Source organism: Musa acuminata, chromosome BXJ3-9, assembly GCF_036884655.1.
Source record: "Musa acuminata AAA Group cultivar baxijiao chromosome BXJ3-9, Cavendish_Baxijiao_AAA, whole genome shotgun sequence".
In the NCBI taxonomy this organism is placed as follows: domain Eukaryota; kingdom Viridiplantae; phylum Streptophyta; class Magnoliopsida; order Zingiberales; family Musaceae; genus Musa; species Musa acuminata.
The window spans coordinates 37,849,410-37,921,498 of NC_088357.1; the positions used below are offsets into that span (position 1 = coordinate 37,849,410).

The 72,089-nt window shown below is 38.4% G+C and overlaps 2 protein-coding genes across 2 annotated transcripts; both read right to left on the reverse strand.

The window, feature by feature from the left end:
* Nucleotides 1–11,808: 11,808 nt before the first annotated feature.
* On the reverse strand, nt 11,809–14,028 carry LOC135586031 (flavone O-methyltransferase 1-like). Its single transcript, XM_065166177.1, has 4 exons — nt 13,462–14,028; nt 13,052–13,362; nt 12,811–12,875; nt 11,809–12,194 (listed from the first exon to the last, which is right to left on the reverse strand). The coding sequence occupies exons 1-4, from the start codon at nt 13,878–13,880 to the stop codon at nt 11,898–11,900; spliced, it is 1,092 nt and encodes a 363-aa protein (XP_065022249.1). The 5' UTR covers nt 13,881–14,028; the 3' UTR covers nt 11,809–11,897.
* A 9,238-nt stretch (nt 14,029–23,266) lies between these two features.
* On the reverse strand, nt 23,267–23,994 carry LOC135649060 (inositol 4-methyltransferase-like). Its single transcript, XM_065167158.1, has 3 exons — nt 23,662–23,994; nt 23,422–23,620; nt 23,267–23,331 (listed from the first exon to the last, which is right to left on the reverse strand). The coding sequence occupies exons 1-3, from the start codon at nt 23,992–23,994 to the stop codon at nt 23,267–23,269; spliced, it is 597 nt and encodes a 198-aa protein (XP_065023230.1).
* Nucleotides 23,995–72,089: the final 48,095 nt, after the last annotated feature.

Here is a 72,089-nt window from a genome sequence, read left to right on the forward strand (position 1 = left end):
CCAAGGTCATTCTGTTTGAGAGAGAAAGAGTTCTCCGGGAGAATCCGATTAGAGCGAGACTCGAGTAGAAACCATATCGGTTTGACAGCACCATGCTCGATATACGATCTTTGGGATATTAGATGGATGAGGGACTATAGGTACACGGTAACTGAGGACAGACAGGTCCAATGGATTGGATTTCCCTATATCGTTTGGGGACTACGGCGTAGTGGCCTAGTACGTCCGTAGTCGATGAGTCGAGTGAATTATTACAGAGATAATAATTCACTAAGTTAGAAGGAGTTCTGACATGTATGACTCATGGCCAGCTCAATATTGGACCTAGAGGGTCACACACATATGGTAGGCATTGCGATGAGTAGAGGTTCGAATATGAGATATCCGACGGAGCCCTTGTCTTATTGGATACAGATCCAATACCCACTAAGGGATGACCCATTAGGGTTTGACAGGGGACCTCTATAAATAGGAGGGATTCAGAGTCTCATAGGCTAGAGTCTTTACTTGCCTTTCCTATTCTCCTCTCCCTCTCCACCTCAAAGCAGGCCTAGAGTTTTGAGGAGCATCGTCGCAACCTTGCTGTGTGGATCACCGCTAGAGAGGAGGACGCTTGACCTCCTTCACCCTCTCCTAAGGATCTGCAAAGAAACAGGGATATACGATCTCCCTAGGTAACACAATCTACTCTATATGCAGTTTTAAGTTTCGCGGATTTTGCGCACCAATCTTCGCACGACGACGAACATCTATTTGGGAATAGGGGATTTTGTTTTCTTGTTCTTCCGCTGCGCATATAATGTCACCCCCAAGATTTCCCAACAATATCAAGCCATGAAAGATTTAAATACTAGTGAAATTCTTAGGTGTAGGCCAAACAAGAATAGCCTTCATCTTTTTCTTATCCATTTGCAAGCCACCTGCAGTTACCACAGCATAAAAATATAATTTTATTAGTCATAAAATAACATTTTCTGAGATTATTATATAACTGATTGTTGTGGAGAACCTTCAACATATTTTTTGAATACTCTAGATGATATAATTTATTTTGACTATATACCAAGATATCATTAAAAAAAAAAAAACAAGAACATACTTTCCTATGAACCCTTTTGAAGGTTAGAGTCATCAACCTTATAAAAGTGCTAAAGAAATTGGTAAGTTAAAATAGTATGACTTGTTATTCATATAACCCGTCTTTAATTTTAAAAGTCATCTTTTATTTAACACTCGGTATAATATGGATTTAGTAATAATCATTATGAAGGTCAATTTTAGCTAGACCCTAGTACCCAAAAGCATGTTAAATATGTCAACACCCTAAAAAATTGTGATTCTATGATCAATCCTTTGCATTGTTAACTCTTTACGTATCTTTATAATTTAGCATATTCTTTTGATGATATATGAAAATGAAAAATTTTAAAAAGTATAGCACTTGAAATGAAATAGATCTAATGTTGGATATCATGAAAATGGGGTAAACTAGTTGAAATGTCATATAGAGCCATCCCTTCAAACTGGTCTTATCATACTTTTCACTTCTTATCTCCTTAGCTCCCTCTTTGTCATCTCCCATAGTCACCAATGTATAAGTAATATCCCTTCCTCTAAGACTACTCAAACTCTTTGTAACTTATCAAACTAACTAAATTGTCGAATTGTACAATGGTAGGAGCTTCTTTTAGTGGCTGCAAAAAAAAATCTCACTCCATTTTAAACTAAAGAATAAGTGTTCTTTCTCCTATCTTAGTGATTATTTTGATCAAATTACCATGGCCTACCAAGAAATAAATAATATGCATCCTACATCAAAATAAAGTTTATCTTCATACCTCCTAATAAATAGTTTGACTTTGCACCTTCTTGAACTATGAAACTTTACCTCCCAATAGAGAGTTTCACCTTGCACCTTTGAGACACCAAGATTTCTCCACCCTTCTTAAACTATAAAATCTTTTATGGCTTTGGATGACGTGCAGATGTAAGCTTCAGTTTATTCACCATAAGCTTTGAAACTATATTCTCTATACTACCAAAATCAATCATTATGTCATTGATCATCTTCTCCACTATCATGATATGTTGGATGGACTTAGTTTAAAATAGCTAAGCATAACCTACTATGATATCAATTTGATGCTAGCCAATGCCTACAATTTTGGCCAAAATCTAAAGAATTCGACTAAGATGGATATGTCTTGAAATGATGCTTAACCAAGGCTGACAGATACCACTCGACATTGCTTAAAGTGGATGCCACTTAATGTGACCAAGCCAAAAGCTTGATAGGAAGTTTTAATCCAAGCAAGATCTTGCTAAAAATGATCTATAATTATTCTAGAGAAGCAAAACCAAATTGACCTTTTGTTCAACAAATGATACACCTTATAAGCAAATATGAAAATTTTCAATCAAAGATAGTATCCTAAAATTAATATTTCTTATATAACACAATTGAATGTATATTATATGCTCAAGCATGTACTAGACTAGATATTAATTTTGTAATTGAAATATTGGGTATGTATTAGAGTTAGCCATGAGTGAAATATTGGAAGATTATAAATAAAATAATAAGATATCTATAAGGGACAAAGGATATATGCTCATATGCAAGAAATCATATCAGCATGAGATAATGGTATTTTCAAATATTTATTTTATAAACTATCTCAATAAGTTCATTTTATAACTTATATTTATATTAGATAGAGGGGTGATTTATAAGAAAAGTATAATGTAAATTATATTATCAATAATATAAGTTGATTTTATGACATACTTTGAAGTCACTAATCAAGCTTTGTGATTGTGAAATTTAATCTTCGGATTATAATTTCATTGAAGATATTTTGTGATCATTATAGTAGTTTTTTTTTCTAAGAATGATAAATACTTAGGTGATTCTAATCATATAAAGTACTTAATGGTTAGAAAAAAAGTCCAAAAACAACTAATATTAATTGAAAATCTAAGTTCCACTATAATGATTAATGATTGATTTGTTAATGTATTATAGTCTAAAGTATTAAAAGAACTTATTATTATGATAAGGCTTGTGAGCAACCTATAAAATATATAATGATATATTTTTTAGCAGACATTACAATTATATTATTTATTTAAATAAATAAATATGTATATTATAGTAAATATGATAGCAAAATTATCTTATCTAGATAAATTATAAGGATCATTTTGGACTGCATTAAAAAAGATTAACTTGTTATAGTATATATAGAATGAAGTATGATATTGATGATATGCAATCATTATGATTCACATTAATAGTTAGACTTAATATAATACTATTATATTTAATAAATTTATTGAGTTGTTTTATAAAATTTGTATGTTCAAAATTTTTTTAAAATTTTTAAAATTCAATTGGGTAAGATTTTGAACTCTTTTGTTTTATGTTTTACTAGTTAATGTGTCAAAGTGATAGAGTATTATATTATCTTTAACTTTGGTTAAGATATATTAAAATTTTAATTATATTCTAACTATGGTTATCGATTAATAAAAAGATAATCCACTTCTGTTATGAAACCTTAACAGATAACCTGACTATTCTAATAATCTCTTCTTAGATCATCTATTCTTTTCTATATATGGACAAAAATTCTTAACGATCATATAACATATAAACTAGAGATTTCTTCTTTCATCTTTTCTTTTTGATTTATATTTATTAATAATTATGATGATAGAAATAGGAGTAGAAGAGAATATGACTTTTTTTTTGTTCATATCTTTAACCTCTTGCATATTACATTTATGGTGTATTGCTAGAACAAATACTCTATTCTGTCATGACATCTCAATCACCAACCATGTGATCCTTTTGGTTTTTCTTGATCACTAATCTCATGTAGACCTATAAATGTTGCACTCACCAATCTCATGCAAACATGTAAATGTTGCACTAACTTTGGTTTGAAACCGTATTGCACCATTGGACCTTTTTAATCTATTGAGAAAAATTATTATAGTAGAATAATTTTTTTTTCTCTTTGTGTATCAAAATAGGTTTTTCATCAAAATACCAACTTGTTACCAAAATATAAATATTAATCAGAGTAGCATAAATAGTAAAACAATAAATCAATCATAAAGTGAAACACTCAATTTTTATAATATGGGAAAAAGCATGGGACCATAGTCCACCTCAAACTTCCACTATCACCAATAATGATAATAAGTTTATAATAAGACTTTTCTCGAATAACCAAAGGATTACAGTAACATCGAGAACACTAGCTCAACATTAACATATCATCAACATCAAAGATGGATTTTATGAAAAAAAAATTTTAGGTCTCACAAAGTATATATAGCAGTAAAGTACCTTAGAAAGGATAAACTACAGATTAGTACTATTAAGATTATAGAGCTTATTGCAAGGATTCTTCATATAAAATTTGAGGAAAAACTAATGAAGTTTAACCACTCTATCATCTAGCAAAAGTCCCAAAAACCTTAACTTTTTCTCTTCTTTTCTCTATCTATTTCTTTCTCACGCTGCCACTGTTCGCTGCATGCACACAATCACTGTTCTCTGCCCTCATTGTGCACGTCTCTTCCTTTTTTTTTTTTTTTTTACTAAATCAGATTTGGGCTTACTACTGAAATCATCTAGTCCAAGCCCACATATGGGCTGGACCCAATAATTCTCCCCCTCCAACTCATATGGTAGGCTATACTAAGCCCGCTTTTCACCTATATGCTTCAAGGTTCTCCTTAGACAAAGACTTTATTAACATATCTGATATATTCTCATTAGTATGCACATTTTTCAAGTGTAATTTTTTCATCTCAAGTGCATCATGAATTCAGTAATATCTAACATCAATATGCTTAGATCTAGAATAATATGTTGAATTTTTTGAGAGGTGAGTGGTACTCTGATTGTCACAATAAACAGTATATCCTTCCTGTTTCAAGCTCAATTCCTATAGAAATTTTTTCATCTATAAAGTTTCCTTGCAGGTTTCAATAATTGCTATATATTTTGTTTTTGTGGTTAATAGAGCAACATAATTCTGTAACTTAGATTGTAAAGAGAATATTCCCCCTACAAATGTCATCAAGAATCCCAAAGTGGACTTCTTGGAATCAGTATCACCTATCATATTTGCGTTCCCCTCTAGCACATGTTCATCACTATCAAAACATACACAAAACCTGGAAGTACCTCTTATACATCTTAATATCTATTTCACTGCTGCCCAATATTTTTTACCAAGATTAGAGACAAATTGGTTGATAACTCCAACTGCATGAGCTATATCTGGCCTAGTATAAACTATGGCAATATCAAACTGCCTACTACAGATGAGTATGACACTTTGAACATTTCTTCTTTTTCTTTCTCACTTGTAGGATATTGTTTTGAACTAAGCTTGAAATGACCTATAAGTGGAGAACAAACTGCTTTGGCTTTACTCATGTTGAATCTTTTAAGAACCTATTCAATGTAGGTCTCTTGAGATAGTCAAATCTTCCTTTTCTTCCTATCACGAAGAATCTTTATGCCAAGCATTTATTTTACCGATCCTAAGCCTTTCATGACAAAAGACTTACTTAGTTTTCTTTTAAGCTTTTTAATTTTACTAGTATCATAGCTAACAATCAATATATTATCAACATATAGTAGGAGAATAATGAAATAATCATCTGAAAACTTTTTTGTAAACACACAATGATCAGATGTGGTTCTATTGTACCCTTGGCTCATCATAAAGGAATCAAATTTCTTGTCTATCTAGGTGCTTGTTTGAATCCATATAAGCTTTTCTTAAGCTTGCACACTAGATTTTCTTTTTCCTTGACTTTGAAACCTTTTAGTTGCTCCATGTAAATTTCTTCTTCTAAGTCACCATAAAAAAATATTGTTTTCACATCAAGTTGCTCAACTTCTAAATTCAAACAGGTAACCAAACCAAGAACAACTCGGATAGAGGATATTTTCACCATAGGAGAAAATATTTCTTCAAAGTCAATACATTTCTTCTAACTAAATCATTTCAAAACTCATTGTACCTTGTATCTTTGTTATGAGCTATTATTTTCAGTCTTCAATTTATAAACCCATTTATTCTTGAGAGCTTTTTTCTCTTCAAATAACTTTACTAAGTCATAGGTGCGGTTCTGAAGCAAGGATCTCATTTCTTCTTACATGACTTTAACCCACTCATTCTTATACTCATGTATAATAGCTTCTTAGTAAGTTTTTGGCTCTCCCCCATCAGTAAGCATAACATACTCATGTGGAGGATATCTAGTAAATGATTATCGTTCTCTTGTGGATCTTCTCAATGGAATCTCAATTAGTGGTGGAGGTGCTTGTTCAGTTAGTTCAACATCATCAACTGTACGAGTATCATCATTGGCATTCTCACCACAATCTTCTTGTTCATCTCCCCCATGATCATCATAAACTACAAGTGAAGGAACTGGACATAAACTCTAAGGAATATAAATAGAGGTTTTTGGCTTCTCAATATTATCACTATCATCAAACAATTGGCCTTCAAGAATCACAACATTTCTACTTCTAATAATCTTCTTGTTTACTAGATCCCATAATCTATACTCAAACTCTTCATAACCATATCCTAAGAAGATACATGCTTTTGCCTTATTATCAAGCTTGGACAACTCATCTTTGAGAATATGAATAAATGCTTTACACCCAAAGACTCTTAATTGATTATAAGATATACCTTTTCCTTTTCATACACTCTCTGAAACATCACCTTTCAAAGGAACTAATGGAAAAATATTTATAAGGTCAATTGTATTTCTCATAGCCTCCTCCCAAATTGACTTAGGTAACTTGGCATGAGAAAGCATACACCTAATCCTTTCTTCAATGGTTCTGTTCATCTTTTCTTCCACACCGTTCTATTTAGGAGTTTTAGGAACTATTTTATCAAGCTTGATACCATGGAACTTACAATAATTCTCAAAAGGACCTTTGTACTCGCCACTATTATCTGCTCGAACACACTTTAGCTTTCTGTCAATTTCTCTTTCAACATTGATATGAAACTCCTTGAAAACATCGAGTACCTAGTCTTTAAATTTCAAAGCAAAAGCTCAAACTTTTATAAAATGGTTACAAATAAAATAAAAGTAACAAAATAAAGAGCATCTCAAAAAGTTTTAGTTAGCATAGTACAAATATCAGTATGAATCAAATCAATAACATTTAATCTTCTAGATGATGGATATGTATGAAAGACAACTCTATGTGTTTTTCCAACTAAGCAATGATCATAATATTTAAGAGATGTACATTGTAACTCTAGTAAGAACTGTTTTCTAGCAAGAGTTTGAAGTTCCTTCTCGTTGATATATCTAAGCCTCTTATGCTAAAAATCTATACTTTCACCCTTCTGAATTATATTAATCTCTCCTTTATGTATTTTAGCTTCCATGATATAAAAAGAGTTACGCTCCTTTCCTCTTATCACAATTAGAGAACCTTTAGTGAGTTTTCATTTGCTTTCACCAAAATAGTGTGTAAATCCCTCATCATCAAATCTGTCTGTAGAAATCAAGTTAAGATGAATATCTAAAACACGTCTGACATCTTTGAGAATCAATTTGCTCTAAATACTGATCTTCAAACAAATATCTCTAATATCCACAATCTTAGATATACCACTGTTTCCTATTCTGACATTACCAAAATCACCAACAATGTAAGATCTAAAAAAATCATCATGAGAAGTAACATGAAATAAAGTACCAGAGTCAATTACCGAGTTAATGTCCTGAGCTACAAGACTGATACAACCGTCATCATAAACAATAATGATATCACATTCAGCAGCAACTGTATTAGTCTCTTTCTCATTTTTTTTTCTTTCATTTTATTTTCGCTTCTAAAACCTACACTTTTTGTTCATGTGACCTGGTATGTTATAGTAGAAACATTTGATATCTCTTCTAGACTTGGATATTTCTCTGTAACCATGTGGATTTCTACTATGACTTCTTCCACGTCTTTCTTGTTTTTTAGTAACAAATGCACCAGAAGAAGATTCTCCCTATTCTTTCCTTCTGGTATCTTCATTTAGTAAACTATCTTTAACCATATCTAACCAACTTATTTGCAAGACTCTGAAATAGGCTTATGTGCTAAGTATTTTTATTCTTCAAATTTACAAGTCTTCTGAGGAGAGAAATTATTTTTCCCATTGTCTTTTTCGCAACGAGGTTTCTAATCTTTGCCAAATAACATTAGTTCTGATAGCACTTGTTGTGAAAAAGTGTTATAGTAGAATAATTCTTTTCTCTCTTTGTGTATCAAAATGGGTTCCTAATCAAAATACCAACTTATTATCAAAATACAAATATTAACCAGAGCAGCATAAACAATAAAATAATAAATCAATCACAAAGTGAGACACTGAATTTTTACATAGAAAACCTAATACGGGAAAAATCACGGGATCGTAGTCCACCTCAAACTTCTATTATCACCAATAATAATAACAAGTTTACAATTAGTCTTTTCCAAAATAACCAAAGGATCATGGTATCATCAAGAACACAAATCTTAGCTCAACATTAACATATCATTATCATCAAAGATGGATTTAATGAAAAAAAAAATTTTAGATCTCACAAAGTGGATATAGTAGAAAAGCACCTTAGATACAATAAACTACGTTGTCATTAAGATTATAGAGCTTATTGTAAAGATTCTTCACATAAAATTAAAGTAAAAACTAATAAAATTTAGTCACTCGACCATCTAGTAAAAACTCCAAAAATCTTAATTTTTTCTTTCTTTTCTCTCTCTCCACTATTTACCCTCTTCTTCCTTTTTTTTTTTTTAATAAATCAGATTTTAGTTCACTGTTTAAATCATCTAGCCTAAGTCCTCGGTTGGACCCAACACAATCTATCCAAAATCTTCGTATTCTTAATAGAAAAGATTAATCATTTGAAACACAATCTGAGTTTGACTAACTATTTGATTGTTTTATCATAATTAATTGAAAAAATATGAAAGATTCTATTATCCTTCGTTGTTGTCTCAAGCATCATCTTAATTTAGGAATGAGAAATTAAAGTAACAAATGGTATGCTTAAATTAAAATTAATAATAATATATTTATCATACTCTTGTAAGTTAATTTTAATTAATTTATTTTTTATATGAAACTAACAGAAATGTTACATAAATGCCGGTTGGCGTTAATATTATATGCGATGAAACGTTTGGGACAACCTATGGTGACAATGGGTGCTACTGTTGTACGTGAATGAGAAGATTGGAGAAACGTGTCATGTTCTATTAGAATGAGAAGGTTGTGAGATCATGTAATGAGGCTCTGATAAATGGCTACGGATGCAAGCAAATTGAACTCTTTGATCGAGCTATAGAGGTGACCTGTTGATATGACAGGATGAAAACAAAGAACAAATGCACAGCTCCTTGTTTTTAACGCAGTAAGCTTGTCAGTACACTCATTTTTAACTTTCAAGAAGAATAGAAACCAACATATTTGGAGGATTAATGCAATTAGCTGTTGAGCGGAACTTTTACACCCAATTTATCCAGAGAAGTTGCCACTAATATTTTTTTACCGGATTACACCCTTCTATTAAAAATTTACCAAGGGGCATATTTTTTTTTAATGGAAAAAAATACCCTTGTTCATTTTAAATTGCTACATGATTTTGGAGGATCTTATTTTATTCATATTTTTTTTCCTAGCAAGATTGTTTTTGTTAAAAAAATCTGATTTGTGTTTTTCTTATTCAATCTGATCTTTTTTTTCCTTTTTTTTTCTTTTGTCATCACTTTTTCTTCTTTCTTCTTTCTTCTTTTCTATCATCCTTTATATATTCTCTGTCTCTTCATTTCTTCTATCTTCTTCTTTTTCTCTATCATTTTTTATTAATTCTCTTTCTTCTCAATTTAACTCGGATCTAAATTTGACAAATCCAAAAAACTCAAATCTGAGCTCAATTTGAGTCTGAGTTAAATTGAGAGTCCTATGATTATGAGTCTACGATTCTCTTGTGGGACTAAAATTTAGACTCGAAGTACTCTAGTTAGAAGTTTTTCTCACTACAACTATAATTGAAAGAGGATCATTAACCATAAAGAAGAAATAAAAAGAGAGGGAGAACAGTGATAAAAGAAAGAAATCTTAACAAGTTATGCTTATATTTCTCAAAAAGTTCAAGCTATTGCTTATTGTTCAAGAAGCTTTTTTTATAGTTACATAATTAGTTTTTCTTTTAAGAAGTAATATAGATTATTTTTTCTTTTGATATCCCTATCGTTCCTCCAAAAATAAATCTACTAGAAAAAGGATTTGATCACCGATCCACCTATTCTACTTTCTTCTCTCTTCTCCTTTTTCTACTCTGCCTCTCTCTCATTCATCTTTCTTTTCTTCTCTCTTCCCCTTGTTATGCTCCTCCTCTGCCTCATTATCGCTACCCCTTTGCCCCTTTTGCTCCTCCTCTTAGTCTTTCTCTATATTGATATTATGGATATGCTTATGAGAGCTTTATATTTGTTTTCTGAAATACTTTAAAAAAGCTTCAAGCATACTAATTTCTAAAAAATCCTTAAATTCTCATAAATTAAAAATATTAATGGATTCACAATTTGTTATGCTTTTTTACATGGTGCAAGATTGAAATGATTTGAATAAACTGTTTTCATTGCATTCGAAAATAAACTAAATTTGAAAGAGAAGGAGGAGAGAATAATGCTAAGTGTTGGCCTCAACCAATTCATTGAATTGGCTCAGAAAGTTTTTGAAAACAACTTATTTAAAATAACGATACACGCTTTGGTAAATTCTGAATTCAGATATTTCACCCGAGAAAAGCATATTAGTAGGGGCTTTTATTTTGTATAAATTGCCCAAGTTTTATTATCTGCACCTCTTTGTCCGTTTCGTGTTGGACGTCTTACCTGATAGCAGATAAGATTTCTTGAACTATATGAATAAATCTCTCTATTCTATTGAGGGAAATTCTCCCTCCTAATCTGTATAAATAGGAAAGGGACATGTTAATGCATTTAAGCTTCTTTACTTCTTTAATAAAGCTTTTCACTTCTTCAATAAAGCTTCTTCAATAATTCTTTTTATCTTTTATTCTTTTCAACTTGGTATTAGAGCAGTGAAAAAAGCGAAGCTTCGCTCCTACCTCCGGCCAGTGACCAACGCCGTGGCAACCATATTCCTAAGACGCTCCGCGGTCAATCCTTATCTTCCTCATCATGGTAGTCTTCGCTGATCTACTAACAGTTGACGGACTTGAGGAGACAAAGGGAACGCTTGTGCCCTCAACAGTTTGCATGCCGGGACTCAGCGGTCCGGTGCGCTCTCCTTCGCGTATACGTATAGCCACACCACGCACAACACTGCGTGGATCGTTGCTGCATGCACGAACTCAAGCCACCGATCCAAGATTGGTATCCTTGACAGGAGCACCATCTTGCGGGGGCATGAAAGCAGATAAGATTTTCCCAACTATATGAGGAAATCTCTTTATTCTATTGAGGGAAATCCTCCCTCCTAATCTGTATAAATAGGAGAAGGACATGTTAATGCATTTAAGCTTCTTCACTTATTCAATAAAGCTTCTTCACTTTTTTAATAAAGCTTCTTCAATAATTTTTTTTATTTTTTATTTCTTTTCACTATTACCTACTCATCAACGGTGGCAAGAGTCAAATCTTTTGTGGGTAGACAGTCACACTTAGATGAATTCATTCGAACAAAGCAGACCATGAGTCGATGGATAAACACACACTAATACGATGGATCCTTCATATTTAGTATCAGATACAGAAACATTATTTCTGTGACTTCAAGCAACCGGCAACAAGCCGTAACAATCATCTACTTGATGAATTCCATGACCCAAGTCTCCGCAAACACATGAGAAGCTTTGAACCCTGGGAACCCTGCTTCCGTTGCCAAGGCCTTGAACTCCTTCTCAGTCCTCTCTTTCCCACGAACGCAGTAAACCAGCATGGCAAGATCCAATTGAAAGACAGCTTGAGCATTTGCAGTCGGCTCTGGGACTGCTGGAAGCACATGTTCTACCACAATTATCTTTCCATGTTGCGGCAACGCTTTCCAACAGTTTTTCAATATTTTCATACAGTGTTCGTCGCTCCAGTCATGAAGAATCCACTGCAAGTTTTGAACTTGCTCAAGTTTAGCTCTCAACACAACACATATCGAAAACACGACTTAATTGTACACTCAAGGTTGAGTTCTTCTTTTAGCGGGATTTGCACTGAAATCTCTAATCATTTTGAAATAGACCCTGATGAACGATCACTCATGCCAATCTAATTATGTGTTGATTCTGTCACTAATTCTTTTAGTGATAATTTTCAAGACTTAATGACAATATTTGTTTACGACAAGAATGAAACGATTGGGATTTATGGCTTGGGACGGAAGACATATAATTTGAGATAATTTTGAATAATTTGTGATTTAGATGGTTGACCCCAGCTTTGTCAACCATTCTTTGTTCTTTTTGACTTTTGACCCTTAGTCCGTGGTATAGCGTTGTTAGTTTATGAAGAGGGCTTTTTGTTACCATATGAGTTGTACCTTGTCACACTTAGTTACGGGCCCAGATAGTCCCCCTCAGAGTGATTTGGTGGTTGAGTTTTTTCTCTTTTTAGCTTAACCGATGCATGTAGCTACTCGAAATATTAAGAAAAATAGAAAAGAAAACAAAGAGAGCAAGGTCAGCCTATCGGATATTAAGCCAGAAAGGATGAGAAGTCCTGACCTTCAAGAACACCGCGTCTCCGCTCGGAACAGTTTCGAACATGTTTCCGTGGACGTGTTTAACACCTGCAAAGAAACCATGGCATGCCATCAACGTAAGCCCAAATATATAACGATACAATAATAATTCTTCTTTTTCTTTATAGGCAGGTTGCTGTTTACGATGGAAGAAAGCGATACAATAATAATTCTTCTTTTTCTTTACAGGCAGGTTGCTGTTTATGATGGAAGAAAGCGGAGACCTGTCAGTGGCCTGGCACCGGAGATGACATGGGGCAGGTCGTAGTTGATGCCCTTGATGTGTGTGTGCCTGGAGGTAATCATCTGGAGGGTGGCACCGTCGTTGCCACCGACATCTACGAGCATCTCCACATCATCGAAACCACCGTAGACGCGGAGAAGATTGTTGATGATGACGCTGGAGTGGCCCCTCATGCCAGCGTTGAACACCTTGTTCAAACGTGGATCTGTTCCTATGTAATCGAACATCGGCATCCCGTAGGCGGAGTTCAGAGGGACGACTCCCTCCAACACGGAATCCTTTAGATAGTACCTGCCATCAATCCTTCTCAGTATTTTTGCTCGGCAAATGAAAGAAGAAAATATATCAAGAATTAATGGTCTCAACTCTATGCTTCGCCTTCTAAATTACCATGCATCCACGAAGACCTTATCCTGATGCACCAATGCCATATCAGCCAGTGACACACCGTCTTCGTTCTTTGTCAGGTACTTGCAGATGGGAGCCGCGCCGTACCTCCTCAAAGGGTGGCCATCCGTCCCTGTGTGGACGGTGCTGCAGCTGACCACTCTGTTAGCCGCGAGCAAGCGGAGTATTCGGTCTACCGTGGTGGCCGCCTGCGGGTTCTTGGTCGGCATCCGGGCGGCGATCTCAACCGGGCTCAACGAGGCGTCCGGGCCGGCCTCCACGATGATGTCGAGGAGCCGGAGCTCGATCGCGGCTTTAAGGGTGAAGGGAAGGACGCAGCTGCTCACCAACTGCAAGGCGCGCGCGCCTGCCTCCTTCTCCTCCTCGAGCGTCAGCTGCTGAATGTTATCGGTGGATGCCATACTACTAGTTAGCTAAGGTTGCAGAGGAAATGATGATGGAGTATGAGACGAGGAGGAAGGCTACTTAGCTTGGAGTGTTGGAGAGGGGGATGTTTTCGTTGGGATTTATAGAGTGAGATTCCTCTCTAATTGTAGCGTTAGTTTCATCCAAGTCACATAGCGTTAGTTTCAAGTGGAGACACCCGTGCGCAACGATTTTGTTGTTCTTCCTTTCCAAGTCACATAGCTAGATTATATATATTTTCTACCCATCCTCCGTTCCCATTGTATAATATTATCAGTAAATTTTGGTATTATTTTCTATAGAAGTTTAATTATTCTCGGTCCTCTTTACTAGTGATAATTTTTTACTATTAACAATCACTTAAAAAATAATAAAATATAATTTTAAAAAAATTTAAAATATGATTGTAAATGGTAGTAAAAGGTTATAAATAGGAATTTTCTTTCCAATATTATACTAGATATAGAATTATATAATACATAAAAGTAGGTCTCATTGAACTCTTATGCTGCCGTCACAGAGTTAATCAATATTGGATTGAGAAGTATGCTTTGTTATTTTTGAAAGACAAGTTATTTTGTGGATAAAGAATTTATGTTAGAAAAATATTTTTATTAAAAGAACATGAGACACCAAACGTCTCTTTCTTGCCTTTGGTTTTTTTCAGTTGAGCAGCTATTGCATGATATAATCATTTTTCTTCTCAAATTAAATTATATTTATCAAAATGAATGCAATGTTCACTCGTAGAACAAGTGATTGAAAAGGAAAAGTGGCAGCAGTGGGACTTTTCAATCCTTTTTCGATTGTTTGACACAACGTTTGCGCCATAACCAAAAGAAATTGAAGAGGAATTCTGCAGAAACAGAAATAGCATCTTCTTGATTGAATCTAGACATGTAACCTTTAATTGGAACAATTAAGAGTTCTTGTTGAGACCACTCTTAAAGAATATGGTGAGGGACGGCTTCGTAGAAATGATACCAAAAGACAGAAGAAAGCAGTGACTGTGGAAGTTTTTTCTCATGTTTCAGCAGAACATATATTCCTTTAATAAAATATATAAATATATGGAGTCATGTCACGTCACTTTCATACTGACCTGTATATGTTTCACCGCAGATGGTGGTGGAGCCAAATATGAAAGCTTTGTAATGTGGATAATAAATTATTCTTTATTAAAATAAAAAACAAACCATGTTTATCACATTGATTGTGGTGGGTCCCGAGAATCCCTTGACCACGCCTGAGGCTTTCACAGGAAAACAATTGGCTTTACCTGTACTTCTGATAAGCCCGTCTATAATTTGATAGAAGACAAAGTTACACTTACATGGCTAATTAGCATGCGTAATAATAATTGGCGTGACGTAATTGTCTCATAAGCGATATATGAAACCGGATCTGTAGATTATTATTAGGTGTTTCACAGTTAATAGAAATAAATTTAGTTAAAAGAGATAATTCAAATATTTCTCATGATAAAAATAATCGTGAACTTCTATGATTTAAAGAGAGAAGAGAGAGGTTATAACAGGATAAAATGATCATGAAGATTGAGGTTCTATAGGTTATAAAATTAAAAAATAGTAGTAAATTTGATAGATTAAATATTATAAAGTTTATGAATGTAGCTATCAAAATTGATTCATGTAACTCGTATCTATGGTTCTATCAATATTTAAGATTTTTTATAATCAATTGTCGATAGATTAAGCCAAAAAAAAAAACATCTTGTTTACAAGAAAACAAAATATTTACCTCCATAATTAAATTCCCTTAACTCTTTTTCTCTATCCTTTCTCTCTTTTCTTATTTTTATCAAAATGATGTGAAAGATGTTAGGAAGAGAGAGAAGAATTTCTAGCTCACGTATTTATGAAGAATTGCTAGCTTGCATGTTTCAAAAACTTGATAGTTGTATTTTTCTCCCGATGACAAAGGGGGAAAAATTATGATGATGGTTTAAAATTTGAATCATGCATGATATGATGTACTTTTATATTTTAAAATTATATATGATGATTTGAAATTATGTATGTAATACTTCAACTTATAAGGTAAGTAATGATTATATTAATATGATGTATTGCATATGATTCATGATTGAAATTATGACATATAGATAAGGGGAGTTTAGTGAAATTCGATTTTTGATGATGAAACCAATTGATGAAGTTATGATCTAATCAATGTTTGAGTAATACATAACTATCTTCGATCATGCAAAGGTAAATTGATTGAAGCAGGAAGAATAAGAAGTTGGGCCAAAGTAAAACATGTTAGAAGATTGGACGTCGGATCGAAGGACTGGTCGACGTGCCGATGAAGGACTTCATGCCATAAGTTTGGACATCGGGCTAGAAGGATCGGATATTGCAACTAATTTAGGGCCAATTTAGCCTAAATTAGGACTAATTTGGGCTCATTGGAAGGCTTATTCAATGATCCAAAAGTTGGGTCAGGCGGTGGCACTGGCAAATTGGCAGTGGAACCACTTATGAGTTGGAAAAGTCAAGGATACACTTTTCCAAGCTGTCAAGTGGTGGTATCGCCCAGACTAAGTGGTGGTACCTATTGAATCTCGGATTTGGACGATAAAATCAATTAATAGTATTTATTTGATATGCGCTTTGAGTGATGTAGGAAGCTTTGATCAGGGAAAGACAATTAAAGCAGGAAGAATCATGTTGGGCTGGAGTGAAACATGTCAGAAGATTGGACGTCGAGCCGAAGGATTGGTCGACGTATCGACAGAAGGCCTCAGGCCATTGGATCGGGCATCGGGTCAAGAAGAGTGAAAATTATGCCAAGGAAATCGAAGTTGTGGAGGACAATTGGCCGATTGGACAATAGGCCGCAAGAGAGGATGATGTGCCGAAGAATCGGACGAGGCGTTGATGAACTAATGACATGCCGGACAATATTTGATTTAGCTTTATAATAATTATCTAGATCGAAGTAGGTTTTAGGTGTAATTAGGTTGGAATTAGGCCAACTCAATTAGGGTCCAATTGGGCCCAAGTTTAGGCTATGTTGGGCTGAGTGAAAAGCTCAAATGGTGACCCAACAGGTGGAACCATTATGACACAATCTCTGAGACTATGTTAGGTGGTGGTACCACACAAACACAATCTCCGAGAGATTGTCCGACGGTGGTACCGCCAAACTAGGCAGTGGTATCGCCCAACACAGGCGATGGTACCACCAGTACCTCAAAAACTGAGGATGAGACACTTTTAGGCTCCAAGTTTGAATCTACTTGAGGTCTATAAATACCTCTCTCATCCCCGGTTAACATACATAAGAATTGAGAGCAAAAAAGGAAGAAAATATTGTTATAATCTTGTATGAACTCATCTCAAACTCTAAGTATTAGTAAAGTCTAAAAGTGGAGGTTGTACAGGTGTAAAGGTTCTCTCCTGAGCTTGTCAAAAGGAGAATACAGTTGTAAGAAGGTGGTTGGTCTTCGTCTATTGAAGAAAGACCATTAGTGGATGCCGGTGGCCTCAACAGAAGAGGAATTGGGAGTGGATGTAGGTCATGACATCCGAACTACTATAAAATTCTAGTTTGCACTTACTTTTTGCTATTTACCTTTATTGCAAACTGAATCCTTACTTACACTACGCTTCTCTACTCATTCAAGAAAAACAAAACGGTTTTCGTCAGAATCAGATTTTTATCATACGAAGATTTTCAAACTGATATTATTTTTCTACTACACTAATTTACCCCCCTCTTAGTGTCGACTCGATCCTAACAATTGGTATTAGAGCCACGTTTTTTCTCATTTGGTTTAACACCTAAGAGAAATGACTCTTTTCAACTTTCAAGAGGGCTTTTATATCGTTCATCCTCCCATGTTCAATGGGACGGACTACATATTGGAAAACTCGAATGAGAGTTTTCTTTCTTTCATTAAATCTCGATTTATGGAATATTATCAAAAATAGATTTAAAAAGTCTTCTCTTCCAATGAACGATTAGAATGATTTAGAGAAGAAGACTTTCTCTTTGAACGCCTAAGTTATGAGTGCTTTATTTTGTGCTTTGGATAAAACTGAATTCAATCGAGTTTCTATTTGTGAAATGACTTTTGACATTTGACATATACTTGAAATCACACATGAAGACATTAGTAAAGTTAAAGATTCAAAAATCAATTTTTTGATGTATGATTTTGAATTGTTTCGGATGGAAATAAGTGAGACTATTGGAGACATGTACACCCAGTTTACGAATGCCGTCAACAGTCTAAAATCACTTAGTAAAAGTTTTTCAAACTTTTAACTCGTTAAAAAAATATTGAGATCCTTTCCAAAGAGTTGAGACCCTAAAATCAAAATAATACAAGAATCAAAGAACTTGAACCATTTTCCCATTGAAGAACTGATTGGGTCGTTGATGACCTACGAAATGAGTTATATGGCTTATGAAGTACTTGAGAACAACCTTCCAAAGAATAGGAAGGATTTAACACTTAGAACTCAAGAAGACCACTTGAGCGAAAGCTCAAGTTATGATGACATAGAACTCATCACAAGTAAATTTATAAAATTTATAAAACATGAAACTAAGAATAAAAATGAACTTAAAATAAAAAAAATTATCAAAGAACAAGAAAGCACTCAAGGTGACTTGGGATGAAATGAGTGCATCTGAAGATAAGGAGCACACTGATGAAGACAAAGTGGCAAACTTCGCTTTGGTGACCTTCGACAATAAGGTAAGCGACTCAATCGAATCTTTTTTTCCTTACCATGAAATTACTTAGTGCTTTTCATGATTAGTTTTGAATATATATATATATATATATATATATATATATATATATATACATGTATATGTATATATATATATACATGTATATGTATATATATATATACATGTATATGTATATATATATATACATGTATATGTATATATATATATACATGTATATGTATATATATATATACATGTATATGTATATATATATATACATGTATATGTATATATATATATATATGTATATATATATACAAAACATACAATTGTCATGATCATATATATATATATATATATATATATATATATATATATATATATATATATATATATATATATATATATATATATATACATGTACATGTACATGTATATATATATATATATATATATATATATATATATATATACACACATGTACATGTACATGTATAAATATATATATATATATATATATATATACATGTACATGTACATGTATAAATATATATATATATATATATATATATATATATATATATATATATATATATATATGTACATGTACATGTATATATATATATATATATATATATATACATGTACATGTACATGTATATATATATATATATACATGTACATGTACATATATATATATATATATATATATATATATATATATATATATATATATATATATGATTATGACAATTGTATGTTTTGTAATAATGCTTGTACATCAAATAAGATTAATTCCTTGTATGTTATAAGAAACAATTATGTGTATCTTTATGATTTTGTATTACTTTTCGGTTTTAAACAAGATGGATAGTTTTCATACGAAAAACTTAAGCATACTTATATGAAATCAATCAAATAAAATAAAACACATAAAAAAAAGGAATGCATTATCATTGAAATTAAAATGATAAATTAAATCTCTTATTTAAAGAAGCCTTATTTTTAATGTATTATATTTTTGTTCATGATGATTTTGATGATGAAATTTGCTTTTCGGTCTTAAACGATGATGCTTGCGAGAAATAAATCAAACGTAAAAAAAGGAAGAAAATCTTTTTCTTAAGAATTTCTCAATCCCTATCTTATCGAGTTTACAAAACTTTACAAAAAATTTTAAAATTCGAGAAACATTTGCCAAGAGCTTTTAAATCATTGACGACATATGTAAAATGGGTGTACATGTCAATAATGGTTTCGCTCGGCTTCATTCGAAAAAGCTCAAAATTATGCATTAAAAAGTTGATTTTCGAATCTTTAACTCTAGAAGTGCATTCGTGTGTGATTTCAAGAGTATATCATATGTCTTCTTTAACTCTAGAAGTGCCTTTATGTGTGATTTCAAGAGTGTGCCATATGTCGAAAGTCGTTTCGCACAATGAAACCCCATTGAATTTATTTTTATCTAAGGTACAAAACAAGGCATTCATAGCCTTTGCATTTAGAGAAAATGTTTCTTCTCCAAATCATTCTAATGGTTCATTGGAAGATAAGACATTTCAAATATGTTTTCGACTATATGCCATAAATCAAGATTCAATGACAGCAAGAAAACTCTTATTCGAGTTTTTCAATAAGTGTAGTCTGCCCCATTAAAGAAGAGAGGACGACTAAGAGAGTGACCCTCTTGGTTACCGAAAAGAGCCATTTCTCTTGGTTGTTAATCCAAGTGAGAAATAACGAGGCTCTAATACCAATTGTTAGGATCGAGAGCACTAAGAGGGTGGTGGTGGGGGGGGGGGGGGGGGTTTGAGTTAGTATAGCGGATCTAAACAATAACTTCGTAATATCTCTCGTACGTTGAAATCCGATTCTGACGTAAAAATCACTTCGTGCAGATAATAACTTTGAAAGCTTATGGAAACGTATTTGAATTAAAGTAAGGAAGGCAGTTTGCAATTAAGATAAATAGCACAAAGGAAATACAAATCAGATTTTAGAATGGTTCGGTCAAACTGACCTACATCCACTTTCGGCTTCCTCCTCTAACGAGGTCACCAATGTCTACTAGAGGCCTTCCTTCAATAGGTGAAGGCCAACCACCCTTTTACAGTTTTACTCATTTTGAAGGGCTTAGGAGACAACCCTTATAGAATTTTCACTCATCTCTTGAATGATCAAAACTTGGGAGAAAAGAGGGAGGGGAATTTTTGGCCTTTACAACACTTTTGAACTCTAAAATCACAGAGTAAGATCAAGCTTTCGGTGCCTTTTCATGCAGGAAAGGGTGGGGTTTATATAGGCCCTAAACTGGTTTAAATTTGGAGCGCAAAAATGTCATCTCCCGAATTTTCATGGTCCTGGTGGTACTATCGCCATAATTGGGTGGTACTATCGCTCGGAGACCGAGCTCAGGCGGTACTATCGCTCAGAGACCTAGCTCAAGCGGTACCATCGCCTGACAGGGGCGGTACCACCACCCAGTCTCGCTCGGAGACTGAGCCCAGGCAGTACCACCACCTGACCTAGGCGGTTGCACCACCCAGCTTTCCTAGGAGACTGTGCTCCTAGGTGGTGTCACCGCCGACCCAGGCGGTGCCATTGTCGGCTAGGAAATCTGGGTCTGAATGGGCTGATCCACCAAAGGGCCCAATTGCCCCCAAATTTAGTTAATGGGATAATCTCCCATTTCTAACTTAATGTACATGCTAACTACTATATTTCTTAAGATATTTACTGCAACTTGCTCTTGTGCGTCAACTGGTTCTTCCGGCGAACTTCCGACGAACATCCGACGAACCCTCGACGATGCTTCGGCAGACTTCCGGCAAACTCCTGGACTTATGACGATCCACTTGGCGAGTTCCGATGAGCTTCTTTGGCAAGCTCTTGTACTTCTCGGATTTGTTCCCGTAGAACCTCCAACGACCATCCGGACTTCCGTCGAACTCTCGAACCCCCAATGTGATCATGGTCTTGACTCCGGCGTAACTCCCGTTGCATGTCTTACTTCCATCATAGTTAATCCTACACATGCAAAACAAACTTCGATCTAGACAATTAATACTAAGCATTAATCAAGTTGTCTAGCATGTCATTGGTCTCTTGACGCTTCATCCGATTCTTCGGTGCATCATCCTCTCCTACGGCCTATTGCCTAATCGGCTAGTTGACTTCGCAACTCCGATATCCTTGGCGCAATGTCCGCTCTTCTTGGCCCGATGCCCAAATCTACGGCCCGAAGTCTTCTGTCAGTATGTCGACCAATCCACCGGCTCGATGTCCAATCTTCGGACATGTTTCTTTGGCCCAACATGATTTTTCTTGCTTTAATTGTCTTATCCTAATCAAAGCATCCTACGTCACTCAAAATATAAATTAAAACATAAACACTTATCGATTGGTTTTATTATCAAAATACGAGATTCAATATGGTTAACATGCATAAGAATTAAGAGAAAAAAAGGAAGAAAACACTGTTGTAATCTTGTGTGAACTCCTCTCAAACTCTTAAATGTTACCGAAGTCTAAAAGAGGAGGTTGTGGGGGGTGTAAAGGTTCTCTTCTGAGCCTGTTAAAAGGAGAATAGAGTGTCAGAAGGTGGTTGGTCTTCGCCTATTGAAGGAAGACCATTAGTGGATGCCGGTTGTCTTGATGGAAGAGGAATTGAGAGTGGATATAGGTCACAATGATCGAACCACTATAAAAATCTAGTTTGCACTTACTTCTTGCTATTTACCTTTATTATAAACTGAATCCTTACTTACACTATGCTTCTCTACTCATTCAAGAAAAATGAAACAATTTTCATTAGAATCAGATTTTTATCGTATGAAGATTTTCAAATCGACGTAATTTTTTCACTACACTAATTCATCCCCCCTCTTAGTGCTTACTCGATCCTAATAGTACCACCCAAACTAGACGGTGGGATCGCTTAATGTCATTGTGTCAGGCAGTGGTACCGCCTAGTGTCAGACTAATAGGTCGTGATACCGCCGGTTCTACGAAACCCGAGAATTTATGTTTTGACTCTAATTTTTAAAGCTATTTGGGGTCTATAAATACCTCACAGATTCCTGCATGGGTAATTAAAAAAAAGAGTAAAAAAAAGGGGGAAAGAATTCGAGAGAAAAAAGTTGTAAACTCTTTAAAGTATAGCATCTCAAAAGTTCTTCTAAGTGAGAAGTAAGGTCTAGTATAAAAGAGAGATGTATAAAGGTTCTCTCCTAAGCTCGTGAAAAGGAGAAAGAGTTGTAAGAGGGTAGTTAGTCTTCATCCATTAAAAGAAGATTGTTAATAAATGTCAATGGCCTCGACATAAGAGGAATCAGGAGTGGACATAGGTCGCAACGACTAAACCACTATATATAAACTTGGTGTGTACTTTATTTTTGTTTTTCATTGTTATTACTTATTGATTTAATTATTTACTACTCGTACATGTTCTATGAGGTTAAATGTTTTCCAATACGGGTTTTATCGAATGAAATTTTCAAACTGATATTTTTTTTACGAGAGCACTAATTCACACGTGTATTAATTATTAATGATTAATTATTTTTTTATTGAATCATATAATTACTAATAATATAACAAGATCAAGAAAAAGAGTAAAAAAGATTGCATTATACTTTCCCGTTTATAATGTCAATGAGTGTGGGGCGTCCGGTGATTAGAAGACATGAGAATCTCTGCTCGGAATAGCCTCAAACATGTCTATGCTGATGTGATCAACTCCTGAAACCAAACCATGCCATGAACGTATAAGATAATACTTCTTCCTAGCTAGGTTGCTGTTTATGGTAAAAGAATATGTTCATGGCAGACCTGGCATGGGTTGAGCACCGGAGATAATACGAAGGAGGTTATAATTGATGCCCTTGATGTGCCGGTGCCTCGAGGTGATCATTTGGAGGGATATGCCATCAATGCCGTTGACATCGACAAGCACCTCCATGTCGTTGAAGCCACTGTAGACTCGGAGTAGATTCTTGTTCGTGTGGCCCGTCATTCGTTGAACACCTTGCTGAACCATGGACAACTCATGTAATCAAACAGCAACATCACGTAGGCAGCCTTCATAGGGATGTGTACGTACTTCCTCGAAGGGCAGCCATCGGCTATGGTTTGGATGGTGCAGCTGATGACACTGTTGGTGGCGAGCAAGCGGAGCATTCGGTCCACCATGGTGGCCGCCTGCGGGTTCTTGGTCGACAGCTGGGCAGCGATGTCAACCTGGCTCAACATGGTGCCCGGACCGGCCTTGACGAAGATGTTGAGTAGCCGCAGCTTGATAGCGGCCTCGAGGGTGAAGGGGAGGACATAGCTGCTCCCTAGTTGTAAGGCACACATGCCTGCCTCCTCCTCGAGTGTCAACTGCTGGATGTTAGTGGATGCCATACTAGTTGCTAGCTGGCTAGTTTGCAGAATAAGTGATGGTGGAGTACTATGAGATACGGAGGAAGACGGGTTGAGCTTGGGGTGGTATAAGAGGGGGTTTTTATCCGAATTTATAGTATGTTAAAAGAGTTCTAAGTAAAATATTAGCATTGATTCGATCATAAAGGTGAAGTATATTATTACAGTCAAGACAATAAAGGAGTCATGCTGAGCAGTGAGGAGTCGACTCTTGTATTGTGATAATTACGGGACGATTACTCAAAGGGAACCTGAGTCTCATCAAAAGTATACTGAAGAGGTTCCAACTTATTAGAGTTAGTGTGGCCTGAGGAGATGTAGTAGTGAAAAGAGATTCCATCCTAAGATAACATCATAGATCCACTGACAAAGCCATTATCTCATATTGCTTATGAGTATCACAAGGGTCTGATGGAGATCAGACACATAAGTGATTGATTTTAGGTCAAGTGGGAGATTGCTAGTCATAGGTGCCCTGTAAGCTAATAATATGAGTGATGACACATGTTACATGATATGTAGTCTTTTTGCTTATTATTTTTTTAATATTTTATCACTTTATATTGCTTAATGCATAAGTATATTGTGATATCCATGGATTTGTATAATGAAAATCGAATCGTGATGAGATCATGATAATGTGATTGATTTACCTTTAAACACAGACCTCAAATAATCTTGGTTATAGGTTACTCGAGAGGGATGTCGAGATAATGAAACAGACTGGTGTGTTGTATACCTATCTATATGATGGAGGTGACTAGTCTCACAAGTTCTCGTATGGAGACAGTATGACTATTATGCAGGTGCTCATTGGAGAATGAGTTCACCGATTGATCCGCTTATAGAATGCTGGATGGTTAATAATACCTCATTGTCAAATAGTGATTCCATCATCATAATGATGTACTTGGTTCTTTGACTTGAGACACTAAGGATGTCCTATATGAGTACTCCACTCTTTGATACTAGATTTATAGGTTTGGAAGTTTCAAATTTAGCACAACCGGTAATCGAGAATGATAACCAACCTTACAAGGGCTATGGAGTATCGATAGAGGATCATTCACTCTCGATATCATAAGAGAAATATCCTATATATTCTTACTCAAACAAATCCTTGGCCAAGGTTATTTGGATTGAGAGAGAAATAGTTCTCCGAGAGAATCCGATTAGAGCGAGACTCGAGGAGAAACCGAATAGGCCTTATAGCACTATGCTCGGTATATGGTCTTTGGGATATTATATGGATGAGAAACTATATGTACATGATAATTGACGATAGGTAGGTCCAAAGGATTGGATTCCTCTATATCATCTCGAGACTACGGTGTAGTGGTCTAGTACGTCTATAGTCGATAAGTCGAGTGAATTATTATGAATATAATAATTTACTAAGTTAGAAGGAGTTATGATAAGTAAGCCTCATGGCCAGCTTGATATTGGGTATAGATGGTCACATATATGGTAGGTGTTGTGACGAGTAGAGGTTCAGATGTGAGATGTATACTAGAGCTCCTATCTTATAGGATATCCAATAAGCCCCTGAATTATTGGATCCTATGGATGAGATCCAATATGAGCTCCTAAGAGATTATTGGATAGAGATCCACTAATCTAAGAGGCTTGGGTAATTAGATGGAGATCTAATATCCAATAAGGCAGGATTTATTAGGGTTAAGTTGATAGGGGGCCTCTATAAATAAACGAGAACTAAAGGGCTATAGGCTAAGGCTTTTTGTTTGCCACCTCATATTCTCCTCTCCCCTGTTAGGACTCTAGCTAGGATAGTCTTAATCGAGAGGAGAATTCATGTAAAACCTACCTAGCTGACCCCTATTAAAGACGTGAAGAGACTGGCTGGGGTTAGGAGGTTGTTTCTTAGAGAAGCATTAGGAGTTATAAAGGAATATGTTTCTTAAGTAGGAATCCTATTAGGAGTTGTTTAGAAGTAGAAGTCTTAAGTAGGAGTCATATTAGGTGTTGGGGTTTAGAAACCCTATAAATAGCCATGTATTCATCCTATTTTCTCAAGCAATAGATGAATCTTTTCTGCAGGCAACAACTTGGAGGAAGGAACACCTGTAGAGTTCTAAGGAGGCCGATCTCCTAAAAAGATCAACCCCAAGCTTAGAATCTGTAAGGGTTCTAACACTTAGTATTAGAGTAGCATTCTTGGAGTCTTGCTGCCCTTCCATAGCCATCCATCGGCCCTCCACAACCATCTAAAGCAATTCCCATAATTGCTTAAAAGATCGTCATCGAATTCCACTATCATCTCCACCACCGCGGATTATCCATTGATCTCCCCGTGAGTTACAATAGGTTCTAATTTTTTATCTTACTACTACTAAAATTTAGTTATCCTTATTAAAAAATCTAGCTATCTATCAGCCCTCCATAGCTGCCCAAAATAATTTTCACAATTGCTTAAAAAATCATCGTCGAATTCCACCATCATCTTTATCACCGGAGATCATCTTTTGATCTCCCCGTGAATTGTAATAGGTTATGGTTTCCTACCTTACTGCTACTACAATTTAGTTATCATTATTCAGAAATCTAAAAAAAAAAAAATTGTTTCTATAATGCTACCTAAACTTTTTGTAGCAAAGTTTTCATCTCTATGACGAAAGATACACTATAGAATTCCAACCGTATAGCACAGTCTATTTGATCTTGCTACTATGTTTCTTCTATCCAAATCTTTATGAAACTTTTATGACAACTTTGATACTTCCTAACAGCAGATTTGCCTTTATTTTTGTCAAAAAATTCTTAATATAAACCACTGATCTTTTACGTCGAACCTACTATACTTAAAAATCTGCACTATAGAATTCCAACCACATAGCATAGTTTGTTTGATCTTGCTACTGCATTTTTTCTATCCAAATCTTAACGAAATTTTTACGACAGCTTTGACACTTCCTAACAGCAGATTTCCCTTTAGTTTTATCAAAAAATTCTTAATATAAACTATTGATCTTTTACGTCCAATCTGCTACACTTTAGACATAAAAATCTACTGCAGTACCTTTCCATGATCCTCAATTCTTCTGAACCTTCCACCACTCATGCCATTAACCCATCAACAGAAAAAAGATAGGAACATCTATGATCTACAGGAATATTCTATGGCTTCTCAAGATCCAATTGATGCCAAATTTGAAGTAAGGGAATCTCGCAATGAATCGCGGCTTGAATTGTGCTTGGAGGACAAATTACACGCCTTGTTTGCAGAATTCAGACTTGGACAACCGCCAAGTCCAACCAAATCTTAGCAAGGAGAGAGTTTAGAGAGACCTCTAGAGAAGGAGAGATAGCCCTCAGACATACTTCAGCCATGCATGAGGGTGGACTTCCCGCGATGGGAAGAAGGAGACTCAATGGGGTGGATTTCATGTGCCGAACGTTACTTTCGCTACTACCGAATGTCAGATAATGATTTGGTGGAAATTACTGTCATCCACCTTGAAGGAGATGCTATTATTCAATGGTATAATTGGTTGGAATACAATCATGGGGCTCTGACGTGGAATTAATTTAAGAATGCACTGCTTAATCGTTTTGGACCTATGGAGTATGAAAATATCGATGGCTAACTCGCAAAGATTCGACAAACCTCTATGATTCAAGATTACCAAACTAGGTTTGAGAAGTTATCCTACCTTGCTCATGATTGGATAGACCATCAATTGTTAGGAACATTCATCGAATGACTCAAGCCAGAGATAAAAGGGGAGGTTAAGGTGTGGCAGCCCCGTACCATAATAGCTGCAATTTCTTTCGCCTGAATACAAGAAGAATGGTTCAATCAAGATGCTCGAAGGATGAGAACCTCTCCTAGGCTCATGGCATATAAACCTCCTTTAGCTCCCAATCATCCTTCACTACCAAAAAATTTGACAAGAGAAGAACTATGTGACCGATCAGTAAAGGGTCTTTATTGGCATTGCGACGAGCTGTGGAACCACGATCATCGCTGCAAAAGAGGCCACCTCCTACTGATTGAACCTCTCAAAGACATGGAGGAGGAGATCTAGGAGTATGAGAAAGAGGTCACGGATGAAGACCAACAGGTGGTTGATATTACAATGCATGCCCTTGCCGGTTACGTGATCTCACAAACAATGAAAGTGGGAGGACTTCTGAAGCAATAACCTATCACCATTATTATTAACACCGGGAGCACTAATAATTTTATGAACAGTAAGATTGCTATCTGAATGGCCTTACCTATCGAGAATTGTAGTAGGTTTGATGTTAAGGTTACCGACGGATGAATTTTGAAGTGTGATTATAGGTGCTCATGGGTGAAACTATTACTGTAGGACCAAGAGATAATTGCATATTTCTTCCTCCTCCCTCTTGATGATTATGAGGCCATACTAAGCATCGAATGGTTGACGAAATTAGGTAATATTTCTTGAAATTTTGTGAAACTGTTAGGATCGGAGCGGCACTAAGAGGGGGGGGTGAATTAGTGCAGCGAATTAAAACTTCGATTTTAACAAAATCTTTCGTACAATAAGAACGGAACTTGAAAAGTTTAACTTGAAAGCGTATTCTTAAAGTTGCGCAGCAAGGGTAATAAGGAACTAAAGCAGTAAGAAGATTTGCAGTAATGTAAATGACAATAATAAAATGCAAACCAGAGATTACGCCGATTTTTAGAGTGGTTCGGTCAAATGACCTACTCCACTTGCGATGCCCCTCTTCGATGAGGCTCCCACCTTCCACTAGCAAATGTCTTGAAATGGAAGGGTAAACACCCCTCTTACAACCTTTTACAATCAGTTCAACCTCTTACAAATTTTCAATAAGAAAGAAGGAGGAGAACTCTCTAGCAAATTGAAAACAAGACTTGCTAAGACTTTCTAAGACTTTTCTCTCAATCAAAATGCTTCTCAAAAGTTGTAATCTCAGCTGAGATTTGAGGGGTATTTATAGGCCTCAAGAGGATTCAAATTTTGGGCTCCAAAATTTGAATTCTCTTAGGGTTCCCGGTGCTGGAGGTGCCACCGCCCAGCCAGGCGGTGCCACCGCCCAGCGCTCGGGTGCTGGACGGTGCAACCGCCCAGCCAAGGAGGTGTCACCGCCCAGCACTCGGGTGCTGGGCGGTGCCACCGCCTGGCTCTTCGGTTCACTTGGTTTGGCTTAGGTTGCACCGTCCAGCACCCGAGCGCTGGGCGGTGCCACCGCCTAGCTCTCCGGTTCACTTGGTTTGGCTTACTTTTAGCCCAAACCAAATCTGACTTTGGCCCCAGTTGGCCCCTAACCAGGATATAGGATTATCTTCTTAATCCTAATCCTAATTACAAGTGAACTACATAACAAAACACATCCTAAGCAATTTATCAACCGCGAGCGTCAAGTCTTGTTCCGACGAGCTTTCCGACGAACTTCTTCCGACGGGGTCCAAGCACGCTCCCGAACTTGTGATGACTTTAATGAGTAGCCGAGACTTCTAAGTGATCTCTGCGAACCTCCGACGATCTCTTCGGCGAACTTCCAACAGGTTCCCGATTTCTTCTCGGTTGGTTCCATCATCATCTCCGACGATTCTTCGGACTCATAAACGTTCATCGAACTTGACTCCGGTATTCTTGCTTTGTGTTTTCTGGTTATCGTAGTTAATCCTGCATACTTAACTCAATAATATGGATTAGATCAAATAACCCATCAATTGATTTTATCATCAAAATCCGAGATTCAACAGAAACTAATTATGAAATTTTACAATAAGAGGAAATAAGTGATACTGCACGGGAAACATGGGGGCGATGTAATGATGATTTGCACACAACGAATGGAGAAGGTTTTGCACAAAACATGCAGTGGCCTTTTAGTACAACTTGAGCAGCAAACTAAGGGAGAGCCAATAGAATTTAAAGATCCAAACCTACTTCCTTTGCTTGCTGAATTTTGTTAGAACCCTTTTTCCGAGCTTTTGAATAATGTTTATTGAGTCTATTTAGGTCAGTTGTTTATTGAATCTGTTTAGTTCAGTTAGAGTCAAGTAGAGGTTTATTTAATATTTATTTATTATTAAGAGTCTAAGTCCTGGTGGACTCTAGATGGAACTCTATAAATAGTGATGTAACCCTTTCTTTAAAGCTATCAATCAATCAATAAAATATTATTTCACTCTATGGACAAACCCTAGGAGGCTGATCCCCTCGAAGCAATTATTATATTTTCCTTTTCTCCCCTTTCTTCTACGATAAGACCTTAGGGTCTTATCAATTGGTATCAGAGCCTACGATAAGACTCTAGGGTCTTATCATTTGGTATCAAAGCATTTTACAATAAGACTTCAGGGTCTTAACATTTGGTATCATTAAGTGTTTCTTATAGTCGATTCTCAATTCTGATTTCTAATGCTTCCATTTGTGCTTTCACTAAGTTATCGATGGCCATTGTGTAAGACTACAAATTTGTAATCTCACCTCTTGTTTTGATGTCGATCAAGGGTATTATCACTATCGATGCGAAGTTGCCGAGGAGGTGGATGCCAAGGGTAGTGCTGCGGTCGCTGCGACGACATGGATGGAAGGCAGCGTTGCTCTGTCTCTGGTGCACTACGGAAGAAGGAACTGGTGATGCCGAGGGATCACGTGCGGTGGAGGAAATGGTAGTGGTTGCAGCGGTTGTGGTTGCCTTGTTTTGATCGCCGCAAGAAGGGATGGTCGACTGACTGCGGTTGTGACCCGGGGCGGCAGCGATGGTGTGTGGTTGGGGCAGCATCGCTGACGGTAGAAGTGACGAGGGGGTGGTCCACTGGTTGTGAAGTAGCGGCCGTGGCCCTTCTTGCTCGAGTGAGATGGGGCAGCAAGGAGGCAAAGGTCGTTGGTTGGGGAGTAGCAGCAACAGTGGTCGAGCGGCCGAGAAGCAGCGGTGATGGTGGAGTTGCCTTACAGCGGTGGTGGGGAAGAAGGGAAGCAGCGGTGCGGTGCGGTGGGCTGAAGCAGGGGTGCGACGGGCTGAAGCAAGGGTGCAGTCTGCTAGGAAGTAGGGGCGGCGATGTTGAAGAGGGAAAGGTCGGTGGCCGAGGAGTAGCGGCGACGGTGGTTGAGTAGCCGGAATGCAGCGGCGATAGTGGAGAAGGAGGCAGCGAGGGTCGCGGCTACAATCGATGAGGGGCTATAGCAATAGAGGAAGCTTTGTTTCTGCAATCACTGCAAGGAGGGGCTGCGGCAACCGGCGGCTGCAGCTACGATCCAAGCGGGAGGCGGCACGATGGCGGACTAGGGCAGCATCGCTGATGGTAGAAGCGGCGATGGGGTGGTCCGTTGGCTGGGAAATGGTTCTGGCGGTCCTTCTCGCTCATGCGAGATGGAGAAGCGAGGAGGAGAGGTCACTAGCTGGGTGGGGGCAGTGGCGGTGGCGGTGGCTGCTGGCTGGGCAATAGCGGTGGTAGTAGTGGTCCCTCGGCCGGGAAGCAGCGGTGGTGGGTGGGTTGGTGGGAAGCAACGATGGCGGGTGGGTTGGCGGGAAGCAACGGTGGCAGGTGGGCTGACCGGAAGCAACGTTCCGATAGGGGAAGCAAGGGTGGCTGCGGCTTCTTCTTCTTCTTCTTCTTTTTCTTTTTCTTCTTCTTCTTCTTCTTCTTCTTCTTCTTCTTCTTCTTCTTCTTCTTCTTTTTTCTGAAGATGAAGATAACTGCAGTAAGGGGGCAATGGTGGTGGTGGCGGTTGCTGGCTGGGCAGTAGCGACGGCGGTGGAGAAGGGGCAACGATGGTCGCTGACCAAGACAAAGAGGTTCCTTCTCGATTGAGAAGGATCGGCGTTCATGGCTGCTGGCTTCACCCTTCCTCATAATTTTTTTTTTTGATAGCTACGACAAAACTGCAACGAGAACGCCAAGGATCGCCGCTCTGATACCAAATGATAAGACCTTTTATGATAAGACTTTAGGATCTTATCAAACTGCAACGCCAAGGGTCTTATCATTTGGTATCAAAGCCTTATCATTTCTTTTATTTCTTTTATGATAAGACTTTAGGATCTTATCAAATTTTTAGATATATTTGATGAACCGCGCAACCTACCTCCTACCCGTCGGTATGATCATTATATACCAATTCTTCTAGGCAAACCTCTAGCAAATACTCAGTCATATCGGTATCCACATCTCTAGAAGGATAAAATAGAAAGGATTATAAAAGAGATGCTCAAAATAAGAGTTATTCAGCCAAGTTGCAGCCCTTACTCTTCACCGATGTTTCTCGTACGAAAGGATGGAACATGGCGAATATACATTTATTACCGAGCTTTCAATGACATAACCGTCAAGGAAAAAAACCCAATTCTAATAGTAGATGAATTAATTGATGAATTAAAGGGAGCATGAGTCTTTACAAAGTTGGACATTCGATTCGGGTATCATCAAATACGACTATGTAAAGAATACATACCGAAAACCGCCTTTCGAACACACAACGACCACAACGAATTTTTGGTAATGCCCTTTAGTCTCACTAATGCTCCCCTCCACCTTCCAGAGCCTTATGAATGATATTTTTTAGAATTATCTTTGTAAGTTTGTGTTGGTTTTCTTCGATAATATCCTTATTTACAACCCTTCTCTTAAAAGTCATTTTCAACACTTACGACTTGTTTTGATGATTTGCAGCTTTCTTCAACAGAAGGTAGAATATCTTGAAGAAATCAAATCAGAGGAAGGTATGGTGGTAGACCCTTCCAAAATTGAAGTAATACAGAATTGGCTGACCTTGAGGAATATTAAACGCTACGTGGCTTTCTCGGTTTAACAGGCTACTATCGTATGTTCGTGAAAAACTATGGAAAGATTAGTGCACCCCTTACTTCCTTGCTAAAAATAGATACTTTTCAATGGTCAGACAAAGCCACCACAACCTTTGACGAACTTAAAGCCGCAATGATGACAACGCCCATACTAGCGCTACCTGACTTCGGCAAGACTTTTGTTATTGAAGCCGATGCCTCCAGAGTTGGAATTGGTACTGTACTAATGCAAGATGGCCTCCACCTTGCTTATACCAGTAAGACTTTATCTTATTCCCATCTCAAAATGACTATTTACGATAAGGAGATGCTCGCGATTGTGCATGCGGTGGTCAAATGAAGACCATACTTGATCGGGCGATGATTTCAATTCATGACTGACCAAAAAAGCCTAAAATATTTCTTGGAGCAGAAGATATCTTCCCTCGAATAGCAAAAATGGGTAACAAATCTTCTTTGATATGATTATGAATTAACTTACAAAAAGGGGAAAGAGAATGTTGTTGTAGATGCGCTTTCGCGGCTACTTGAGCAAGCTAAATTTTTGGTCATTTCACTTTCGATCAATGACTTCCTTGAGGATATTAAGAGAGAATGACAGGAAGATTCGGAGACCAGTAATATCATAAAAAAAATTGGAAGAAGCACCAAGTTCCGTGGATCATTACAATTGGGACTCAAAAGAATTGCCCTATAAGGGACGCATTGTGTTTGTGCCAAATTCTACTTGTATCTTCACGAGTAGATTTTGGACAAAGTTATTCCATATATAGGGCACTAAATTGAAAAGGAGTATGGTGTATCACCCACAAATCGATGGCCAGACTGAAGTGGTGAATAGGTGCTTGGAGACATACCTCAAATGCTTCACTAGTGACCGACCAAAAGAGTGGACAAAGTGGCTTTGCTGGGTCGAATGGTGGTATAATACAACTTATTATTCATCCACAAAATGTACTCCCTATGAGGCTTTGTATGGCTGACCTTGCCTTGTGATCCCAAAATATATGTTGGGCACCTCTAAAGTGGAACAAGTAGACAGGAAACTACAAAACAGAGACAAAATGCTGATATTGCTAAAAGATAATCTCATTGCAGCTCAAGTAAGGATGAAACAATAATATGATCGACACAAAGGTGATAGAGAATTTTTAGTAGGAGATTGGGTCTTCCTATGACTCCAGCCATATAAGCAAACATCAATCTAGACCAAAGCATCTATAAAGCTTTCACCTCGGTTCTATGGACCCTACCAAATTTTGGAGCACATTAGAGCTGTAGCATATAAATTGGACTTACTCGCCAGCTTTCGAATCCATCCAGTCTTCCACGTGTCGTATTTAAAGTTCAAGTTACGACAAAATGAGATAGCTCAAAGCCATCTACCAAATATGACTACCCAAGGAGAACTCCAAACCCAATCGAGTGCCATTATTGATCGACGGATCTTAACTCGATGATGACGGCCAATTACTAAAGTGCTAATACAATGGGTGAACTTACTAGTAGAATGTGTCACTTGGGAGAACTATGATGACTTGAAGATCAAATTCCCAGAATTCATGGATCGTCAGCCTCGAAGACAAGGCTGATTAGAAGAGGGCAAGTTTGTTAGGACTCTAGCTAGGAGAGTTCTAATCGAGAGGGGCATTCATGTAAAACCTACCTAGTTGACCCCTATTAAAGAGGTGAAGAGGCCAACTAGGGTTAGGAGCTTGTTTCTTAGAGAAGTATTAGGAGTTGTAAAGGAATAAGAGTCTTGAGTAGGAGTCCTATTAGGAGTTGGTTAGAAGTAGGAGTCTTGAGTAGGTGTCCTATTAGGAGTTGGGATTTAGAAACCCTATAAATAGTCATGTATTTATCCTCCTTTCTGAAGCAATAGATAAATCTTTTATACAACCTTTGAATAGCAACTTGGAGGAACGAACTCCTATAGAGTTCCAAGGAGGCCGATCCCCTAAAGAAATCAACCCTAAGCTTAGAATCTACAAGGGTTCTAACATCCCTTTCTCCTCCTCAGATAGCAGATGTGGAGATTTGGGCAGCAATTCGAGGAGCAACTTTATAGCCCCTACCATATGGATTACCTACCACTAGAGAAGAGGATGCTTGACCTTCTTTATCCCCTCTTACAGATTTACAGGAATTCAGGGATATATGATCTCTCTAGGTAACACATCTATCTCACATGTGGCTTTTAGTTTCGTGGGTTTTTGTGTACCAATATTTGCACAACAATGATACCACTATAGGAAAATCTAGGGCGATATCACATACGCAGCGACGCTCACCCGCAATAACACCTGCTCGGAAAGGCAACATTGCCCACAAGCATAGATCCTACAGGCAAGCCGCCTATAGGGGCACCCGCTCGTGGGCATGGGTGGCACCCCTACCCCCTTAAAGGCTGCCATTAGCGGGGTGGCTGCTATCGCAACATAGAGGGGCATGTGTAACATCCCATTAGTCCCACATCGGAAGTGGGCAATGTGTATGATTAGCTTATAAGGGCCTGATGAGTGTACTATGTTAACTCCCGCTTAAGTATTTTGGTCTTTTGGTTGAAGGACCAAAATGGAGTTATTGGCCAATTGGCTCACCAGACTCGGGTCATGACATTTGGTATCAAAGTTGACCTAGCATTTGGGCAGGGTGAGAGGGCTCGAGTAGGAAAGGGCTACCCGTGGATGGAGTCGAGAACTCATCACGGCGTGGAGCCACCACTAAGTTAAACCTCACATGCACTATGCTAAGGTTCGCACTAAGTTAAACCTCACATGCACTATGCTAAGGTTCGATCTGTGTTATGTCAGGCCTTGACGAGGACGTTAAGCTAATTGAGTTGGGGATAGTGTAACATCCCATTAGTCCCACATTGGAAGTGGGCAATGTGTATGATTAGCTTATAAGGGCCTGATGAGTGTACTACGTTAACTCCCGCTTAAGTATTTTGGTCCGTGGTTGAAGGACCAAAATGGAGTTATTGGCCAGTTGGCTCATCAGACTCGGGTCGTGACATTTGGTATCAGAGTCGACCTAGCATTTGGGCAGGGTGAGAGGTCTCGAGTAGGAAAGGGCTACCTATGGATGGAGTCAGAGAACTCATTACAGCGTGGAGCCACCACTGAGTTAAACCTTACATGCACTATGCTAGGGTTCGATCTGGGTTATTTCAGGCCTTGACGAGGACGTCAAGCTAATAGATTTGGGGATATTGTAATATCCCATTAGTCCCACATCGGAAGTGGGCAATGTGTTTGATTAGCTTATAAGGGCCTAATGAGTGTACTACGTTGGCTAGTTGGCTCATCAGACTCGGGTCGTGACATTTAGTATCAGAGCCGACCTAGCATTTGGGCAGGGTGAGAGGGCTCGAGGACGTCAAGCTAATTGAGTTGGGGATAGTGTAACATCCCATTAGTCCCACATCGGAAGTGGGCAATGTGTACGATTTGCTTATAAGGGCCTGATGAGTGTACTATGTTAACTCACGCTTAAGCATTTTAGGTGTAACATCTCATTAGTCCCACATCGGTAGGTGTAACATCTCATTAGTCCCACATCGGAAGTGGGCAATGTGTACGATTTGCTTATAAGGGCCTGATGAGTGTACTATGTTAACTCACGCTCGGTAGGTGTAACATCTCATTAAGAGATTGGTAGCGGAATGAGGAAGAAATTGAGTGAGCTAGGAAGGGAAGAAAGGAAGTACTGGTTAGATAGGAGTTACTGAAAGGGACGGCCGCTTCTTGATAGCACGCACAGTCAAATGGATGAGTTTGTCGATTTCTAACACACTCGATGGATTTCTAGTTAGTTTACTCAAATATGGATATCAATTCCTTCTTCGACTCGGGCTATTCCAACTTCCAACTATGATTCGGATTGGATGCCAGACTTAAGGTGCCCTCTCCGTTAGAAAAGAAAGAAAGGAAAGTAGAAAACAAAGTGAAGTGGGCAATGTGTATGATTAGCTTATAAGGGCCTGATGAGTGTACTACGTTAACTCCCGTTTAAGCATTTTGGTCCTTCAACCACGGACCAAAATGGAGTTATTGGTCAGTTGGCTCATCGGGTCGTGACATCATGGGGCTGTAGGGTTTTGGGTGCAAAAGGATAATTTTGCCCCTTAAAATTTTAGAGATTCTAGGTTTTGTCCTTTCTATTCAAATTACCAAAATACCCTTCATAATTAAAAAAATTTCCTACATGTCCCGAATTTCTAAAAAAATTAGTTTTTTAAAAAGTTTATTTAACTATTATTATTTATCTAGTAGTCCTATATAAAGATATGTACGTGTAATGTATGATGTGGATGGATGACCATGGACCGTGTGATGTGATTATTATTATTATTATTATTATTGAGGCCTGCGAGTTTATATTTTTTCTCATTTACTATCGGGCCTACATGCATGTGATTATAGTGTAATTACACGAGGAGGCACAGCGGGAGTGTCGAGGTAATAGCGGGACCCACGTGGCCAAGACAAATGATCGTGACACATGGAGACGTGCTGAGATGCTGACGGAATCGACGAGGATGAGATGGATGATCATAGGGCATGGAGATGCAACGCCACATATATACATAAATAAATAAATAAATAAATAAATAAATAAATAAATATATATATATATATATATATATATATATATATATATATATATGTGATATAGATATATATTAAATATGTATATGTGTGACACATTATAGGAGACCGAATCAAAATCCCCTCTCTTGATAATATTACATCGATAAATGTGAGACAATTAGATTGACCCACGTGGCCTTTCATTGTTATAAGTACGAATCGATTCCTAACTTAGGTTGAGTTAGTTGAGTCACTCGAGGCTCATGTATATCGTGATTCGATATTTTGCCTATGATATAGGATGTCATCGATGACTTGGGGATATTGTTAGGAACGAGTCAGCACTAAGAGGGGTAAATTAGTGCAGCGGATAAAAACGTCAGTTTGAAAAATCTTCGTACGATAAAAAATCGATCTCGGAAGATAACTTAAAATTTAATGCTTGTTCATAAGCAAAGTGAAAGCAAAGTAAGGAAGGCAATTTGCAGTAAAGGTAAATTGCACAAATAGAAATGCAAACCGAGTTTGATAGTAGTTCGGTCGTCGTGACCTACATCCACTCTACCGATTCCTCTTCCATCGAGGCCACCGACATCCACTAACGGTCTTCCTTCACTAGGCGAAGACCAACCTGTTGAATCTCAAATTTTGATGATGAAATCAATTGTAAATTATTTGATCTAATCTATATGTTGAGAAAAGTGTGCAGGATTAACTACGATAGCACTAAGACATAAAGCAGGTGTTGTGCCAGAGTTAAGATCGAGATCTCGTTGGGAGTTCAAGAGTTCGTTAGAAGTCCGGACATTCATCGGAAGTTCTACCGGAACCAACCGAGAAGTCTAGGAGCTTAGCAAAGAAGCTCTTCAGAACTTGCCAAGAATATTATTGTAAAGTCTAGGAGCTTGCCGGGAGTCCACCGGAACATTGTTGAAAGTTCGTCGGAATATTGCTGAAAGATCGCTGGAAGAGCAATTAATGTTTCGAAACAAGAGTGCCTTAAATTATATCTTAGTAATTATAGTTAGACAGTAAATTAAGTTAGAATTGGGAGGTAATCCCACTAACTTAATTAGGGGCCAACTGGGCCCTTAACAGGGTTGAATTAGGCTGGATTGAATAGCCCATTTAGCTCCTGAAAATCATTGAAGATGTGTTATTGGTTGATAGCTTAAAGTATAATATCTTAAGCATTAGTCAATTGTGTGATAAAGGATACATCATTAGATTTGAATCCAATGCTTGTATTATTGAAAAACTACACAAAAATACATCTATGATTGCCTTAAAATAAAATAATATATATACTATCGACATTAATGATCTATGTAATGAAATGTGCTTTTCGGTTTTGAATGATGATGCTTAGCTTTGGAATAGAAGATTAGGTCATGCTAGCATGAAACTAATCTCTCAAATTTCATCTAAAGAACTTATAAGAGAAATTCCTCATATCAAGTTCATCAAAGATAATGTGTGTGATACATGTCAACTAGGAAAACAAATCAAAAGTAGCTTCAAAACTAAGAACTAAATAAGCACCTCTAGACTTTTGCAATTGATCAATATAGACTTGTTCGGACTAATTACTACATCAAGCCTAGGAGGTAGCAAATACACATTTGTCATCGTGGATGATTATAGTAGATACACATAGACTTATTTTTTGGCATACAAAAGTAAATGCTTTAGGTATTTCTCTAAGTTTTGTAAACTTGTTCAAAATGAAAAGGGTTTTATGATTTCATCAATTCAAAGTGATCATGGTAGTGAATTTCAAAACCATGATTTCCAAGAATTTTGTTAATCTAATGGATACAACCACAACTTCTCTACTCTAAGAAATCCTTAACAAAGTGGAATAGTAGAAAGAAAGAATAGAAACTTATAAGAAATGGCAAGAGCTATGTTCAATGAACATAGCCTACCCAAATATTTTTTGGCTGAAGCCGTAAATATAGTATGCTATGTTATAAATAGGGTTCTAGTAAGACCATTACTTTCCAAAACTCCTTATAAGCTGTGGAACAACAAAAAACCCAACGTTTCTTATTTTAAAATTTTCAGATGTAAATATTTTATTTTGAATGAAAAAGATGCCTTAGGTAAATTTAATACAAAATCCGATGAAGAAATTTTTCTTGGCTATTCTTTTGTTTCTAAAGCATTTCATATCTTTAACAAAAGAACTTTGATTATAGAAGAATCTATTCATGTTGTTTTTAATAAAGTTTCCGAAGTTAAGAAAAATGATATTGATGATGATGTTAATTTTGATGTTTTGAATTTAAATAAAACCCTTTCTCCATCTAGCAACTTGGATGCATATTCTTCCTAAACATCCTTACCCAAGGATTGGAAGTATGTAGATGCTCATCCTAAGGAGCTAATCGTAGGAGACACATCAAAAGGGGTTCAAACTCATTCTTCTCTTGAGAATTTTTGTGCAAATGTTGCTTTTCTCTTCCAAATTGAACCTAAATGCATTGACGAGACCTTGAAAGATGATTCATGGGTCATCGCAATATAAGAAGAGTTGAATTAATTTGAGAGAAATGATGTGTAGAAGCTTGTTCCTAGACCAAATGATCATTTAGTTATTGGTACAAAATGGGTCTTTAGAAACAAGTAAGATGAATTTAGTATCGTGGTTCGAAACAAGACTAGATTAGTGGCTAAAGGTTTTAACCAAGAAGAAGGTATCAATTATAAAGAAACCTTCACTCATGTGGCATGATTAGAAGCCATAAGGATGCTCCCTGCCTATGCCAGTAGTAATAATTTTAAGTTGTTTCAAATGGATGTTAAAAGTACTTTTCTTAATGGCTTTATTTCCGAAGAAGTTTATGTTGAACAACCTCCTAGATTTGAGAACAATAATCTCCCTAATCATGTGTTTAAATGACTAAAGATCTCTATAGATTGAAACAAACCCCAAGGGCTTAGTATGAGAGACTTAGCTCATTTCTTATTGAAAATAATTTCTCTAAAGGTAAGGTCGATACTACATTGTTTATCAAAAAATTTGAAAATAATTTTCTTATTGTTCAAATTTATATTGATGATATTATTTTCGGTTCTACGAATGAATCTCTTTGTAAATCATTTGCTAAAATTATGAGTCTTAAATTTGAAATGAGTTTGATTGGGGAATTAACTTTCTTTTTAGGCTTACAAAACAAATAACTAAGTAATGATATTTTTTTTAGTCAAACAAAATATACTTTAGATTTACTAAAAAGGTTTAATATGGATAGCTCAAAGGCTATCAATACTCCCATGAGTACCTCCACTAAGTTAGACATTGATGGAAGTGGAGAAAGCATTGGTCAAAAAACTTATAGGGGTATGATAGGAAGTTTACTGTACCTCATCGCAACTAGACCGGATATTTTGTTTAGTATAGAACTTTGTGCTAGGTTTCAATCTAATCCTAAGATATCTCACCTTAAAGCAATTAAGAGAATTTTTAGATATCTTAAAGGTACCACTAATCTAGGATTATGGTATCCAAAATTCGAGAACTTTAAACTAATTGTTTATGCTGATGCGGATTTTGCTGGATGTAGATTATATAGAAAAAGTATATCTGCAACATGTCAATTTTTAGGACATGCACTTGTTTCTTGGTCTTCCAAGAAACAAAACTCGATTGCACTATCTACAACCTGTTGAATCTCGTATTTTGATGATGAAACTACTTGATATATGTTTATGATTTAATCTGCGTTTTGAGTGATGCAGGATGCTTCGATCAGGATGAGACAATTAAAGCAGGAAAATCATGTTGTGCCGAAGGAACATGTCAGAAGATTGGACGTCGGGCCGGTGGATCGGTCGACGTATCGACAGAAGGCTTCGGGCCGTGGACTCGGGCATCGGGCCAAGAAGAGCGGGTATTGTGCCAAGGATATCGGAGTTGCGGAGTCAACTGGCCGATTGGGCAATAGGCTGTAGGAGAGGACGATGCGCCGAAGAATCGGACGAAGCGTCGAGGGACCAATGACATGCCGGACAACTTGGTTAAATTGCTTAGGATTAATTGTCTCGATCGAAGTTTTGTTTTAAGTGTGCAGGATTAACTACGATGAAAGTTAGACAAGCAGCAGGAGTTGCGCCGGAGTCAAGATCATGATCACGTTGGGAGTTCGAGAGTTCGACGAAAGTTCGGACGGTCGTCGGAGGTTCTGCGAGAATAGATCCGAGAAGTCCAAAAGCTTGCCAAGCGAAGCTCGTCGGAACTCGCCAAGTGGATCATCGCAAAGTCCAGGAGTTTGCTGGAAGTCCGCAGAAGAATCACCGAGGGTTCATCGGATGATCGACGGAAGTTCGCCGGAAACTTGCCGGAAGAAGCGATTGACGCATCGGAGCAAAGCTGCAGAAATTGTCTTAGATTTAATCATAGTTAGCACGTTGATTAAGTTGGAAAATGGGAGGTGATCCCATTAGCTTAATCTTGGGGCAATTAGGCCCCTGAAAAGATTGAAATTGGGCCGAATGGAGCTAACCATTCGGACCTTGATTGCACCAGGAGGTGTAACCGCCTAGGCCAGGAGGTGGCACTGCTTGGGCTAAGTCTCCCAGCGAGACTGGGTGGTGCAACCGCCCCAGCCAGGAGGTGCAACCGCCTGAGCTCAGTCTTCGAGCTAGACTGGGCGGTGCAACCTCCTTGACAGAGAGGTAGCACCGCCTGAGCTCGGTCTTCGAGCTCTAGCAGAGAGGTGCAACCGCCTCAGTCAAGAGGTGGCACCGCCTGGGGCTCAGTCTCCGAGCCAGACTCAGGCGGTGCAACCGCCCCTGACAGAGAGGTGCAACCGCCTGGGCTCAGTCTCCGAGCTCTGCTAGGCGGTGCAACCTCTCCAGTCAGGAGGTGCAACCGCCTGATCTCGGAATTCCGGGATTTGATCGTTTTGAGCTCCAAATTTGAATTGGGTTGGGGCCTATAAATACCCCACCCATTTAGCACAGAAAGAGTAAGAGACCTACACCGAAATCTTGATCTTCTCTGTGATTCTTGAGCTCAAAATTGTTGAAAAGCCTTTAAGTTCTCCTCCTTCTGTTCTTCAAAGTCTTGAGTTGTAAAGAGAGGAGAGAAAGGTTCTGTAAGGGTTGTCTCCTGATCCCGTCAAAAGGAGTGAAACTGTAAAAGGGCAGTTGGCCTTCGCCTATTGAAGGAAGGCCTCTAGTTGACGTCGGTGACCTCGTCGGTGGAGGAAGCCAAAAGTGGAGTAGGTCAAGACTGACCGAACCACTCTAAATCTCTGGTTTGCTTTTACTTTGAGCACTTTATCATTACTGCAAACCTCCTACATAGCTACTGCCCTCTGTGCTTTTACGAACAAGTCTCTAAGTTCTGATCTTTCCGAATCTGCATTCAGATGTAAATTGGTGTTTTCGTACAAACTTTACATTGCAGTTTACGTTTACGTTCTGATTCCATTTATAATTGCAAACTGTCTTCTGCGCTTTTACGAACAAGTCTCTAAGTTCTGATCTTTCCGAATCTGCATTCAGACGTAAATCGGTGTTTTCGTACAAACTTTACATTGTAGTTTACGTTTATGTTCTGATTCCATTTATAACTGCAAACTGTCTTTTGTGGTTTTACGAACGAGTTTCTAAGTTCAGATCTTTCCAAAACTACGTTTAGACGTAAAACTGCGTTTAGACGTAAACTGCGCAAACTGTGTTTAGACGTAGAACTACGTTTAGACGCAAACTGCGTTTAGACGTAAAACTGCGTTTAGACGTAAACTACGCAACCTGCGTTTAGACATAAAATTGTGTTTAGACGTAAAACTGCATTTAGACGTAAACTGCACAAACTGTGTTTAGATGCAAACTGCGTTTAAACGTAAACTGAGTTTAGACGTAAACTGAGTTTAGATGCAAATTGCGTTCAGACGCAAACTGCGTGCAGACGTAAACTGCGCTTAATCTTAAGTTATCTTAGAATCAGCTTTTACATCGAAATCGTTTTTTATCGAACGAACACAGCTTTCGTTTTTAATCGCTGAAAGATTTCCGCTGCACTAATTCACCCCCCCCTCTTAGTGCTCTCGATCCTAACACAACCGAAGCTGAGTACATTATAGCTAGTGCATGTTGTGCACAAGTTGTGTAGATGAAAAACACTTTAGAGGATTATAAGATTCATCTTAAAAATATTCTCATAAAATGTGATAACACAAGTGCAATATGTTTAGCAAAAAATCCCATTCAACACTCTAGAACTAAATATATTGATATTAGGCATCACTTTGTATGAGATCATGTCAATAATCATGATATAATTGTAGAGTTTATTGATACAAAAAATCAATTAGCTAACATCTTTACAAAACCTATAAGTGAAGAACAATTTGACTTAATTAGAAGAGAAATAGGCATGTTAAAATGTTCGAATGCATGAGTTGTTTTATTTTTTTTTGGAATATCTTTATGTATTTCATGAATGGAGCTTTTATAAATTTATGAAGTTTATTCGATAACCTTGCTCCATCATGTAATGATATTTGATATATATAGTTCCTTAACCCATTGAACTTATTGACAAATGCATCTCTCACTGGATTATCTCTTGTGAATTTTTAATGACAAATGAATTTGACTAATGAATTTCTTTTTCATATGACACTCCTCTCCTTAGATGAATTTTATAAATTCCAATGGATATCTTGATCCTTGAAAGATAAATTTTAGTATGTGATAATCTCTTGCAAGAATGGAGATTTGATTTTGTATGATCCTTTTCATGAATCCCTTCTCTTTGATTAAAGCATATTCTAATGAAAACTTATTTAGTTTTTTTATTCAAGTCATTTCACAAATGTGGTTCTTAATGGATTCCCTCCTTACTTTCCTTCGTCATGCAAAGTTTTGATAGCAAAAGGAAAAGCAGATGGAATCTCTCTTTAATGTTGATAACTTTTGCTGTTGAGAACTTTTGAATGTTACCATGTAATGATGCAATATTGATTGAAAAAACTAGTGTGAAACTTCATGAATTTTTACCACATTTACATTGTTGAATTGTTCTCATTTTTGTTGATGACAAAGGGGGGGAGATAATACCAAAATGTGGTAAATTGATGACAAAATTGACATTATAAATGTATGCAATGTATGTTATCGTAAATGCTTATCATAAATACTTGTATGCTTATCATTTGAAACATATCAAAATGAATATTGTAAAACATCGCAAATGCTTGAAATGTTTCATGAATACTTGATAAAAGTCTTTCATTATGATAAGATAAAAGTCTTTCATTATGAATAATTGCTATCTTTATCATCTTTCATATTTGAAATATCATACTTGAAAATGGATGTCATGCCTTGACATCATTTTGATAAATACTTAGGCATCATATTTTGAGAATGTTAGATCATGATAGGAATCATGATATGCATGTTGATAAGTTTAATGAATTTAACTTATCGATTTGATTCTTGAATTTAAGAATCTCTTTTCTCAAGTATAGCATATAGATAGGAGGAGTTAAAGTTAACTCCATCATCAATTGATTGTCATCATCAAATAGGGGGAGATTGTTGAATCTCAGATTTTGATGATTAAATCAATTATAAATTGTTTGATCTAATCTATATATTAAGAAAAATATGCAAGATTAACTACGATTGTAGTAAGATATAAAGCAGATATTGTGCTAGAGTCAAGATAGAGATCTCGTTGGGAGTTCAAGAGTTCGTCGGAAGTCCGGACGTTTGTCAGAAGTTCTACCAGAACCAACCGAGAAGTCCAGGAGTTTACCAAAGAAGCTCTTCGAAACTCGCTAAGAAGATTGTCGTAAAGTCCAGGAGCTTGCTGGGAGTCCATCGGAACATTGCCAAGAGTTCGTCGGAAGATCGCCGAAAGATCGCCGGAAGAGCAATTGATGTATTGGAACAAGAGTGCCTTAAATTATGTCTTAGCAATTGTAGTTAGATAGTAGATTAAGTTAGAATTGGGAGGTAATCCCACTAACTTAATTAGGGGCCAATTGGGCCCTTAACAGGGTTAAATTGGACCGGATTGAATAGCCCATTTAGCCCTTGAAAACATGGCCGGTGGTGGCACTGCTTGGGAGACTCAATCTCCCAGGTGGTCTGGGTGGTGGTACCATCCAAACTGGGTGGTGGTACTACCGATAGTAAATGCTGCTAGCAGTGGTACCATCGATAGTAAATGATACCAACGGTGGTACCGTCCTTGTCAAGCGATGGTACCACTAGAGTTCTGTCTCTGAGCTCTGTTAGGCGGTGGTACTGCCCAAATTGGGCGGTGGTACTGCCTAGTATCAGGTGACAGGTTATGGTACTGCTCAATAATGGCGGTGGTACCACCAGTACCCCGAAAATCCGGGATGAGACACTTTTTGGCTCTAATTTTGAAGCCATTGGGGCCTACAAAAATCTCACCCTTTTCTACATGAAAGGGCACGAAAGTATGAAAATAATCTTGAGTTATTAGGGTGTAAAATTATTGTAAACAAGTGCTAGAGTCCTCCTCCTCCCTTTCTAAGTTTTGAGATCATTCAAGAGAGGTGTGAGACTTGTAAGGGTTCTCTCCTAAACCTGTGAAAAGGATAAAGCACTGTAAAAGGTGGTTAGTCTTCACCTATTGAAGGAAGGCCATTAGTGGACACTGGTGACCTTGATGGAGGAGGAATCCGAAAGTGGATGTAGGTCACGATGATCGAACCACTTTAAATTCTAGTTTGCATTTTATTTTGAGCGGTTTATCTTTATTGCAAGTTACTTTACCTTCTTACTACCTTCTCTATACTTCCATATGCTTTCAAGTTAAAATATTTATAAAATGACTTTCGTAGGAATCAACTTTAATCAAAACGAAGACTTTTGTAATTGGTAATTTTCCACTGCACTAATTCACCCCCCCTCTTAGTGCCGCTCTTGATCCTAACACAACCACCTTCTTACAACTCTATTCTCCTTTTGATAGGCTTGGGAGAGAACCTTTACACCCCACAACCTCCTCTCTTAAACTTCATTAGCACTTAGAGTTTAAGAGGAGTTCACACAAGATTACAATAGTGTTTTCTTTCTTTTTCACTTTCAATTCTTGTGTTTATAGGCCTCAAGTGGATTCAAACTTGGAGCCTAAAAATGTCTTATCCTGGGTCCTTTGGGTACTGTTAGAACCCTTGCAGATTCTAAACTTGGGGTTGATCTCTTTAGGGGATCGGCCTCCTTGGAACTCTATAGGGGTTCCTCCCTCCAAGTTGCTGCTCAAAGGCTGCAGAAAAGATTTATCTATTGCTTATGAAAAGAGGAGGAATACATGACTATTTATAGGGCTTCTAAACCCTAACTCCTAATAGGACTCCTACTCAAGACTCCTACTTCTAACCAACTCCTAATAGGACTCATACTCAAGACTCCTATTCCTTTACAACTCTTTATTCTTCTCTAAGAAACAACCTCCTAACCCTAACCGGCCTCTTCACCTCTTTAATAGGGGTCAGCTTAGGTAGGTTTTACATGAATGTCCCTCTCAATTAGGACTCTCCAAGCTAGAGTCCTAACAGACCCGCCTTCTTCAAATCAGCCTTGTCCTTGAGGCTGATGATTTATGAATTCTGGGAATTTGATCTTCAAGTCGTTATAGTTCTCCCAAGTGGTATTTTCTATTGGTAGGTTCGCCCACTGTATTAACACTTCATTAGTTGGTCGTCGTCGTCGAGTCACGATTCGTCAATCAATAATAGCACTTGGCTTGGTCTGGAGTTTTCCTTGGGTAGTCTTATTTGGTGGGTGGCTTTGGGCTATCTCCAAGCACCTATTTACAACTTTCATCTGGCCATCGGTTTTCAAGTGGGTGATATGCCATACTGCTTTTCAATTTAGTACCCTGCATATGGAATAACTTTGTCCAAAATCTGCTTGTGAAGATGCAAGTAGAATTTGTCACAAGCATAATGCATCCCTTATAGTGTAATTCTTTTGAGTCCCAATTGTAATGAGCCATAGAGCTTGGTGCTTCCTCTAATTTTTTATAATCTTACTGGTCTCCGAATCTTCCTGCCATTCCATCTTAATATCCTCAAGGAAGTCGCTGGTCAGAAGTGAAACAGTCGAAACTTCAACTTGCTCGGGCAGCCATTTTTGCTGCTCAGGGGATAATATCTTTCACTCCAAAAAGTACTTGAGACTTTTTGGTCGGTTTTAATTTAAAATCATTGATCAATCAAGTAGGGCCTCCACCTCATTGCTGCGTGCACAATGATGAGCATCTTCTTATCATATGTTGACTTATTTTGATGGGAGTGAGCTAATGCCTTGCTAGTGTATGTGAGTGGTCAACCATCTTGCATGAGAATGGCTCCAATTCTGACTCCAGATGCGTCGGCCTCAATAATGAAGGATCGGTTGAAATCTGGTAGTGTTAGCATTAGTGTCGTCGTCATGGCTGTCTTAAGTTTGTCGAAGGCAGCGGAGGTTCTATCCAACCATTCGAAGACATCTTTTTTTAGTAAGGAAGTAAGTGGTGCACTGATCTTTCCATAGTTTTTCACGAACTTACGGTAGTAGCCTGTTAAACCCAGAAAGCCATGTGGCAATTTTATGTTTCTCGGGGTCGGCCAGTTTTGCATTGCTCTAATTTTGAAGGGGTCCACTGCCACACCTTCCTCTAATATGATATGCCCAAAATATTCCACCTTCTATTGAAGAAAGCAAAAATTCGTAGTGGTTGTTGTATCTTCAAAAAGTGGTTTTCGGTATGTCTTCTTCGCACACTCGTATTTGATGATACCCGGATCAAAGGTCCCACTTTGTGAAGATTTGTGCTCCCTTTCATCTAGCAATTTATCTGCTATTGGAATAAGGTATTTGTCCTTGATGTTTATGCCATTGAGAGCTCGGTAATCAATGCATATTCGCCATGTTCCGTCCTTCTTGCGTACAAGTAGCACCGATGAAGAGTAGAGGTTGCAACTTGGCCGAATAACTCCTATTTCGAGCATCTCTTTTACAATCCTTTCTATTTCATCCTTCTGGAGATGTAGATACTGATATGGCCAAGTATTTGCTGGAGGTTTGCCTGAAAGAATCATTATATAATGATCATGCCGACGGATAAGAGATAGGTTATGCGATTCGTCAAATATATATGAAAATTCAGCAAACAAAGGAAGTAGGTTTAGATCTTCAAATTCTATTGGCTCTCCTTTGCTGCTCAAGTTGTACCAAAAAGCCACTGTATGCTTTATGCAAAACCTTCTCCATTTGTTGTGTGCAAATCGTTGTTACATCGCCCCCACGTTTCCCGTTCAGTGTCACCTGTTTCTCCTTACTGTAAAATTTCATAATTAGTTGCATAAAATTCCAAGAAATATCACCTAATGTTGTCAACAATTTAATTCTGAGCATGGCCTCATGATCATCAAGAGGGAGAAGGAAGAAATATGTAATTATCTCTTGGTAAGGCCTCATGATCAGCAACAGTTTCACTTGCGGGCGCCTACGATCATACTTCAAAATCCATCAATCGGCGACCTTAACGTCAAACCTGTTACAATTCTCGATAGGTAAGGCCATCTAGATAGTAACATTACTGTTAAGAAAGTTATTAGTACTACCCGTGTCGATGAGAATAGTGATCGGTTGTTGTTTGAGAAGGCCTCCAGCTTTCATCATTTGCGTGTTTGAGTAGCCGGCTAGTGTATGTACCGTAACTTTGGTCAGTTGTGGCTCTTCTTTTGCATCTTCTTCTTCATATTCAAGGCTCTCTTCTAGATGTTCAATGACCTCTTCTTCTATTGGTTCAATCATAAGAAGTCTCCCTTTACTACAACGATGCTCACGGCTCCTTAGCTCATCACAATGCCAACATAACCCCTTCGCATATCGCTCCCGAAGCTCTTCTTTTATTAACCTATTTGGTGTAGGGACTTGGTTGACAGAAGGGGAGGCTGAGGGCTTCAATATTACTAGTTGAGGAGCGACCCTAGTCCTCCAAGCTTCATGGTTCAATTGCTCTTCTTGATGTCGTGCGAAAGAGATGGCTGTCATAAGCGTATACGGTTGTCGCGCTTTAACTTCTCCTCGGATCTTCGGCTTCAAGCCTTCAATGAAGGTCCTCAATAGCTGTTTTTGAGACCAATCATGAGTTTAATTAGATAACCTTTCAAACCTAGTTTGGTACTCCTGAATGGTGGAGGTTTGTCGGATCTTTACTAGTTGTCCGTCAATATTCTCGTAATCGGTTGGTCTGAAGCGTATCAGCAGTCCTTCTTTCAATTGTCACCATAAAAGGACTCTATAAGTATGTTCAAACTAATCAAACCACTGTATAACATCCCTTTCAAGATGTATAGCTGCAATTTTCACCATAGATGCATCTGCGGTTTTGTGGCACCGAAAATATCGCTCTGCGCGCGAGATCCAACCAATCGGGTCTCCTTCTTCCCATCTAGGGAATTCCACTCTCATGCATGGATAATTGGGGTTGGTCATAGAGCTTTCCCTCTCTTGGAAGTCATATCTTTGGGCTTGGTGCGATTGAGCAAAGCTCTCTCCTTGATATGATTTCTTCGGGCTTAGTGGTCGGCCCAATTTGAGTTCGGTAAAGAGCGTCCGAATCTTATCCTCCATTCGCACCTCGAAGGCTTCAAATTTAGCATTGATTACCTCCTCATATACCATAGTATATGTCACCAAATCTGTAATGTTAAGATCTCTCTTTTGTTGTCGGGTTAAAGGCATGTTTTGGTTGAGAGAGGTGATGGTCGAAAGGGTTAGTGGATTGGTGGATATAGGCTACGGTCTAGGCTTGTTTTGTGGCTATTTTGGGTGTTGTTTGAGGGTGTGGTTTGGTGGAGTTTTAGGGCTGTAGATGAAAATTTTGGATCTGTGGTAGATGGTAGCAAAGGTTTGATAGAAATCAGTGGAAATTGCAGCAAGTATGTGCTATCTTGTAAGAGTAGAATTATCGTCGAAGAAACAACGGTTTCTCAATGTAATTTCCACCAAAAACTTGAGAGAATTGAGGAGGGAATTGATAGAAAAATCACAGTTTATATGATAGCAAGGATATCTAATTTAATCAAGAAAATTTTTGCAGTATAACAGAAAGGAAATTGGTGCAAGTTGCGATTGTAGAATTCTCGTCGAAAAATTTCAGCGGGATACGACGAAAATTTGCAGTAACACAAAATAAATTTAAAGATGAATTTCTTAATAGATCAATCTTAGATGGAAGCCAAGATGATCTATGAAGTGTATCAGAAATTTCATTCAAAAAAGATTACAAATAGATGGGTTAAGGCAACAATATGCGGCTGAAATTTTCTACAACACAGATTTTTAAGTATAGCAGATTAGACATAAAAGATCAGTAGTTTATATTAAGAATTTTTTGATGAAACCTATGAGAAATCCACTGTTAGGAAGTGTCAAAGCTATCATAAAAATTTTGTAGAGATTTGGATAGAAACAACGTAGTATCAAGATCAAACAAATAGTGTTATGCGACTGAAATTTTACAGTGCATATTTTCAAGTATAGCAGATTAGACATAAAATATCAATAGTTTATATTGAGAATTTTTTGACAAAACCAAAGGAAATCTGCTGTTAGAAAATGTCAAAGATGTCATAAAAATTTTGTAGAGATTTGGATAGAAAAAACATAGTAGCAAGATCAAACAGGCGGTGCTATACGGTTGGAATTCTGCAATGTATCTTTCGTGGTAGAGATGAAAACTTTATGATGAAAAGTTTATGCAGCAATATAGGAATAATTTTTTTGAGATTTTCAAATAAAGATAACTAAATTGCAGCAGTAGTAAGGTAGAAAATCAGAACCTGTTGCAATTCACGGGGAGATCAAAGGATGATCCGTGGTGGTGGAGATGACGACGTAATTTGGCAATAATCTTTCAAGCAATTGTGGGAATTGCTTTGGGTGGTTGTGGATGGTTGATGGATGGCTATGGAAGGGCAACGAGATGCCAAGAACGCTGCTCTGATACCAGGTGTTAGAACCCTTGTAGATTCTAAACTTGGGGTTGATCTCTTTAGGGGATCGGCCTCCTTGGAACTCTATAGGGGTTCCTCCCTCCAAGTTACGGCTCAAAGGCTGCAGAAAAGATTCATCTATTGCTTATGAAAAGAGGAGGAATACATGACTATTTATAGGACTTCTAAACTCTAACTCCTAATAGGACTCGTACTCAAGACTCCTACTTCTAACCAACTCCTAATAGGACTTACTCAAGACTCCTATTCATTTACAACTCTTTATTCTTCTCTAAGAAACAACCTCCTAACCCTAACCGGCCTCTTCAACCCTTTAATAGGGGTCGGCTTAGGTAGGTTTTACATGAATGTCCCTTTCAATTAAGACTCTCCAAGCTAGAGTCCTAACAGGTACTAGCGGAACCACCACCTATGTTGGGCGGTACCAATGCTTACAACACTAACACTAACACTGATATTGGGCGGTACGACTATCCAATCTAGCGATGGTGGCGGTACCACCACCTGACAGTCTCTCGAAGATTGTGTTTAGGTGGTACCACCACTTGATAGTCTCGAAGACTGTGCCATGATGGTGCCACTTGTTGGGTCACTGTTTGAGCCTTTCAGTTAGCCCAACATAGCCTAAACTTAGGCCTAACTGGCCCCTAATTGAGTTGGCCCAACTCTAACCCAATTACGCCTAAAACATACTTCAATCTAGATAATTATTACAAAGCCAATCAAATGTTGTCCGGCATGTCATTGGTTCATTGACACCTCGTTCGATTCTTCGGCGCATCATCCTCTTTTGCAGCTTATTTGCCCAATCGGCTAGTTGACCTCCACAACTCTAATTTCTTTAGCATAATTTTCACTCTTCTTGGCCCGATACCCGAACCCATGGCTTGAAGCCTTCTGCTGATACGTTAACCGATCCTCCGGCTCGATGTCCAATCTTCTGACATGTTCCACTCCGGCCCAACATGATTCTTCCTGCCTTAATTGTCCCTCCCTGATCGAAGCTTCCCGCTTCACTCAAAACATATATCAAATCATAAACACTATCAATTGGTTTCATCATCAAAATCCGAGATTCAACAATCTTCTCTTCTTTGATGATGATAACTAATTGATGATGGAGTTAACCTTAACTCCCCCCATCAATATGCCATATTGATAGAACATTGAATTCAAGCTGAATTCAAGTTAAAGCAATATTTCATCATGAATATTTACAACATGTCATCATAAAATCATGCATAATCAAATTTTCAATACATCATTCCATGTATGATTGTCATCATAACTTCTCCCTCTTTGTTATCAATAAAAAGGAGAAGTGCAACTAGCAAGGAGAGGTGCAACTAGCAAGTGTTTAGACATAATTTCAAATCATTATATAATAAATATAATCTCAAGTTTTATCATCATACAAACTAGTAATTTTCCTTTTTCTCTTTTGAGAAGTGCAATTTTTGCTTGTTTGGCAAAACGCAAGCTAGCAAAATTTTACATCATTTTACTTGCAAGGTAGCAATAAGTTTGAGTTTTGCAAGTTTGTAAATTTTGCTAGATTAGCATGTTTTGCTTCTTGAGATTGGTAAGATAGCACTTCTACTTCTCTTGAGATTATAAGATAGCAATTCTTGGTGATGTTCAAGATAGCAAGTTCTACATCATGCAAGATAGCAAATTTTTACATCATTTTGAAAAATGTAAGCTAGCAGTATTTGAGATGTTCAAGAAAGCAACTTTTGCTTCTTGAAATATACAAGTTAGTAATATTTGCTTCTCTTTTGAGATGAGAAAGCTAGCATGTTTTTGCATCTTCTTGAATTGTGCAAGCTAGTAAATCTTTCTCTTTTGAGATATGTACACTAGCAATTCTTTCTCCCCCTTTGTCATTGGCAAAAAAGGGGAATAATAAAACAATGGTGCAATTCATTTCCCTTTCTATCAATTTTCAAATTATGATAAAGATAATGTGTCATTCTTTATTGCAATATGGTATCATTTCATAAAATGATAATTGTTGACTTCACTTTATTTCATTAAAAAAAAATCATAGTATTGCATGCATTATTCCAAATCATAAGTATTTCAAATTATGATGGTATCAAAATGTCAAATTACATTACATCCTAACATGCATGATCATAAATTCTCGTTTGAATGTATCAACATAATATCATGAGTATTTCATGCATAATTTTATATCATCAGATGAAGAATATCAAGAAAAATTAATTGGGTGATGAGATAAACACTTCATGAATACAAGGAATTATACATAAAAATCATATCATGAAAGATAAAATATCAAAGATTATGAAGGATTAAGCCATGAATACTAAATGACATGATTTATCTTGACAAATCTCCAATTTAGTAAATAAAAAGAGCCAAAAGGACGAACGATAGAGTGACCCTCTTAAAAGCCGAAAAGAGCCATTTTTCTTGGGTGTTAAATCAAACAGGAAAGAATGTGGCTCTGATACCAACTGTTAGGAACGAGTCGACACTAAGGGGGTGGGGGGGTGAATTAATGCAGTGGATAAAACATTAGTTTAAAAAATCTTCGTACGATAAAAAACCAATCTCGGAAGATAACGTGAAATTCAATGCTTGTTCACATGTACTGAAAGCAAAGCAAGGAAGGCACTTTGTAGTAAACGTAATTTGCACAAATAGAAATACAAACCAAGTTTTATAGTGGTTCGGTAGTCGTGACCTACATCCACTTCACCGATTCCTCTTCCGTCGAGGCCACCGGCATCCACTAACAGTCTTCCTTCAATAGGCAAAGACCAACCTCCTTCTTACAACTCTATTCTCTATTTGGCAGGATCAAGAGAGAACCTTTACATCCCCATAACCTCCTCTTTTAAACTTCACTAACACTTAGAGTTTGAGAGGAGTTCACACAAAATTATAATAGCATTTTCTTTCTTTTTCATGCTTATTTATTGTGTTTATTAACCATGGATGAGTGAGATATTTATAGGCCTCAAGTGGATTCAAATTTGGAGTCTAAAATTATCTCATCCTAGGTCCTCCGAGTACTGGCGGCACCACTGCCTATGCTGGGCGATACCATTGCCTGCAGCACTAACATTGACATTGATACTAGGCGGTACCACCGCCTGATAGTCTCTCAAAGACTATGTCTCGGTAGTACCATAGCCCAGATTAGCGGTACCACCACCTGACATAGTCTCGGAGACTATACCACGATGGTGTCACTTGTTCGATCAATATTTGGGCATTTTACTTGGCCCAACATATCCTAAACTTGGGCCAACTGGCCCCTAATTGAGTTGGCCCAATTTCAACCCAATTATGCTTAAACCCTATGTTAGAACTCTTATAGATTCTAAACTTGGGGTTGATCTCTTTAGGGGATCGGTCTCCTTAGAACTCTATAGGGGTTCCTCCCTCCAAGTTGCTGCTCAAAGGCTGTAGAAAAGATTCATCTATTGCATATGAAAAGAGGAGGAATACATGGTTATTTATAGGGCTTCTAAACCCTAACTCTTAATAGGACTCCTACTCAAGACTCATACTTCTAACCAACTCCTAATAGGACTCCTACTCAAGACTCCTATTCCTTTACAACTCCTAATTCTTCTCTAAAAAATAACCTCCTAACCCTTACCAGCCTCTTCACTTCTTTAATATGAGTCAGCTTAGGTAGGTTTTATATGAATGTCCCTCTCAATTAGGACTCTCCTAGCTAGAGTCCTAACAGACCTGCCCTCTTCAAATCAGCCTTGTCCTCGAGGCTGACGATTCATGAAATCTGAGAATTTGATCTTCAAGTCGTCATAGTTCTCCCAAGTGGCATCTTCAGTTGGTAGGTTCGCCCACTGTATTAGCACTTCAGTAGTGGGTCATCTCGTTAGGTCATAAACCGTCGATCAATAATGGCACTTGGTTGGGTCTGGAGTTCTCCTTAGGTAGTCATATTTGGTGGGTGATTTTAGGCTGTCTCCAAGTACCTATTTACAACTTTCGTCTAGCCATCGGTTTGTGGGTGATATCTCATACTCCTTTTCAATTTAGTACCCTACATATGGAATAACTTTGTCCAAAATCTGCTTGTGAAGATGCAAGTAGAATTTGTCACAAACACAATGCGTCCCTTATAGCGTAAGTCTTTTGAGTCCCAATTGTAATGAGCCATGGAGCTTACTGCTTCCTCCAATTTTTTTATGATCTTGCTAGTCTCTGAATCTTCTTGCCATTCTATCTTAATATCCTTAAGGAAGTCACTGGTCGAAAAAGAAACGACCGAAGATTCAACTTGCTCGGGTAGCTGCGAAAGCGCATTTGCAACAACGTTCTCTTTCCCCTTTTTGTAAGTTATTTCATAATCAAATCTAAGAAGTTTTGTTACCTATTTTTGCTGCTTAGGGGATGATATTTTTTGCTCCAAAAAGTACTTGAGACATTTATGGTCAGTTTTAATTTGAAATTGTTGACCGATCAAGTAGGGTCTCCACCTCGTTGCTGCGTGCACAATGGCGAGCATCTTCTTATTATATGTTGACATATTTTGATGGGAGGGAGATAATGCCTTGCTAGTGTCTATAACTGGTCGACCATCTTGCATGAGAATAGCTCCAATTTCGACTCCAGATGCGTTGGCCTCAATAATAAAGGGTTAGCTGAAATCTAGTAGTGCTAGCACTAGCATCGTCGTCATGGCTGCCTTAAGTTTGTCGAAGACAGCAGAGGCTTTGTTCGACCATTGGAAGACATCTTTTTTTAGTAAGAAAGTAAGTGCACTGATCTTTCTATAGTTTTTCGTGAACATGCGGTAGTAGTCTATTAAACCCAGAAAGACATATAGTAATTTTATGTTCCTCGGGTTCAGCTAGTTCTACATTGCTTCTATTTTGGAGGGGTCCACCATAACACCTTCCTTTGATATGATATGCCCAAGATATTTCACCTTTTGTTGAAGAAAGCAAAAATTCATAGTGGCCATTGTGTATTTGAAGGGCGATTTTTGGTATATCTTTTTCGCACACTCGTATTTAATGATACCCGAATCGAAGGTCCAGCTTTGTGAAGATTTATGCTCCCTTTCATATAGCAATTCATCTACTACTAGAATAGAGTATTTATCCTTGATTTTTATACTATTGAGAGCTTGGTAATCAACGCATTTCACCGTGTTCCATCCTTCTTGCATACAAGTAGCACTAGTGAAGAGTAGAGGCTGCAACTTGGCCGAATAACTCCTGTTTCAAGCATCACTTTTACAATCCTTTCTATTTCATCCTTCTGAAGATGTAGATACTTATATGGTTGAGTATTTTCTAGAGGTTTTCCTGGAAGAATTGTTATATAATAATTATGTTGACGGGCAAGAGGTAGGTTGTGCGGTTCATCAAATATATCTGAAAATTTAGCATGCAAAGGAAGTAGGTTTAGATCTTCAAATTCTATTGGCTCTCCCTTAGTTTATTACTCAAGTTATACTAAAAGGCTACTGCATACTTTATGCAAAACCTTCTCCATTTGTTGTGTGCAAATTGTTGTTACATCGGCCCCACGTTTCCCGTGTAATATCACTTGTTTCTCCTATTGTAAAATTTCATAATTAGTTGCATAAAAGTCCAAGAAATATCACCTAATGTCATCAACTATTTAATTTTGAGCATGGCCTCATGATCATCAAGAGGGAGGAGGAAGAAATATACAATTATCTCTTGGTCTTGCAGCAATAGTTTCACTTATGGGCACCAACAGTCATACTTCAAAATCCATCCGTCGGCGACCTTAATGTCAAACCTGCTGCAATTCTCGATAGGTAAGGTCATCCGGATAGCAACCTTACAATTTCAGAAGTTATTACTACTGCTTGTGTCGATGAGAATAGTGATCAGTTGTTGATTGAGAAGGCCTCCAACTTTCATCAGTTGTGGTTTGAGTAGCCGGCTAGTGCATGTACCGTTGGTTGTGTTAGGATCAAGAGCCCTAAGAGGGGGGGGGGGGGGGGGGGGTGAATTAGTGCAGTAGAAAACTTTCGACGATTGAAATCGCGTTCGTACGATAAGAGCGATTTCGGTAGAAAATCCGATTCATAAATCACTTTAACTTATAACCAAGCAAATACAGTTAAAGCAAATATATAAAGGCAGTTTGCAGTTATGATAGAAATCAGAACGTAAACGCAAACTGAAATATGATGTTCGTACAATAAAAATGATTTATGTCTAAACGCCGATTCGTAAATTACTTGATTAAGCGAGATGTAGTTAAAGCAAGGATATAAAGACAGTTTTCAGTTATAATAGAAATCAAAACATAAGCGCAAACTGAAATATGATGATCGCATGATAAAACTGATTTACATCTAAACGCAGATTTGGAAAGTGCAAAGCTTGAAACCCAATCGTATATGCGCAGAAAGCAGTAAGCTTTTGAGGAGGTTTGCAGTAAAGATAATATGGTCAAAGTAAATGCAAACCGAGATTTAGGGTGGTTCGGTCAATCTTGACCTACTCCACTTTTGGCTTCCTCCACCGACGAGGTCACCGACGTCAACAAGAGGCCTTCCTTCAATAGGCGAAGGCCAACCACCCTTTTACAGTTTCACTCCTTTTGACGGGCTTAGGAGACAACCCTTACAGAATTTCTTTTCCTCTCTTAATAGATTAGAACTTGGAAGAAAAGAGGAAGAAGAACTTTCAACTCATACAACACTTATGAGCTCTAAAAATCATAAAGTAAAATCAGAATTTCGGTGGTTTCTGGGTGCCCTTTCAGTGCTAAAAGGGTGGGGTATTTATAGGCCCCAACCTAGTTTGAATTTTGAGCTCAAAACTGTCAATTCCCGGAATTCTAGGATCTGGCGGTTGCACCGCCTAGCAGTGCTCGAAGACTGAGCCTTTGGGCGGTGCCACCTCCTATCAGGGGCGGTTGTACCTCTTGCTAGAGCTCGAAGACCGAGCTCAGGCGGTGCCACCGCCTGACTGAGGCGGTTGCACTGCTCAACCAAAGCTCGAAGACCGAGCTCAAGCAGTGCCACCTCCTGTCAGGGGTGGTTGCACCGCCCAATCTTGCTCAGAGACTGAGCCCAGGCGATGCCACCGCCTGGCTTGGGCGGTCAACCGCCTAGCAGAAATCAGAGTCCGAATGGGTTGATCCATTCGGCCCAATTTGGGTTTTTCAGGGGCCCAATTGCCCAAGATTAAGTTAATGGGATCACCTCCCATTTCCAACTTAATTATTGTGCTAACTACGATATTTCCTAAGACATTTACTGCAACTTGCTCCGGTGCATCAATCTCTTCTTCCGGCGAGCTTCCGGCGAACTTCCGTCGAACTTCCGTCGAACTTCCGTCGATCATCCGATGAACCCTCGGTGATGCTCCTGCGGACTTCCAGCAAACTCCTAGACTTGCGACGATCCACTTGGCGAGTTCCGACGAGCTTCTTTGGCAAGCTCATGGACTTCTCGGATTTGTTCCCGCAGAACCTCCGACGACTGTCCGAACTTCCGTCGAACTCTCGAACTCCCAACGTGATCATTGTCTTGATTCCGGTGCAACTCCTGCTGTATGTCTTTCTTCCATCGTAGTTAATCCTGTACACTTACTACAAAACTTTGATCGAGACAATTAATCCTAAGCAATTAACCAAGTTGTCCGGCATATCATTAGTCCCTCGACGCTTCATCAGATTCTTCGGCGCATCGTCCTCTCCTGCAGTCTATTGCCCAATCGGCCAGTTGACTCCGTAACTCCGATATCCTTGGCATAATACCTGCTCTTCTTGGCCCGATGCCCGAGTCCACGGCCCGAAGCCTTCGGTCGATACGTCGACCGATCCACCGGCCCGTCGTCCAATCTTCTGACATGTTCCTCCGGCACAACATGATTTTCCTGCTTTAATTGTCTCATCCTGATCGAAGCATCCTGCGTTACTCAAAACATATATTAAATCATAAACATTTATCAAGTAGTTTCATCATCAAAATACGAGATTCAACAATCTCCCCCTTTTTGATGATGACAACCACTTGATGACGGAGTTAAACTTAACTCCCGGAGTTTAAACAAACTCCCCCTATCAATATGCCATATTGATAGAACCTTGAATTCAAACTGAATTCAAGTCATTGCAATATTCATCATGAATACTTGCAACATGTCAGCATGAACTTATGCATAAACTTATGTATGACATCATACTTCTCCCCCTTTGTCATCAACAAAAAGGAGAAGTCCAACTATTCTTGTGTTTGGAATATTAGTTTAACTTATTGCATGAAAAACATAATATCAAGTTTTATCATCATGTAGTTTTGAAGCCAGAAAATTTAGCAAATGTTATATCATGCTTAGAACATTCAAGCTATCAAGTTTTAGATATGCAAGTTTTACAGCATACAAGATAGCACTTTTAGAACATGCAAGCTAGCAATGTTACAACATTTTAGAACTTGTAGGCTAGCAATTTAGAGATGTTCAAGAAGGCAACTCTTGCTTCTTGAAATATGAAAGTTGCAAGCTAGTAAATTTTTGCTTCCTTTGCAATGTTTGAGCTCGTAATTTTGCTTCCATTGCAAGGTGTAAGTTTAGCATGTTTAATTTTCTTGAGATAGCAACTATTTGCTTCTCTTTATACTACAAGCTAGCAATTTTTACGATATGCAAGTTTTACTACATACAAGCTAGCAAAAATTTCGAAAGCAAATGCAAGATAGCTTTCTTGTGTAAGCTTATGATTCTTGCTTCCTATTGCAATGTGCAAGTTGCAAGTTTTGCTTCTTGAGATAGGCAAGATAGCACTTTTATAATTTTTGTTTGGCAAGCTTGTGGTGTTCAAGATAACAAGCTCTTTCTTCTCTTTTGAGAAGTGTCATTTTTGCTTTCTTTACAAAGTGCAAGCTAGCAAAATGCCAAACTAGCAAGAGATAATGTTTGACATGAGGCAAGCAAACAATTTGGCAAGTGTTACATTTGCTTCATTTCTTTAGAGGAGTGTAATTTTTTCTTTCATCTTGAATTGTGTAAGTTAGCTAGTTTGCCTCTTTTCATGATGTCCACGCTAGAAATTCTTGCTCCCCCTTTGTCATTGTCAAAAAAAAGGGAAGACCCTTTTTTCAATTTTCAGATTATGACAAAGGTAAGTATCAATTTTATTTGTGCATCATTATATATTCAAATTAAAACATACACAATTTCAAAAACCTTATTTTTCATGCATGATACTGAAAAATAAATCAATCTTCATTAATGGGTATATCATACATTATACTCAAACATTAAAATTTTTAAGCATTTATCAACATGTTGATCATGATACCAAACATTCATCATTTAAAGCATTCATGATACATATCATATGCAATACATCATGTACATCATTGTCATAAGTATTGCATGCATCATTTCAAATTCATGAATATTTCATCATTGCATGCATCATGCCAAATCATAAAATATACAATCATCATTAATGCATGATTCCTAATCATCATTTATTTTGCAACATGATGGTACCAAAAATTTCAAATTACATTCTACCATACATGATCGAAACTTCTTATTTGTATACATCAAAACAAATGAATGAATATTTCATATATTCTTATCATCACATAAGGAATATCAAGAAGAATTATTAGGTGATGAGATAAACATTTTATGAATACAAGGAATTGCATAAAAATCGTATCATGAAAGATTAGAACATATGAATACCAAAAGACATGATTTCTTTTTGAAAAACCTACTCCATAATTAATCAAAAGAAAATCTTAGGAGAACGATTAATGAAAAAATCTTGATTCATAATAAATCTTAATTTGTAAATATCACAGAACCAAGATCATGATTTTGGATAAAACTCATTCAAATTCAAATCAGCAAAAATCATTTTTATGGTTCACAAAATTCATAACATAAGTAGATTCATGATTTCATTGATAATATATTTTTCCCTTTTTTAAGTATTTCATTTTAAGTGATTAATTTCATGTTAGCATGCTTTTTCATTTATGTTAAACATGCATCAACGTTTAGGATCGAAAAATGAATTTCATCATAAAACCATCAAGATCAATAGATTCTCAAAATTGAATTATTATGATCAAGAAAATCTGAAAATAAAATTTAACACTTTCATGCATTCGGACAAGGTTTTGCTATAGATTTTCAAGTTCAATCATGAAGATAAAACATGCTCATGATCATAAAAATTTTTGTATCCAAAACACATAGTTTCCAACATGTTATTAAGGCATGTAATAGTGTAAAATCATCATGGTAATTAAGTGATTTGAACATTGAATCAAGAAAGTCCGAAAAATAATCTTAACAAGTTCATGCATTCGAGCACATTTTTGCCATAGTTTTTCAAATACACTCATGAAAATAACACATGCTTATCATCATGTATAGCTTAAAATCTCATGCATAAAATTGTTAATCAAAATATTTAATTTCATCATTATGCATTTCTTCAAATCAAACATGATTTTTTTTAATCAAAATCAAGAAATAATAAAGGAAATCAACGTAATACACATTATTACTTCTTAACCATGATTTCATATTTTCAATTAAGATCATTTTATTTGTTTATCATAAAATATGCAATATTGTCATTTTCAAAATTACTTAGGATGATCATAATTTTTTTTTAAGACATGTAATTTTTAAGAAAATTAATTCTAAACTAAAAAAGAAAATACATCATGAAAGCATCAAGTAATTTCAAAATAAACTAGGGAGATTTCGATTACCTCATCATTGAAAGCGATTAAGGTGTAGTTTGCCACCTCGCCTTTCTTGATTTTTTCCTCATCTTCAGAGGAGCTCGATTCATCCCACTTTGTGTTCTTCTTCTTTGGCCTCTTCATTCGTTCAAGTTTATTGTTTATTTTAGATTTTTATTTAATAAACTTATTAAGATTTAGTGTTCAAAGTTCAAGTTAATCATTGCCCTCATTACTTGAGTCATCGCTCAAGTGGTATTCATTTGTCCGAAGTTCCAAATCCTTCCTGTTCTTTGGAAGGTGATTTTGTTCATCATGTTCATCATGTGCATTGTGCACCATTTCATATGTCATCAACAAACCAATTGTTAGGATCGAGAGCACTAAGAGGGGGGGGTGAATTAGTGCAGCGGAAATCTTACAGCGATTAAAAACCAAAAGCTGCGTTCGTTCAATAAAAAAAAACTATTATGATGCAAAAGCTAATTCTCAGTTTGTATCTAAGTGCAGTTTGCGTCTAAGCGCAGATTGCGTCTAAGCGCAGTTTGCGTCTAAACACAGTTTGCGTCTAAGCGCAGTTTGCAACTAAACACAGTTTGCGTCTAAGCGCAGTTTTACGTCTAAGCGCAGTTTACGTCTAAACTCAGATTTACGTCTAAACGCAGTTTTACGTCTAAACTCAGATTTACGTCTAAACGCTGTTTTACGTCTAGACGCAGATTTACGTCTAAACTTTGAAACTCGTTTGTATACTCGCAGAAAGCAGTATGCAGTTGAAATCAAGACGTAAACGTGAACTGAGAACTGATGATTGTGAGAGGAAAGCCGATTTACGTCTAAATGCAGTTTTACGTCTAAATGTTGAAACTCGTTCGTAAAATTGTAGAGGACAGTTTGCAGTTATCAATAGGATCAAAATGTAAGTGTAAACTGCAAAGAAACTCTTTCGTAAAAGCACCGAAGACAGTTCTGCAGAATCAAATGTAAACGTAAACTGTAATGTACGAAAATACGAATTTACGTCTGAATGCAGATTCGGAAGAACAGCACTTAGAACTTGTTCGTGAAAGCGCAGAGAGCAGTAGTAATGGAGGAGGTTTGCAGTAATGATAAAGTGCTCAAAAATAAACGCAAACCAGAGATTTAGAGTGGTTCGGTCAGCCTTGACCTACTCCACTTTTGGCTTCCTCCACCGACGAGGTTGCCGACGTCAACTAGGGGCCTTCCTTCAATGGGCGAAGGCCAAACTGCCCTTTTACAGTTTCTCTCCTTTTAACAGGCTCAGGAGACAACCTTTACAGACCTTTCTCTCCTCACTTTACAACTGAAAACTTGAAGAACAGAAGGAGGAGACTTAAAGGCTTTACAACACTTTTGAGCTCTTAGAATCACAGAAAAGATCAAGATTTCGGTGTGGGTCTGTTTCTTTTCAGTGCTGAATGGGTGGGGTATTTATAGGCCCCAACCCAATTCAAATTTCGAGCTCAAAACGATCAAATCCCGAAATTCCGGGATCAGGCGGTTGCACCTCTTGACTGGAGAGGTGGCACCGCCTGGCAGAGCTCGAAGTCTGAGCTCAGGCGGTTGCACCTCTCGACTGGAGAGGTGGCACCGCCTGGCAGAGCTCGAAGACTGAGCTCAGACGGTTGCACCTTCTCTGTCAGGGGTGGTTGCACCTTCCTGCCAGAGCTCGAAGACCGAGCTCAGGCGGTGCATCTCCTGACCAGAGAAGTTTCTCTTCTCTGCCAGAGGTGATCGCCCCTTTCTGCCAGAGGTGGTTGCACCTCTCTGCTAGAGGTGGTTGCACCTCTCTGCCAGAGCTCGAAGACTGAGCTTAGGCTGTGCATCTCCTGGCCAGAGAGGTCGTACTTCTCTTCCAGAGCTCGAAGACTGAGCTCGGTGATTGCATCACCAGGCAGAGCTCGAAACTTGAGCTCAGGCGGTGCTACCGCTTGACAGAGGAGGTTGCACCGCCCAGTCTCGCTTGGAGACTGAGCCCTGGGCGGTTGCACCGCCTGGCTGGAGCGGTTGCACCTCCCAGTCTCGCTGGGAGACTTAGCCTGGGCGGTGGCACCTCCCTGCCTGGGCGGTTGCACCTCCCACAGCTTCTTGGGTTCGAATGGGTTGAACCATTCGACCCAACTTGAGTTCTTCAGGGGCCCAATTGCCCCAGGATTAAGCTAATGGGATCACCTCCCATTTCTAACTTAATCACCGTGCTAACTACGATTAAATCTAAGACAATTTCTGCAGCTTTGCTTCGGTACGTCAATTGCTTTTTCCGGCGAGTTTCCGGCGAACTTCCGTCGATCATCCGATGAACCCTCGGTGATGCTTCTGCGGACTTCCGGCAAACTCCTGGACTTTGCGACGATCCACTTGGCGAGTTCCGACGAGCTTCGCTTGGCAAGCTTCTGGACTTCTCGGATCTGTTCCCGCAGAACCTCCGACGACCGTCCGTACTTCCGTCGAACTCTCGAACTCCCAACGTGATCATGAACTTGACTCCGGCGCAACTCCTGCTGCTTGTCTATCTTTCATCGTAGTTAATCCTGCACACTTATCTCAACACATAGATTAGACAACAAATGACAATTGACTTCATCATCAAAATCCGAGATTCAACACCAATTAGTTTTTCAAGTGGTAAGTTGTTTAGGTTTTTAGCTTCTTGTATTGCAATTACTTTTGAATCCCACTAATTAGAAAGTGGACACAAAATCTTGTTTACGAGTTCAAAATCCGAAAAACATTTTCCAAGAGCTCTTAAACTATTGACGACATCCATGAAACTGGTATACATGTCGCCTATAGTCTCGCTTGGTTGCATTCGAAAAAGCTCAAAATCATGCAATAAAATGTTAACTTTCGAGTCTTTGACTCTACTAGTTCCCTCGTGCGTGATTTCAAGTGTTCGCCAAATGTCAAAAGCCGTTTTGCACATAGAAATCCGATTGAACTCATTTTTGTCCAAAGCGCAAAATAAGGCCATCATAGCCTTTGCGTTTAAAGAAAAATACTTCTTCTCCAAATCCGACCATTCGTTCATCGGTTTAGAGGGAAGTTGAAAACCATTTTCAATGATATTCCATAAATCCAAATTCATAGAAATCAAGAAAACTCTCATTCGAGTTTTCCAATAAGTGTAATCCAATCCATTAAACAACGGTGGACGAACAACCGATAAGCCCCCTTGAAAGCCATGAAGAGCCATTTCTCTCAGGTGTAAATCCGAAATGAGAAATACCAGGCTCTGATACCAATTGTTAGGATCAAGAGCACTAAGAGGGGGGGGGGGGGTGAATTAGTGCATTAGAAAATTTCGACGATTGAAATCGCGTTCGTACAATAAGAGCGATTTCGGTAGAAAATCCGATTCGTAAATCACTTTAACTTATAACCAAGCAAGATGCAGTGAAAGCAAATATATAAAGGCAGTTTGCAGCTATGATAGAAATCAGAACATAAACGCAAACTGAAATATGATGTTTGTATGATAAAAATGATTTATGTCTAAACGTCGATTCGTAAATCACTTGATTAAGCGAGATGCAGTTAAAGTAAGGATATAAAGGCAGTTTGTAGTTATGATAGAAATCAAAACGTAAGCGCAAACTGAAATATGATGATCGTACGATAAAACTGATTTACGTCTAAACGCCGATTTGGAAAGTGCAAAGCTTGAAACCCAATCGTATATGTGCAGAAAGTAGTAAGCTTTTGAGGAGGTTTGTAGTAAAGATAATATTCTCAATGTAAATGCAAACCGAGATTTAGAGTGGTTTGGTCAATCTTGACCTACTCCGCTTTTGGCTTCCTCCACCGACGAGGTCACCGACGTCAACTAGAGGCCTTCCTTCAAAAGGCGAAGGCCAACCACCCTTTTACCGTTTCACTCCTTTTGACGGGTTTAGGAGACAACCCTTACAGAATTTCCTTTCCTCTCTTAACAGATTAGAACTTGGAAGAAAAGAGGAAGAAAAACTTTCAACTCATACAACACTTTTGAGCTCTAAAAATCATAAAGTAAAATCAGAATTTCGGTGGTTTCTGGGTGCCCTTTCAGTGCTGAAAGGGTGGGGTATTTATAGGCCCCAACCCAGTTTGAATTTGGAGCTCAAAACCGTCAATTCCTGGAATTCTGGGATCTGGCGGTTGCACTGCCTGACTGAGGCGGTTGCATCGCCTAGCAGAGCTCGAAGACTGAGCCTTTGGGCAGTGCCACCTCCTGTCAGGGGGGTTGCACCTCCTGCCAGAGCTCGAAGACCGAGCTCAGGCGGTGCCACCGCCTGACTGAGGCGGTTGCACCGCTCAACCAGAGCTCGAAGACCGAGCTCAGGTAGTGCCACCTCCTGTCAGGGGCGGTTGCACCGCCTAGTCTCGCTCGGAGACTGAGCCCAGGTAGTGTCACCGCCTGGCTGGGGCGATTGAACCGCTTGGCAGAAATTAGGGTCCGAATGGGTTGATCCATTCGGCCCAATTTGGATTTTTCAAGGGCCCAATTGTCCCAAGATTAAGTTAATGGGATCACCTCCCATTTCCAACTTAATCATTGTGCTAACTACGATATTTCCTAAGACATTTACTGCAACTTGCTCCGGTGCGTCAATCGCTTCTTCCGGCGAGCTTCCGGCGAACTTCCGTCGATCATCCGATGAACCCTCGGTGATGCTCCTGCGGACTTCCGGCAAACTCTTGGACTTGCGACGATCCACTTGGCGAGTTCCGACGAGCTTCTTTGGCAAGCTTATGGACTTCTCAGATTTGTTCCCGTAGAACCTCCGATGACTGTCCGAACTTCCGTCGAACTCTCGAACTCCCAACGTGATCATTGTCTTGATTCCGGTGCAACTCCTACTGCATGTCTTTCTTCCATCGTAGTTAAGCCTGCACACTTAAAACAAAACTTCAATCGAGACAATTAATCCTAAGCAATTAACCAAGTTGTCCGGCATGTCATTGGTCCCTCGACACTTCGTCCAATTCTTCGGCGCATCGTCCTCTCCTATAGCCTATTGCCCAATCGGCCAGTTGACTCCGCAACTCTGATATCCTTGGCACAATACCCGCTCTTCTTGGCCCGATGCCCAAGTCCACGGCCCGAAGCCTTCTATCGATACGTCGACCGATCCACCAGCCCGTCGTCCAATCTTCTGATATGTTCCTTGGCACAACATGATTTTCCTGCTTTAATTATCTCATCCTAATCGAAGCATCCTGCGTCACGCAAAACGCAGATTAAATCATAAACATATATCAAGTAGTTTCATTATCAAAATACGAGATTCAACAGGTTGTGGCTCTTCTTCTACATCTTCTTCTTCATGTTCAAGGCTCTCTTCTGGATGTTCAATGACCTCTTCTTCTACTGGTTGAATCATAAGAAGGCTCCCTTTACTACAATGATGCTCATGGCTCCATGGCTCATCGCAATGCCAACATAACCCCTTCGTTTATCGCTCCCGAAGCTCTTCTATTGTCAACCTCTTTGGTGTTGAGATTCAGTCGATAGTAGGGGGGGGCTGAGGGCTTCAGTATTACAGGTTGAGGAGTGATCCTAGTCCTCCGAGCTTCATGGTTCAATCGCTCCTCCTGATGTCGTGCGAAAGAGATGGCTGCCATATGCGTGTACGGTTGTCGCGCTTTAACTTCTCCTTGGATCTCCGGCTTTAAGCCCTCAATGAAGGTTCCCAATAGCTATTTTTGAGACTAATCATGAGTTTGATTAGATAACCTTTCAAACCTGGTTTGGTACTCTTGAATGGTGGATGTTTGTTGGATCTTTGCTAGTTGTCTATCAATGTTCTCGTAATCGGTTGGTCCGAAGCAGATCAATAGTCCTTCTTGGAATTGTCACCATGAGAGAACTCCATGAGTGTGTTCAAACTAGTCAAACCATTGTATGACATCCCCTTTAAGATGTATAGCTACAATTTTCACCATAGATGCATCCGCGGTTTGGTGGTACCGAAAATATCGCTCTGCGCGAGAGATCCAACCAATCGGGTCTCCTTCTTCCCATCTAGGGAAGTCCACCCTCATGCGTGGATAGTTAGGGTCGGTCATAGATCCTCCCCTCCCTTGGAAGTCATCTCTTTGGGATTGGTGCGATTGGAAAAAGCTCTCTCCTTTATGTGATTTCTTTGGGCTTAGTGGTCGGCCAATCTGAGTTCGGTAAAGAGCGTCCAAATTTTATCCTCCATTCATGCCTTAAAATCTTTGAATTTAGCATTGATTGCCTCCTTAGATGTCATAGTATATCCTCCAAATATGTGGTGTTAAGATCTCTCTTTTGTTGTCGGGTTAAAGATATGTATAAGTTGAGAGAAGTGATGGTCGAAAGGGTTGGTGGATCGGTGGATGTAGGCTGCGGTTTAGGCTTATTTTGTGGCTGTTTTGCATGCAGTTTGAGGGTATGGTTTGGTGGAGTTTTAGGGCTATGGATGAATGTTTTAGATCTATGGTAGATGGCAGCAAAGGTTTGATAAAAATCAGTGAAAGTTTGTTGTAGAATTGTGTTGTCTTTTAAGAGTAGAATTGTCGTCGAAGAAACAGCGGTTTCATGACAAAATTTCCATCAAAAACTTGAGAGATTTGAGGAGAGAATTAACAACAATATCTCAATTTATATGACAGAAGTGATGTCCAATTTAATCAAGAAAATTTTGGCAGTAACAATAAAAAAATTGGTGCAAGTTGCGTGTTAGGATCCTTTTATTTTTTGTGCTTTCCGTTTATTTTCTATGTATTTATTAAGTCTGTTTAGTTTAGCTAAAGTCGGAACTCTATAAATAGGGATGTAACTGCTTCTTTTCGATCATCTATGAAAAATACTATTTTTGTCTTGTGACAAACCCTAGGAGGCCGATCCCCTCGAAGCGATCAAGGAGGCCGATCCCCTCGAAGTGATCATCCCTTTTCTCTTCTTCTATTTTACGATAAGACTTTAGGGTCTTATCATTTAGTATCAGAGCGACAATCCTTGGCATTCTCGCTGCAACAAAGCTATCAAAAAAAATAAAAGAAACGAAAGAAAGAAAGAAAGAAAGAGAGAAGAAGAAGCAGCAATCGCACCACGCATCCCTGCTTCCCCTGCTTCCGGCCAGCCCACCCGCCGCTCGTCGCTACTCTCCGGCCAGCAACTGGCTCTGCCCCACTTCCGGCCAGAGTCCACCGTCGCCTCCCACCCGAGCCACCACCGCTGCCAGGAGACGACGCTGCTAGCGTCCCACTCCGCTGCAGCTCTGCTCGTCTTCTCTACCGCCGTTGCAGGGCAACTCCTCCACCGCCGCCGCTGCTTCCCGACCGATCGATCACCGCCGCCCACCTCCCAACTGCAACCCTAGCTATGCCCCACCCCTTGGGTCACAGCTGCAGCCACCGGTTGCCCCCCTCCTCACGGTGACCGAAACAGGGCAACTCACTACTGCTGCCCTTGTTTCCAGCCATGCCTCCAACTGCCGCGCCTCCTCCAGCACTCCTCTTCCCCTCGAGCGCCATCGCCGCCAAGCTGACCCATCACCGCTGTGGGCTACCGCTCACCTCCCAGCCGCCGCTGCTCCACCTAGCTCCGCATCTAACCGAAACAAAGCACACTTGCTCTGCCCTAGTTTTCAGCCGCGCCACAGCCACGTGGGGTCGCTTGCTACTGCCGGCTATCGCCACCGTCGCTGCTGCTGCCAGCTACTATGCAGATGCCCTTGACTATGTTAGGATCGGAGCGGCACTAAGAGGGGGGGTGAATTAGTGCAGCGGATTAAAACTTCGATTTTAATCAAAATCTTTCGTACGTTAAGAACGAAACTTGAGAAATTTAACTTGAAGGCGTATTCTTGAAGTTGCGCAGCAAGAGTAATAAGGAACTAAAGCAGTAAGAAGATTTGCAGTAATGTAAATGACAATAATAAAAAGCAAACCAGAGATTACGCCGATTTTTAGAGTGGTTCAGTCAAATGACCTACTCCACTTGCGAGGCCCCTCTTCGATGAGGCTCCCACCTTCCACTAGCAAGTCTCTTGAAATGGAAGGGTAAACACCCCTCTTTCAACCTTTTACAAGCAGCTCAACCTCTTACAAATTTTCAATAAGAAAGAAGGAGGAGAACTCTCTAGCAAATTGAAAACAAGACTTGCTAAGACTTTCTAAGACTTTTCTCTCAATCAAAATGCTTCTCAAAAGTTGTAACCTCAGCTGAGATTTGAGGGGTATTTATAGGCCTCAAGAGGATTCAAATTTTGGGCTCCAAAATTTGAATTCTCTTAGGGTTCCCGGTGCTGGCAGTTCCACCGCCCAGCCAGGCGGTGCCACCGCCCAGCGCTCGGGTGCTGGACGGTGCAACCGCCCAGCCAAGGAGGTGTCACCGCCCAGCACCCGAGTCCTACCGCCTACAGTGTTTTCAGCCCGACTACAGTGTTTTCAGCCACTAGTTGGGCTTCAATCTTGGCTCTCTAGTTCGCTGGTTTAGCTTAATTTTTAGCCTAAACCAACTCTGACTTTGGGCCCAGTTGGCCCCTAACTAGGATATAGGATTATTTCTTAATCCTAATCCTAATTACAAGTGAACTACATAACACAAAAAAACATCCTAAGCAAGTTTTTTTAACCGCGAACGTCGAGTCTTGTTCCGGCGAGCTTTCCGACGAACTTCTTCCGACGGACTCCCTGCAAGCTCCCAATCTTTGTGATGACTTTAACGAGTAGCCGAGCCTTCTTAGTGATCTCCGCGAGCCTCCGACGATTTCTTCGGCGAACTTCCGACACGTTCCCGATTTCTTCTCGGATGGTTCCGGTAGCATCTCCGATGATTCTTCGGTCTCTTAAACGTCCATCGAGCTCGACTCCGGTATCCTTGCTTTATGTGTTCTGGTTATCATAGTTAATCCTGCACACTTAACTCAATAATATGGATTAGATCAATTAACCCACCAATTGATTACATCATCAAAATCCGAGATTCAACAATCTCCCCCTTTTTGATGATGACAATCAATTGATGACGGAGTTAAACATAACTCCCCCTATCTATATGCCATATTATGAGAAGATAAAAAACACTTGAATTCCATCCCATTGGATTCAAGCATAACCCGATAAGTTCTAATCGTAGAACTTATCGTTATCCTCATTAAACATAATGTAAATGCGAAACTTTGATGAAAATCTTTTTCAAGTCGAAAGATAAGAGACAAATTTTACTATGACAAGAGATAAAGATTTTCAACTTGAATTGCATGATTATACATTTTAGACATGCATTCAATATGATCAATCAATCTTACGATATTTTCAAGGATTTTGCAAGGCATATAAGATAATCATCGATCAATCACTTTTCTCAAGGATTTTGCAATTCATATTTTGTCATGCTATTAAGAATGATATAAGTCATCACTTTTCTCCCCCTTTGTCATCAACAAAAAGGAAAATGAGACTTGAAGCACATATTTTGTCATACAACGATTTTATCATTGAAAATTAAGTATGCAAAAATATTTACGCAGAGTTCATTTTAGAGGAAAATTCAGCATGCATTCATATTATCTAATCTCTTCTTTCTATGAATAACAGAAATTGTAGATGTATATAAGAGAGAGATTGGGATAAAAAAAAAATTCAAGTAGTAATTTCACAAAGTCAAGATCATAATTCGAATACAAACTCATTCAAATCGTCAAATTAATGAAAATCTCAACAAAACATCACATAAGGCATTTAAAGAATTTTTGAAACATAGGAGAATGATTAATTTAAGCATACAATGTTTCAATCAAATTCAAGTCATGAATGCCAATACTTTCATATTTGTAAGTATCAATTCATGAATGCCAAAAGATATTATTTGTGATTCCAATTTTGCAAGATCAAGATTATGATTTAGATAAAACTTATTTAAATCAAATCGCTAACTTGAAATTCATAATCAAGTCATCAAAGTCGATTTCGAGATTTCACAACATGTCATATGGAATTTGAAGGAGAATGAGAGAT

Excerpts from the sequence above, each read along its gene's own strand:
- LOC135586031 (XM_065166177.1), bottom strand. The coding sequence starts at position 13,880 with ATGGCATCCACCGATAACATTCAGCAGCTGACGCTCGAGGAGGAGAAG. Across the intron at positions 13,363-13,461 it reads AAGGTCTTCGTGGATGCATG|GTACTATCTAAAGGATTCCG; the intron begins GTAATTTAGAAG and ends GATTGATGGCAG. Across the intron at positions 12,195-12,810 it reads GAGACGCGGTGTTCTTGAAG|TGGATTCTTCATGACTGGAG; the intron begins GTCAGGACTTCT and ends CAAAACTTGCAG.
- LOC135649060 (XM_065167158.1), bottom strand. The coding sequence starts at position 23,994 with ATGGCATCCACTAACATCCAGCAGTTGACACTCGAGGAGGAGGCAGGC. Across the intron at positions 23,621-23,661 it reads TCCCTATGAAGGCTGCCTAC|CAAGGTGTTCAACGAATGAC; the intron begins GTGATGTTGCTG and ends TCCATGGTTCAG. Across the intron at positions 23,332-23,421 it reads CGGTGCTCAACCCATGCCAG|GAGTTGATCACATCAGCATA; the intron begins GTCTGCCATGAA and ends GTTTGGTTTCAG.